Here is a 71,088-nt window from a genome sequence, read left to right on the forward strand (position 1 = left end):
TGTGCCAGATCAAAGTACGTCCATTAAAAGTTCTCTTTTTGACCTTTTTGTGAAACCGGAAACGAGCGCCAATATTGAATAATAAATCCCGAGATCGATCTTTAAAAATATGTGTAGAAACGTGTCTGATCACTCACGTTTCTGAGCGCCCCTGAACGCAGCACGACTCAGCGCATCCCCCCGAAACACAGCAGTGAGGGAGACATGCCCGGACTTGTTTGCTGCAGCTACTACGGAGGCATCAGTGATCGCAGACGGACTCTTTTCATCGTGTGTGCGTTCATGAATATGTAAGTCAGTTTTGCACTGATGTTTATGTTACTCTCTGTTCGCGTCGGCTTTGGCCGCGAGCGTATTTTCGGGCATGTTGTTGTACAGTATGCTTTCACTATAACTCTCGTGTGGCTTTGTTCTTCGTGCTGTGAGATCTCATGGCCAAATCTCGCGCAAGTTCGTTTAATCAAAACCATCAAATCAAACCAAACAAAGTAACATATCGAGGCGGCAGTAGACCAGCAGCTCCTGCGTTCTGCAAGCTAAAATGACTGTTTTTGTCGATGGAGTCTGGTGGCTTTAAAGAGAGCGATGTCACAGCTGTTTCCAGGAAAAAACAAAAAGCCTTTCACCCTGAAAAACGTTTACTCTCAGTAGTAAACCTTTCTAAAATGTTGTCAGACACACTACGAATGTGAGCGGCAAAATCGAGCAATTATGTTGCAGCCATTATAGCCTGTCTCCTGGCTGCTGGTGTCTACCTACTGGAGCAACACCTAAACTCTTTGGTCGTTTAGATCCCACATAAAAAGATAAACATCGGGATAACCCTTTAACAAGGACATGTTTCTCATCTCTAGCTCAGGCCAGGAGGACAATCCCCCTGTGCGGCGAACGTCATGGACATGATATAAAATGTTTTACAGCATGTTGGATGTGTTCGAGTATAAAACGTAATGTGCTAACATGGAAACCTCAGAGACGAGGACATGAAAAAGGACATCCCGTAAGGAAGGGTGTTTTTATTTCAAATGAAACATGCGGATGTTTCCTCGACAGACTGCATGTATGTGTGTGTCTGCTCGGTGGGGTGTCTGAATAACATGACAGGTTGATGGCTGACCGGGGCGAGGAGCAGTCCAAGTTATTACAGTATCTCAATCTCTATTAGATTTAATCTCAGTCAGGGGGCCAAACGCTGATGTCACTGTTGACTTTTATGCAGCGGAGCCGAGCCAGCGTCTCTCAGCAGAACTCTCGCAGACTCAAATGAAGAATGAAGAGTTACAACACACACATCCTGTCATCGCTCATCATTTCAACACACACACGCTCACCGCACACTCCCTCTGCTTCGTCATATCTCACCCCGATAACAGTCTCACAGCTCCAGCAGAAATCCTCCCTCTGGACTTCTCCTCTGCAATTAGCTGACTTCAGGGTCATCTGGCCGGCACGCCGCCTCTCAGCGCAGCGCGATGAACAGAGCTGTGAGGAATGCCACCTTCTCCTGCCCATAAAAACACCCCCAGCCCAACCTGCCTCTTGTGTTTTTGAGCTCCGTGGTGTTTGTCTGGCCTCGTTATTCTCGCATCAGCACTGAGTTTTAATGGAGATAAAATCTGGAGGGTTTTTGGGGTGCAGATTAACCCTGCGTTTGTTTTGACAGGCCTGTCTGAAGCAATTGTCTCCGACCACAATGGGGTTGTGCGTGTGTGGCCGTTCGCTGCCTGTTGTGCTGAACTCAAGGCTCTTTGTGGCTGAGGAATAACATGAGAAGCCTTTGGCTGCCGTACTGCGAGCTACAGTGAAGTATAAAAGGTTCAACTTAAAGCTGCAGCTACAGGTATCTCTGTATCAGAGATGATATGATGACTGGGGCTGTAACTGATGCAGAACTTTGTGAGTCGAATCCGATTTTTCTGTTCGTACAAAGATTCAAACATCGTCCCTTTTTTCCCCAAAGTCCTAAACCAGCTTACGTGAGTCTTCTTCATGTTTGTCAGAGGCCCTGAAAACATTTCAGGAACAGCTTTATTCAGTGTTTACCGGTTCTAATCACGGGTCTGTTTGTTTTGGACACGATGAGACAGCTGAGAAGAATGTGGCTGCAGGTTAAAAACTTTGTAAACGATCAACACTGAAGAAATCGAAACCTAACAACAAGCAGAGCACCTTGAATCCATAGACTGTATAAGTAATGGACGGACTGTTTCTCGACTGCGTATATGAAGCCGAAATATGGCCGCCATGTTGGTTTTCAGGAGTGACCATATTTGGATGAGAGGGTAGAGCCGAGGGCTTGACAAACTCCCAAGTCATCAAGGCCAAACAGTCTGTGTCTGCGGCTGATAGCTTCACTTCGTGTGTCCCACAGATCAGACCAAGCGACGGGTGAACGACACGTAGCGGTAGACGTAAAATAATCGATCTTCTCATCACTACAGTCCGCTGTAATCTCTACGGGGAAAAGCCAACAACTCCTGACTTCTATTAACCGGCCGACAATTAAATAAATGTTTGATAAACAGGCTAACAAGCCAGGTATATCAATATAATAATACTAGCATTTAACTCACTGAAAAGCTGGAGCTCAGACTTCTTGCACGGACAGAAAGTTCCATAAATCCCACAGAGAGACTTAAAGATCATTTGTCAGATTTTTGCATGAAAAAATCCCCAAAAGTCTCCAACAACACAAACAGGAAGTAAAGTTCAGACGTCTAGCAGACAGACAGCAGGAAAATTGACATTTTCCCATCTGCTGTAATGTTATTTCTTGTTTTCTGGAGCCTCAAGTGGACACTCGCGGAACTGCAGTTTTTTGCACTTCCACATTTGCTACATTTTTCAACACAGGAGGTTGCCCCTTGCTTGAGACAAGCTAAGCTAACGCAAGTAGCCTCCTGGCATCCTGTGTCTGCCTGTTAGCTTCTGAAAAACACAGATTTTTAACATGAAACTCCTAAAGTCAGAATGTTTAGTGGTTTTATTTGCATTGTTTGATTGTCTGCAGGAGGAGGAGACCTCTGCGGATCATTTAGCTCTGGTAAAAACCTTGTAAAAGGTGATTTTAAATTTTCTTTTTCAATGCCAAAGCAACATACCAAAGAAAATGCAAAGGTAATACATTTCAAGCTGAACAAAATGAGTCCTAAATGCAAACATTCCCTGCAGGACTGGGTCAGCTGGAGGAGCATTACGGCGATTATCCGTTAGGTAAATACTCTTTAACAACCTCCGCCTTTCTGTGGTTCTCCTTTAACTGGCGGAGCTGAAAGGTGAGCCGGGACATTATTCTCTCTCTCCGCTCTGTTCCCCTCCTTCAGTCTCACGTTCCTCTCTGAAAAAGTGGAGAAAAAATGAAAAACGCAGCACATTGGGTCGCCTCAGTCTGACTCCCCGCCCTCTTCCTTTTCTTCCTCCTCCTCCTCCTCCTCCTCTCCTGATGGCAGATGGGATATTGAACTCAGACTGGCCCCTGGGGAAAGGGGGGAATCAGCAGCTTATGGTAATGGAGTGTAATTAGGAAAGCTAGCCTCTTTTTTTGTCCTCAGTTTGTGGTAAAGAGTCACTAAAGCTGGTTAAGAGCGATCTGAAGGAGTCTCCAGGTCACAGGGTTTGAATTCATCTTGAAAGACAAAACTCTTGGGGCAGTTCAGGAGGTCGAGAGAAACAGAATCGTTTACATTTAGACGATTGTCTCCACATTACAAGCATCTTTAGTTTACAGCAGCTTAGTGCAGGTACAATACAAGTATAGAGGTCTCCTATAGCTTAAAGGCAGTGTTTAAAGGTGTCACTGTTACTGAATATAGGTGTTGATGTACTTAAAATGTCGTCTTTTCACCCTGAACTTGTGTAAAAGGTTACAGTGTGTTTCAATTCTTTATTCTGTCCAGAGTTTGTTAGTCCCATGCAGCAGATTTTGAAAGGATCTTCACGAGGAGAAAAATGCTGCTTTCAAGAACACTCAGAGATTTGTGCACTCATGTGCCTCAGCTGGAAAAAGCCTCGTGCAGTTTTGAAGTAAAGCAAACTGACCCATATCACATGTATTAGCTTTTTCCTTCGATAACTGCTATGATTATAATATTAATTCACCTAATAAAGGTTTATTTGTGTTCCCAATAGTAGTTAATAATTAATAAAACTAAATCAAGAGGGTTTACACTTTTGTTAAATATTTGTTTTGGTGGTTTAGTACTTAACTATAACACAAAATAGAAAGAAACATTAAAGCAAGTACTCCAACTGTCCAGAAACTTAAATAAAACCCTCAGAAAATGTGTATAATACACCTTATTTAAAATTTTAAATTGTATCTGAGCAGTATGAACACAATTAGGCCGGATTAATTGTTAACCTAGTTGCCTAACTCGTGGAAAAGCGATAGATCCATATTCCGGTTCCGAATTGCCTAATTTCCAATGGTGTTTGAACGCCGCATAAGTATCCATGCAGGCAGTTTGCGGGAGGGAGAGAGAGAGCGGTTAGGATAGAGAGACATTTGGAGGAGCAGAGGGGAGGAGTGGAGGAACGGGGAAAGGAAGGAGGAGGAGGAGTAAAAAGATCAGGAGAAAAAGTTTGAAAGGACACTTTTCAGTGGCCGGCTCGGTACAAAAGAAGGACTAAGAGGAGGCTGAAACTGAAGGCACAGACGGCTTTAAAGTCAGTTTGTGTGCGTGGATTTTAACTGCCACCGGGGAGCCGCTGGGCACGCGCCTGCTCCTGTGCGTCTTTGGGCGGATTAGATGAGTTTGGCTTCACGATGAGGAGCGACCCTGTTCTGTTCACTTCCAGCAGGGGTGAGTGGCTTTTTTTCCTCACTAGGAAAATCATTGCAACGTTGTTCATGCACAGGGACATACTTTCACACTCACTTTTTTTTGCACTTTCCCCCATAATAACCTTCAAACTTTAATGTGCTGCAAGCGTCTAACCAAAGAGTTCGCAGGCAGCGACCGTTTTTACTTGGTGTTCGTACCTCGTTTGCTCAGCTATTAGCCCACTTTGGTTTCATTTTGGTATTCCTGCAGCCATTTATAAAGCTTCTGTGATGTTAAATATCAAATTCTGTATTTTGAATCTTGTACTTTTACACGAAGCTATCTGTTTTTTATATTCCACATTTGGGCCACGTATTTCTCGCAAAAGATAATCAATTAAATATAAACAAGAAATCAAGAAATGCATTCGCTTTTTTCGAATTATTTGACAGTTTTATTGAATTAGCAGCCTATTGGTTTTTTTTTTACCTTTGCATCACTCAAAACACGCATGCACGTACGCAGGCGCACACGCCCCTACATAAATGTATGATCCCTGTTGGGTGCAACTTTTTTTTGGTGCAAATCCACGTCTTTCGCGCCAAAGACAATGAATTGAATTCATAACTTTATTACAGAACTGCTGCAGTTTATTGTTTATTTATTTGACAGTTTGCTTGGATAAGCAGTTTTAGCACTACACAGCGCGTGCACGTACCCGCATGCATATTTTTTAAAGAGCGGATCCATGTGACTTCCAGATGATGCTTTGTCAACACTGGGAACATGAAACACATTTTGTCAGTTTATGTTTAGAAACCTGAAGAGTTGAAAGTGCTGAATGGTTTCAAATAAGCGATGTTTATAAAAGGTTGGCTGTTGGAGGATGGGAGGGGGTCAGAGGGAGGGAGGGAGGCAGTCAGGGAGGAGACACTGTTGGCTCTTGACAGTGTCATTAGGGTTGTGGTTGGCTGTCAAGTGTCTATGCAGGATGAACTTCACGCCAAACTTTATTCAATTATCTGGCAATTTAATGTGGCTTTACTTTATGCATAAATGCATGGCTCATAAATGTGGAGCGATACATTTTCCCCAAAGAGTTAAGACCCTGTCAACTTTTTATCAACTGTATCAATTAAAGGGTAATTCTGGTGTATTTAATCCTGGAACACATTTTTACATACTTTGAGGTCTAACTGACTTAATGGTATAAAAAGTTTGCTTCAGCCAGCAGCCACAAAATGGACTGTAATGGTGGCAAAATGTGCTGGAATAAAGCAAGTCTGCAAAAAAAGTGCATTTGTTGCCACTGGCAGGCTTATGTTGGTGTTCAAGTAGTCTGGAAACATTACAGAAAGGATCCCTACAGAAATATTTGTTTGTGTTTAAAGAGTAAGATGCTTGTATTGAAACCAGAAACAGCTGTTAACATCACTTTTTTCAAAGCCACCAGACTCCACTGACAAAAACAGTCGTTTAACCTCATGGAGTTGCTCGGGTACCGCTGCCGCAATTGGTTAGTTTTTTCCACGTTATAGTGTCACACAAATATTGTGTTGCACATGAACTGCCAATTTTAAACACCAATGTCACACAACAGCACAAACAAACTAACCTAAAGAGTCGTCTCCAGACTAGACAACTCCTGCGTTCTGCAGCGTAAAATAACTGTTTCTGGCAATGTAGTCTGGTTGTTTTGAAGTAAGCGATGTAGCTAACAGCTGTGTCTGATTTAAACAAGGATTTTACCTCAACAAAAACATTGTCAGACACTTTGAATAACAATCTTAGCCTGTCAGGGACAAAATCAAGTACTTTAAGTGGACAGACTTAATTATTTAGATCATGTTTCAGCCATTACAGCCTGATTTGTGGCTGCTGACTAGAGCAATCTCCTGGAGCAATTCCAAAAGGTTTTGCACCTATTGGTCATTTAGTCCCAAACGTGGGTGAAAAAGGGAGCAACATAAACTTGCAGGCCACACTGTTGACTTGATTATTTGTAAGAAAGCTCTCAAGAAGGGTTCCAGCTTGGACTTTCCTGCAATAAAACAGCAGAATATTTTGACTGGATGGATGATTCATGCAACTGAGAAAAATTCCACTTTATCTCCACTGACTCCTATGTAAATGTTTTTCTCTCTTTCTGCCGTTCAAGTGGTCATAATGTTTTATCCTGACACAGGTTCACTCCCGTATGACTAACGGAGTAACAACTCACCTTGAAAGCATGCAGCTTGGGATAAAACAGCCTTTTTTTGGTGATGTTTTATCCTTGTCAGCTCTGAAACAGCCAACTGTTATGTAACCTGATTCATTGTTTTCTGGCAAACAAGTTTGGTGTTTATTTGCTCACCGTTGCCAGACAACAGATTCATAAACAACACATTGTCTTGCATGCTTTACTGACAAGTGATCAGAAGTGTTTTGAAAATTACTGCCAATAATGCTACAAAGCTCTGCTGCTAGCATGCGTGTTGCATAGCTTTAGCTGCCAGCGCCCAGTCAGATATTACACAGTCCAGGTCAACACTGGGGTAACTCCACACTGCAGCCAGAGGTTTCCCAACACGATCCTGGAATGACAACACAAATGCTCCATATCTCCAGTGTCTCCTTCTTGTAGCAGTGAATGGAGTCCTACAATAACAGGACCTCTGCTAGCAGCTGCAGGGTATCAGGTGGCCCGGCGGAGCTTCTCTGCCCGGCATTTGGTGAGGTTATGACAGGAGTTCATTGTGTAGAGGGGTTGTAATCACATCTCAGCGGCACACGAAAACATAGCAGATCATGTTTTGGTTTGGGATTTGGACGAGAGTTTAACCAATGTGAGTTTAAGACGACCAATATGCAGGTATGTGATGGATGGTAAACCCACCTTGTTTGCTCAGTTTCACAGTTCTTTTGGCTCAGAATTAGGAGAATACTTTCTAGAGGGAGAGCCTTGTTAATGCTTTGGTTTTTTTGTTTATATTGGTAATAGTTGGCCCTTGCATTTAGAATTTATAGTCAATTGCAACACAGACACTTCCATTCCAAAGAACAGGTTTGAATAGGCCTATATATTTGAGGGAAATCCAATACCTTGTCCTTGCACAATGAGTGATGCTTGTAGAATCTGTTGCTACCCGTGAGTCTCACATGACCAAGATGGTTTGCAGTTGGTCTAAAAGTTCTCAAACATTTATAAGTGAGGTTTGTCAAAACATAGGCTAATCCAGTCTTGTTAATGTTGGCCGTTCCATTGGAGTTAAAACCCCAAAGCTGTGCTCGGACCAAAAACAACAACAAAATAGAAACAGGAGAGCTAATTATTGAGTGGCTCATTTACTTACAAAGTGAATGCAAAGACGGGATTGGATGCAAATTTCCAATGGGCGACTTGTGCAATCCTGTGCTAGACATTTGTGTGATGTTGTGTTGCTAAGTTAATCAGAACTCCAATCAAAAAACAAGCCTTTGAAAGTCGTTTTCTTTCTTGTCTTGTCGACTTGACAAAGCAAGCATTTTGGTTTGTTACTTTTTACATAGCATCATGACGTAGTTATTTGGACGTACTTTTGACCTGTTTGTTTTGCAATTCCATCACAGCAAAATCACTATTGTGAGTTTATATTGCCAATTTCAGGCAACTGGGGATTTGCTAGAAACTGCCACTCACTTGACAGATGGAGATGTGCTCCACAGATGAAATGGTACAGCTCCAAGTCCAACGTTGGTATCCTGTAGAGAAATTCAGGTCATCAAACTGGGCACTGGTCAGCCCAGGTAGCTGAAAGCAGGAGGAAATTTAATCAAGACACAGTTCTTGTAGAAGCTGCAGAAATTAACAGAGCTGTGTGCACTTTTTTGAAGATGTTATTAACCCCAGACATGATGGGGTTTGGTTTGAATTTCAGTCAAGTCTAGAACTCAAAAATCAACGATTGAACACAATCTATAGGTCTCTTACTTGCGTTTCTTCTCCCTGTTGACTCTGGCTGGTGTTGGAATCACACCAAGCTGCTTTTGCAAGTCAAGGGTCCCTTTCAGCAGGCCCTTGTTTAAGATCTCCCCCACTTACGGGGTGCCATATTTTGGGGGCAAAATTGCACAAGTGTTTAAGTGTTTATTACCTAATATTATTGCAGCTTTCCACGCGGAAACCCTGAGTCGACGAGAAATTAATTGGGGTGTGTGATGTGGGCAGAATGGCAACATGGTGTCACCGTTCTGGCCCACTTGGCCCATTTGGTCCTGCTTTAGATTTGGGGGTCTTTTTCCCCTCCGCCTCGTTCAGAAAGCCTGTTTGCCCCAATGATGATTGAAGTTTAAAAGCTTTCATGTGTCAGACATGCGAGTCCCCCTCCCCGTGAGGTGGTGGGTTTCTGGAGGACGGATCCCAGAAGCGGAGAATGGAGATGAGGAGAAATGAGTTTGTAATCTCTCCTCCTTCCCTCCAAAGCCGGCCTGTCAGTAAGCTGGCATGCGGGAACAGAGACTTTAATTTTGGGGCCGACTAATCATAGCCCTCGCAGCCTTCTCCCTATGTCAATATCACTCTGGAAAAACACGGGGAGAAGGATGGGGAGCTCCAGCACAATACATAAGAACCTTATGTATGCCAAGTAGGACAGGTTTCATATGGCTTTCACGCGATTGGCATCCGGCCTACTGATTTAACATCATCAAGCATTTACCTTTGGACTGCTGACATAGTCCTATTAGGACTTGGCATTGATGGTTATTGTGGTAATTTGGGTCCATTAAGAGGGGATCATTTCTCATCAGCCTCAGTGGGCATCTTTAATTGGCTTCTTCTTTTAATAGGATGAACTTGTTGGCTTGTTAGGTTGTCTGTCTGTCTTGGACTGAGCTTTTGGTATTACGAGACCAAAGCTGCGGGAGGTGGGGGGCTCACACGGCAAGGGGTCTTTCAGATTAAGGGAGGTCATCCGTCAGAGATAGAAACAACAAAGGGAGGGTGGGCGAATTGTTGGGGCAAATGGACGCGCTTGTGAGCACATTATGGTGTTCTGATTTGTTATTTGATCTGTCATCTAGCCAAGCTAATGCTTACACTCACACAGCTTCTCACATGGGTGTGTCTGGTGTTGGGGGTGCACGGTGGTGTGGTACTCTTGGCGGGGTATGATGGGCGTTGACAGATGGAAAGGCTTGGAGCTGTCAGTCACAGTCAGAACTCTTTTAGCATCTAGAGATGAGATGCTACTGGCAAAGGACCAGGAGCTTTGAGCCAGATCTGCTCCGTCTGTGGAAGAATTGACTCGTCCCTGCAGATCTGAGGCTTTCCCATGGGTGTAAATGCTTGCGTAGGGTTAAATGCATTGCTTTGTAGCAGAAGTATATGTGTGAGGTTAAGACAAGGATATCCAAAAATCTATTGCTACTGTCAGCTTTTAACAGCCTGATAGCAGAAGGAATTAAATAGTTGGAATATCTGTTCCTAGGAGGGGCAAGACTTCAGGTGAATGTGGTCCGGTTGACTTCTGATGCTTTTGGCTTTCTGGACCGTTTCTTCCAGAGGGAACACAACTCACTTAGCTGGACTCCAACAACCTTTGGACCGGACTTTAATGATGTAGTTCAGACTGTTCTTGTCCTTCACAGACAACCCACTGAACCAGCAAATAAAAGAAAAGGTTAAAAGCTCCTGCACCAAATCTTTGGTGTCCACGTTCAAGTCAATTCCCCGCCTATCTGGCCCGGTTTTAACTTCCTAAGTGGATAAATGAATGATCTCATGACAGCTTAGTAGTATTGCGTCTTTCATAACCTCACTAATGAGAAAGTTCTGTACAATGTGACACCCAGGCAGCTTCCATTCCCAATCCAATGAAGGAAACCACATTCCCTCTATTCCCACCAGAAGAGCGAATCCCACAGCTGGAGCATCTTTACAGTCCGCTTCCTCCCCTTTACCCCGTCCCCTCTCCTTGGCCTGAGGTTTTATCTGAGCACTCTCTAATTATCTTTTAAAAGAGATACCAAAGGGCGCATCATCTCTCTCCACAAATACTGTCTTTAGCTTGCTGTTTGATGAGCCCTCTTTCTCCCGCTGTGCCTCATATCTTCTGTAAACCTCCGTCAGAGCTTTCCTATCCCTCCATCTCGAACCCTTTCTTCCCCCTCTTGCCGTGTCTTCAAATCAGGGTTTTGCACATGTGTATTTGCGGTGGGAGAAACATCTGCTCGTACGGTAAACCACCTGTAGTGTTCGATAGCAATCAGCCCCCGCTCTGTGATGTTCGCTTGGCATGCCCGATGGAACGAAGAAAACACACAAACCTCATAATTACAGACCTGAGACGTGGGGAGAGAGCGAGACAGCTTGTCTTTCATCATAAACTAATGCAGCATCGCCTGCTCTCTGATCTGCTCTGAACTCTCCCTCTCTCTTGGTGCTGGTCCAAGTCGAGGCTTTACAAACCCTATATGAAACGTTTATGACTGGAATTATTGCAAGACTTTCACAGCTTCATACCCGCCGTGCAGACCAAATGAACCCGTATATTAGGCTTTTCTCATTATAGGAGTACAGTATGTAGACTGTGACAGGAAAAATGCGTTTAACTCTTAAAACTCTGCAAAGAAATGGTCCACCAATGCATACATTGGTATTTTTGCTTGTTGTGATGCCATGTCGGGGAGGATTTTCAAAGAATCTGTACAACCTAGGCTAAAAGGTTATTTTAAGTTAGGTTCAATAATCCATTATAGTTGGCAAAAGTATTGAAAAAGGCATTCCAGCTGTCATTGAGAGGCGGGGTTAGATCTGGACTGATCGGCAGTCAATCGCAGGGACTTTGGACTGTGGGAGGAAGCCGGAGTACCTGGAGGGAACCCACGCATGCACGGGGAGGACATCCACACAAAAGGCCCCCTACATCCCAACCGGGATTCAAACCAGGATCCTTCTAGCTGTGAGGTGACTCTGCTAACCACTCTACCACCGTGCAGCCCCATGTAGAAACATAAACAAACTATTTTTCAACAGTCCAGATTAATTCAAACAGAGTTATACAAACATCAATTTCCCACGTCCAGATCAGGACTTCCCAATCCTTCGTTGTCACCCAGTTTTACGCGGCACTAAACGTAGTGTAAGGTCGTCATCAGGGAACAACAAATGCAGTGACGCAAAAGACTGAAGTCTTAACTTTCTGCTTCAAAAAGAATGAAGGTTCTACCTATTATAGTATTCATTTTAGATCAGTGGTGACTCTTGAAATGTTCCGCTGATTTGTTGTGACGCGCAGGCCAATTATAACTCATCTCCTGTAAGATGTGACACATTTGTCAGTGTTGGAAACTTTTCTCTGACAAACCTTGTATGTGTGTTTTGGCGCTTATGCAATCATGCGTCTGCTGTGTTTTGGTGGCGAGCGGGAAGCGGTAACCGTGACGATGCCTGACCATAAACCAACATTAATTAACACAAAACCACCGTCTTTACTGTAACACTCTACCCACAATACAATTAAGTTTCCCAGAGGCTCAGAGACTGCTCACCGTAGATGATTGGGTGGTTGGCTCGTTGAAGGGTTGGAACGTCTCATGCGTCACGCCTGGGGGAGGAGTCTATCACCTGTAACAGGGAAAAGGTATCACCTGGAGGTCCTCTTTTGGGGATCTAAGTTCTCAGGTGCTTCAGAAACAGATTTAATGTCTGTTTTAAGTTTGATTTGGCAGGGCATCTGCTGATCTGTTCTAAGATGTGGATTTGAAGACGTCCTGTAACAACTGTGACAACAGAATACAAAATCTTGTTTGTAGGCAAACACACAACTCCAGAAATAAAGATAGATATATTCATTCCCCCCCAACCAGATTGGTTTGATTGTATTTTTGGGGGTATAAGTGACTAATTGGTGTAAAAGGTTTTGGAATTGCTGAGTTCGGGAGCCACAAAACGGGCTGTTGTAGCTGCAACATAACAATGAAGGCAATGTCCAAATTGGATGATTGTGAGGCAAGTTTTCAGTATGGCTCTTTAAATATGATTTGTGAGGTTGTTTTTGGAACTTTACCCACATGGACCTCAGAGAAATTACTATGACTGGAAAGAGCAAGTTCCAGTATGATCTCTTCATGGTTCAGTGTTGTGGAGATGTGACACTGAGAGGAATTTTTGACCCAAAATGTGGCAATCCAGTTTCAGAATGACAGCCTCATAGAGTTGCCTCACAGTGTTGTGCTGAAAAGCTTTGGAAAATGGGGAAATTTTCTAACCATGCTGCCAGATTTTTTTGCATGTGGAAATTCACGGAAGTGTAATTTGGCTTCGGGAGTTTGTGGTTCCTGCCAGAGACTTTCATCATGTTTGCAAACCCTGACTTATCCAAGTAAACTGACTAAGAGCCAGTGATGTTTGAGAAGAGAGGGATGATGAGGTCATTAGAGGGACACATTAGCTGCGTCTCATTTAAGGGGCTGCATCCTTGGAAGGACGAGGTCTACGTAGGCTGCGTCATTCGTAACCCGTGTAGACCGCTAAGGCCGAACTGAAATGGCCGGTGACGGTCTGGTCTACAGAGTGCATCCTGTTTGGGTCACCACCTGATCTCGCCCTTACCGTTGTGTTAGAAACAGCCACTCCGGTCACCTACCAACAAGTAGCTAGCTATTAGCTAACATAATCACGTAACTTAACCTATTATTTTAAAGATAGTTTACTCGATTGACCAAAAACTTTCACATATAAAAGTGTATTCCTCAGCAGCTGGAGAGTCCAACGTCTCGTTTGGATTGGCGTGCAATGAATGTTGGGATACGCTGGGCTGCGAAGGATGTACCTGATGGATCCTTCATGGGCCGGTAAAGGAGGACGCATTTGTCCGCTGCATCTGAAGGAGCCTTCGATGCCAGTTGGCCTTCAGATGTGGCCTTCGAATGATGCAGCCTCTGAATTTGGAAACAGCTCAGGTGTTAAAAAACAGACGAACTGGGTTTAGTATAAAAACAAACAGGGATATCTGCCTGTCGATATCACCGGTGACACAGCTATAAAAATCAAAGAGCAGGAATACAAGTCGACTGATGATCAAAAATGAACCCTTGTGTGAGAACGCTTGTCAAATCGCCAGACTGAACCCACCCAACGTGTTAAAAACACCGTCTGTAACGAGAGACAGACACCTGAGACACACGCTTACACGCACACACAGGGTGGGACAGGGCCTGTCAGTGCGCTGTCAATCAGAACAGCTGTATTCTGGGAAGAGCACTGAAACCCCCCTCCCTCTAACCCACCTAAGCATTTTTCGCACTGACAACAACATCGCCGGAGCCTCAGGGTCTCGAGTTCTCTGCGAGACCCAAACATGACCCCGTCGCCTCCAACAAACACACCTCACCCAGGAAAAACCCTCTTTGTTCCCTGCTCCGGGAAGTGTGAATACCTCACAGTGAAAACATCCCTCTGACATGTCGAGGTGCTCTTAGTGTGTGTGTGTGTGTGTGTGTGTGTGTGTGTGTGGATTAATTGTTTTCGTTGGAAAGAGCCTCCATAATTTGTCGTGCATGCGTAGTGTTGACACAGCAAATGTGGTGAGAGGCAAATTATACTGCCCTCATGTATGTGAAAGAAAATGAACATGGTGTGTTTGCACGATAAAAAGTATGCACTTAATGCCCAAATGCATGCATAATGTTCTGTGAAAGGGAGTGAATGTGGGAGATGAATGACAGACGGAGAAAGGAAGAGAGTGAGACAGGAGTGACTTCTTGAAGGGCGTGGGTGGTTTGTTTGCACGACGAGGTACTTTTCTGCTCGCCCTCGGGCCTTGTTTGAGGGTGGTCCTTCCTCGCTCCGTGCCACTTCATTTTCCCTCGCCGTCTTTGGTGATCTGGAGAGCTGGCTTTAGGGTTTAACGACACACACAAACACACACACACACACACACACCGACACACGGGGTTAGTTCTCTGACCACCCCTGTGGAGGTAAAGTATTGCGCAGGTTGCAGAAAGCTTGATGAAACGTTAAATGGGGCAGTAAAGAGATTCTGGCTGTTCTCGCTGAAATATAAAAACAGGCACAGGGAACGTGTGTGAGTGTGTGTGTGTGTGTGTGTGTGTGAGTGGCTTTGCAGTGGGGATGTTGATGCTCCCATGCTTTGAGGAACTCTTCTCATTTGAGTAGACGCTAACAGACTGGTTGATCCCACCAGCGGGTGAACTTTAAGATGCATTTCTCCACTTCAAGGACCACCTTTCAACACCAACCAATTAAGCAACATCTCTTTGGCACGTGTTGGATCAGCTCTCTGAAGTTGCGGTCTTCACGGGTCTAAAATGACTTATGAAAATATATATGCCTGACCTGTTTTTGCCAGAGATATTACAGACCCAACCTGGTGCAGGCACAAGGGCAAAGAGTGTTAAGGATCTGTTAATGGGCCGACAATCGGGGACCTTAAATTGTTACTGTATGTCAGTTATTATTGATTTATGATGACGTTTCAGTGTCTATTTTTAAGTTCCTTTAATGTGTCTTATATGAGTTGAACTGTAACTGTATGCCACATGTAACACACTTTGTTGGCACCACAAGTTGCACGAAGGATGCGTAGACAGAAGATCTGCTGTTAGGTTTGACTTCTTTATATTCATAGCAATCTGTCTGAGGCTGCTGTTGAGTCTAATTCAGTTGCTTATATGGAGTATTTATAATCTGTGTTGGCATTTAAATTGTCAGAATAGAAGACTCCATTCAAACGTAGCTGCTGATGTTGGGCGATGAGGCCTGGCTTGGAGTCGGTGTTTCAGTGGGTCTAAATTTTGCACTGGGAATATTCAGGTGTTGGCGCAGGCTAGTCCAGGTTTTCCCGCACCGTTTCTTCCAAGTACCTCCAGATGCATTTCGTTATATTATTTCGCTGTATCGTGATATTATCGTTATCGTGGGCCACGCATCGTATTGTTTAGTTGTCCTGTGATTCCCACCCTTAGTGAGCGTTTACATCAGTAACGTGAAGCACATTCTGTAATAATGCATACATGACTGTAACTTTGGGCTACTTGTGTGACAAGAAGTGAATAAGGCTGCTTTCACACCTGACGGATTAGGTCCGGACTTTACTCGGAAAGGTTTGTTTGGACAGGTGAGAGCACGCATTTAAAAGACTCGGTTCAGGTGAGACCTTAAACAGACTTACAGTAGGACCTAATACAGGAAGCAACCCACAACAAAGTGCATTGTGGGTTGTAGACGGATGTTGACGCAGCCACGCAGCAAGGTGAGTAGAGGACAGAGAAGCCAACGTTGACTTTTGGTCTCTCGCGGGACTTGAACTTCGGCCTCCTGTGGTGAATGTCCTGTGTTTGTTTGACCCAGTCATTAACTGCCACCCCAGTACGTCTCTAGACTAAGACAAGAGGATTTTACGAAGGATCCTCATTGACCTTCCTTTGGCATTGCCCTTGTAATAACACGTTAATCTAAACCATCATGTAACTTGGTGTCAAGAAGTTGCCTTCATTTCACCTATTTCTGAGACCACACTGATTGCAACCTGTCCTAGAGAAAAAGGACATACCTGTACATATTTACTTACAGATGTTGTTACCGCGGAGCGATCTCTCCTCGCTGTAGGTCTGACTTTGTCTCTACACGTCTCACACTCCCTGCCTCTTGTTAATCTCACTTTCTACTCCGCTGAGCTCCTCGCTACCTTCTGTCTCCTGCCTGGTTTATATTTCCTCCCTCTCTCTCTCTCCTGCAGGATAATTAGATTATGTGAGGAATGTGTGAAAGTGGTTGTGTATCCAGCCTCAGCGCTGCTGTCCAGCAGGCAAACCTCTGCTGCCACGAGGAAAATGAATTATGGTTGTTTTGGAAACCGGCAGTATATAAATATATCTCAGAGAAACCCTCGTGAAAACACTGAAAGTCTCTCGTGAAAGTTTTGGGATGGGTCTCCTACATCCTGTGCCAGCGCCCACAGACTCACCTGTTGATGGTTATTGTAGATACCTGTGTGAGTTATGATCAGATGTGGTATTTAGACGTGTTCTGTTGCATCATCACAGATACCTGGATGAAAGAAGCGGGAACATCGAGTCCCTGCCACAGTATTCTCACATTCTTCTCCCCAGCATGTGGAGCGGGGGGAGGCCTGGTTAGTTTGAGACTGCTGGGATATTTAACACTCAGGTCACGTTAGTTCACCTCCTGTGCTTCTGGCCCTGATGTGGACGGAGCTGATTTGATATTATTATGTAAAGAACATGAACATCACAGCTGGCCTGGCAGGAGTGAGACCGATACAGTCCACCACCGGGGGACGACTCAGGAGAAGAGTCTAGTTAGAGACTTAGGGCCCTGTTGTGATGGGAGTACCAGGCGCCTTTCATCGTCAGAGCGTAGTGGGCAGGACGGAGTGTAGACCTGGATGAGTGCGTTCAGGTAGGCAGGAGACGTTTTTGTTGCTGTTTGTAAGCGAGCGACAGGGTTTGAATTTGATGTGAGCGGCGACTGGGAGCCAGTGGAGGGATATGAGCAGTGGAGTGCTGATTTGGGTTGGTTTGAGACCAGTCGTGCTGCTGAGTTCTGGATCATCTGCAGAGGTTTGAATGTGCATGCAGGAAGCTCACAAGAGCCTGTACCAGCAGGTGTGTTGCATGCTCTGAAAGGGGGGGCCGGTCTTCCTGATGTTGCACAGGGCAAATCGACATGGCCGAGCAATCGAGGCCACATGAACCTTAAAGGTTCGCTGGTCGTCAGTTGTGACGACTTGGACGACGTTTGGAAATACATTCTGATATACAGAATATAGTGGATGCACTTGCAAATTTGACTATTAAAGAAGTAGAGCTGCAGCGATTAGTCTTAACAAAAATCGTTGACAAATTGAACAAATTTAATTGTCGATAATTAGTCGGTTACATCATCTCCGCTTTTCATGCTGTGCGGACACGAACAGATTTCTGGAGCTGAGTTTGCTGAGGGGTGAGCCGTCTCGCATCCTCACTATCTCTGCTGAGAGTTCCTCGTGGAAAACAGCGAAGCAAAAAAGCGAGAAGTAAACAAAACATAGCAAAATGGCGGCAGCCGATGCAACACTATCGCATCCTAAAGCTTCTGGGAGCATTTCAGCCTCAACGCTGCAGAGAAGAGAATCGCCTGCAGGATCGCCTGTAAAGCGGAGCTTGTCAAGGTCAATTTTAAAAGTGTGTCACTTCATGTCTGTAGCACACACCTATAGTAATACGGACAGAAGAAATAGTCAAGGTACAGAAGCCTGGGTGGAACATTTCAGGAAGCAAGTAAGCAGCTGCTTCTTTGGGGCGTTGAAAAGCAGTGATGCCTGGAAAAGAAAAACACATTGTTATCCAGTGGCGCTGGTCTGTGAGATATCTAGTGCGTGCTGCCTTGAAGGAACCACATTTAGTGTCTTCATGCTTTTATGACAGCTTGTAATTTAGCCTACCGTTTGAAATGTTTGAGAAGTATAGCTCCTGCTTCTTACGGCCATAAAACTTCATCATGTTGCATTTTGTAGTAACTTTTCAGGTGGTGCAGCTGTGGCAACACAATTATAAGCAAATTGTTCAGAATACAGCTGGCATTTATTTCTATTCATGATTACTTTGTAAACTTTTGAATTATTTCCTTACAAAATTGAAGTGAAAAATTGGCGCCAACATTTCCCAAACTCCCGGTGATGTCTGTAAAAGTCTTGTTTAGTTTGACCAACAGTCCGGAACCCAACGGAGCAATTGAATACACCGGCAACTCTAAGAAACAAGCGTGTGACTGTTCCCAGCTGCTCCGGGTCGGGGTAATTTCAATGTGACGCATGATATATCTACAGAAAGGATGTTTTGCTCAGTCAGCTCTTTCTGACCTCAAAGCGCTCTTCATCTGCAGCTGCTCTCCTGCACGATGTCGTCACCTTCGATACGATCACATGTTGACTGTAAGCTTGAGTTGCACACAAACAAACCCGGACCCTCAGAGCGAGAGGGGGTGCTTCTTATCTGAGTGTCCGTGCAGAGCGTGCAGGCTCGATGCGATGCCATCCGTATCACAACCGGCTCTCTGATAAGAACGCGTGAAGGCGCACGCGGTTCCCTTTTGTTGTTTTGTTCTGCGAGGTGAGGCCTGGTTGTGTTTTCCACCAGCTGCTGTAGTTCTGCAGCAATGTGTGCGTCAGGTGGGTTGCCAGGTCTGTCTTGAGGTGATTGATTGACTGAGTGGAAGCTCTGTTTTCCATCTCTACCTGGCTGCACACTTGTGTGTTACATAACTGTGTTTTGCTTTTGTTCAGTGCCTCTGTAATGTTGGATCAAAGAGCATTAATGCAGACATGAAGGAGGGATTCAGAAGCTGTTCTCTACTTCTGCGTGTAGTTTGAGGTACTTAATATTGCGGTTGCTCGACCTTCAGTCACGTGAGGCAGCTTTTAAGTGAGTGTATTCCCGTTATTAGCAGCATCTCATCCTGGTAATGGTTAACTGGTTAATGCGGACCATTTGCAGAGCGGATGTGCAGTATCTGGATCTATCTGTACATCTTCCCGACATCCAGATCAGTTGCTTTAGTTTTTCCCTCCTCAGCCGCACCGGGAGGCGTGTTTACCCTGCATCAGGCAGAATAAGCAAACATTTGAGTATCTTTAGATTCAATTTAAATACCTGCAAATTGAGAGTCTGTTCGTCAACTTGAGTAAGAAATGTGTTCCCAAACATCTACGCAATCCATCCCTCCATTTGTCCGTGCCGGTGTCAGAGAGTCGCTGGTAGAGGCTGAAACAACAAAGGTTGATGTTTTAGCATCTGAAGGATGAAGCATATTTACATGCATATCACACTGCATAGATTAGGTACAACTTCCTGTGTATTTTCACATTGCAGACATATTATAATATTGTGCAGCCATACAGCAGATGTAATTAATATCTTCAGTGTGTTGAATAATATCCCTGAATAAATGTTGTGTGTGTGTGTGTTTGCTCTGCAGCGATGGAGGAGCTGGTGTGTGAGCTCCGTCTGTTCCTGGACCTGCTGGACAGAGAGTATCTGAGCGCCGGGGTCCGAGAGAGGAAGCTGCACCTCTCCAACATCCTGCACAGAGTCCTCTCTGATAAAGGTAAGACATCATGAACCACACTATCAAACTTCAGAGACACTTGTGCAATATATATATATATTATATTATATGGACAAAAATGCATTTTTTTTTTCTCCTTCTTCTCCCTCATAGAGCCTTCATTCAAGTCAGAGATCCACAGTGGTCTGCCGGCCCCGCCTCAGATGCCCCTCCCTGAGATCCCTCACCCCTGGCTGGTAAGACTTCTATCTTGATGTCATGACCTTTGACCTTACAGAGCCGCCTGTCTTTTATTCTCAGTTTCACATGTCCCCTTACATAACCTTAAAATGTCATTTAAATTCTGTTAAATTTGTGTTTAAATCCAACAAATGTCTCATAAACGAAGGCTACAAATACTGTAATAGCTTTTGCCCAGAGTACAGCAGTGTATATAAGACACCCACCTTAGCTCAACACCTCTCATTGCTTCCTCTTGCTTCCTCTTAGTCACATGAGTGTCAGCTGCAGTAATGCACCAGGACGTGGAAACCATGTGCAACGTGTTTGAGGGTATTTTTACAGACCCTTGTTAAGCAGTAGGACGGCTCGTCATGGCTTCAATGTGTTTTCCTGTCTCACACGGCGCCTTGCATCACCCTGACAGTCACTGAGGACTGCAACATCTCTGCTATGACATAATGTGTGTGTGTGTGTGTGTGACATAGCTGGATTGATATGAGGAGTGTGTAGAGAGAGCCAGCGTGAGCGTGTGTGTGTGTCGGAGCAGATGCCTCTGATTGAAAGCAGGTGGCTGTTGATGGCTCGCAAAGCCTTCTCACCATAACAATAAGCCACAACACCTTGTTCTACATCCTCTCTCTCACACACACACACATGCGCACGCACACATAAAAACACACCAAGCACAAGTCCTTACAGTGCAGTTTGTAATTAGAACCAGTCCGCAGCTCAGCCTCCTCCGGTGACCCCAGTGTGTGTCTGGAAATCGCTGCCGAGGTTTCCCGGAAAACTAGACGGGAGAGGAGGAGGAGTGATGCCTCTCTACTTTCTGTCTCTCTCTCCTCCTCTCTTTGTCTTTGCAGCAGCTTTTGAAAAACAGATTAATTAGTTAGTTGCATCAAAATACCAACAGTAATCTTAATGTGTTTTTGCCACACACAGATTGTTCATCTGAGTGTCTGACAACATTACAGAAAGGATTCCTACCGAGATAGACCTTTTTTTATCGAGCGGGATGCTGTTTTTATAACCCGAAATAGCTGCAACATCGCTCTCTTCAAAGCCACCAGACTCCATTAACAAAAACTATAATTTTAGCTCTGGGGATTACAGTAGCGGCTGGTCTACCGCTGCCTCAATCAGATAGTTTGTTTGTCTTATTGTGTGTTAAACAAATACTGTGTTGGATCCAAATCAACCGTACAAAACATCAAAGTCTCACAATAACATTAACAAACTAACCGATCAAAGCAGCGGTAGACCGGCAACTCAAGGTAAAATTAGTGTTTTTTTCCATGGAGTTTGGTGGCTTTGAAGAGAGTGATGTAACGGCTGTTTCTGGTTTGAAAAAAGCTTCTTACGGGATCTTTTCTGTAACGTTGTCAGACACTTAACACCCCTTTCCCACCAAAATTAGCGTGTTGATGCGGGTTTGTCAGGCCCGGGAAGACCCACTTATAGATTGTCTCTTTTCCCATTGCCAGTGAAGTATACCGCCTGACGTCACAAATGCGGCGGAAACAGGATTATTAAACAATGAAGATGTTACAGTGGTTAGGTCTTTATTGTATCTATCACGCATTCAGTCTGTGTATCAAACTCAGTGCAGACAAAGTTGGAACGATGTTCGAGCGCTGCTCGGACGGAGTTTGTAGCTGAGATGACGAGGAGTCGTAGAAGTTACCGCCCGAAAGGGGGCGGAGATTAGTGTGTTGACCCGGGTTTTGTGTTCCCATTAATGTCGATCGGAGCCGAGGCGATAATTACTCGGGTCCGAGTGCCGATTGTAACCTTTCCCACCATGCAAAAAAGCCGGGTGTTTTTTGACCAGTGGGAAATCGGCTTTAGAAGAACAATCTGAGCTCGTCAGTGGAAAAAACAAGCACTATTTGTAGACGTGCATTTGCTCCAAAGAATTACTTTGCAGCCATTACAATCCCTTTTCAGGACTATAAAATTCCGAAGGTGCCCTTTAAGATCCACTTGGGACATTTCTGTTAAATAACTAAAACACTCTAAGTGTAAATGAAGCCTTTATACGAATTAAACAGTAACTGGAGTTGCAGAATCAGAGCAGTAAAAGTACAATTCTCATAAATATACTTGGATGGAAACTCAGCTACTGTCTTTCATTTGCTTCCAGCTCTCTGTCTCTCTGTAGCTGTCTGTCTGCTCTGAAATTACCATTCATCACATTTCCACACTGACCTCTGGATACGCTGTCCAGGCAGGGAGAAAAAAACTCCATTCTTTTGAGCGGTATAAATTCCATCTTGCGGGAACAGACTGAAAGATAGATGGGTTTAAGGAAGAGAGAGGGGAGGAGCGCTGAAGAGGGATAGGAATAACTAGGTTAGGGAGTTAAAGAAACAAAGAAGATTTAGAGCAGAGGAAACGGGTTTTAACGCTTCGAATGCAGTTAATTTACAGAAGCGAATATTTTATACAGCACATCAGTCATGAGTTATTGTTGGTGACTGAGTGCAATAAATAGAAATGAAAGATCTGGTGAGAGAATGGACGAGCGTGGAGGAGGAAGAGACGGCCTTGGCCACGCTCTGTCTGTGACCCGTCAGGCCTCAGCGACGAGCCAAACCGACACTCTGCGAGAGCGAGAGCTGCGGCTTTAGGAGCTACATCAAGGCCCCCGTGGCAGCCATTTTGATCACTCACTGCTATATAAGGAATAATTACTTCGGAGTAGTCGTGTGGATTTACAATCCAATTTTAAATGTTGTGACAGCGTTACAGCACAGATCGTAAATTAGTCAAACAGAAAACTGTAATAGAAGACAAAGTTGTGCCTGTGTGCTGAACACAAAAGAGAAGCTAATCGAATTATACAGACCTCCATGATGTCATTATCTAATGTTTGTCACACACACCCCTTTAATTATTAACCCTGTAATAACAGACCTCCCACAGATGGCCATTCTGGTTCTCTCCTCCTTCTTGACAGGTCGCTGCGTACCAGCAGAAGGTAAACACAGCTGTGTCAGTGCGCATGTGTAGCTAGCTAACTCAGCTAGCGAGCTGTCAGAGAGGACAGCGTTTACTTTGTGGACACATTATTCTGAATGTTTGGGTGAAAGGGACAAGAACAGCATGACGGTGAAATGTAAGCTGTGTCTGGAGGATAAGTGCTCGTCAGCTGTGAAGAGCTCGACTTCAAACGTGAAGAAGCATCAGCAGCTAAACAGCTCCACAACACTGGTGGGGCTAAGAGCCTGTGTTGTATTCTTGTCATGGAAACAGCTGTGCCTAATACTGTACGCCTCTGCCCAGTTCACTCGAATTGTTAGGCGCAATATAACCTTTACAGCTCTGTATTATGCTGTCACTCCTGTTATAGGGCTGCAGAGTTACAGATTATGGGCCGTAGACGAGGCTATGCAGGGACGGTAGAGTCGATACATTCAAAGGTAGACGTACAGGCTACATGCCGTCCTGACAATATAACACATGTGGAACGAGTCACAAAGGGAGTTTAACTTATGGTAACGCAACACGTTTTAAAAGGAACATTACCCAACACTGGGAATGACATCAGAAGAAGTAAAAATACGAATGGAGGCATTGGTGGTTTCTATTGCAGAGCTTCAAGGGCTAATGAAGTTAGCAAACATATAAACTGTAATTTTATTACTTATCTAGTTATGATTGACACCATTATGAACCACTTTGCACGTGTTCATTAGCTCTTCTGAAACGTTTAAGCTAACACAGCTAGCTCTGTTGTTGGAGCATTTACATAACTGCGAAAAGTCTTTGTATTCCTGTAACTTCAGATTTGATGCTAGCATGCTAACAATGTTCTGTTAGCTGGGCACAGTCACATGTGTGGCACTCATTAGCCTCAGCTTTTACACAACAACAAAAACAGAGATGATGCGTATGAACTAGTGTAGTGTGGTTTGTGTGGTTCAGTGTGGAGTCTTGTTTCCCGGGGGCAGACTTGTTACTGACTCTCACAAACAAACACAAACACTAATGTCATTAGGGATCAGCAGACCCAGCAGGATATCCACTAATCAAATAGACAGCCATTGGGCCCTATTTTAGTTTTATCAAGCTCAAACTGGTCTGCTTTGAACCACCCAGTGGTCTTCCTCTCAGTGTGTGTGTGTGTGTGTTTGAGCAGGGTCATTAAGAAATTACTGGACAACATAACTGCAGTCCGAGGCTACGTCCACACTAATATGTTTAACCTTAGAAAAGTGCTATACAAATGGTATGAACGTTCCTTAATTGGTATTTTGGCTCATTCTGATGTCCTTTCTTAGAGTGTTTCTAAAAGCTTCATGTCATTAGAATCTGTAGATCCTCAGCCAAAAGGTTATTCAAGTCAAACAATGAACGAAAGGGCTGCACAAACATCAATACCCTTCTTTGATGTTAATAAGGAAACAATAGTGTCTTAAAACGAAACTAAAACTAATAACTCTGTCCACACTAACCTGAAATCACGTGTGATTTCATGTTTCTTCCTGCGCATGTAGGTAGAAGTAGTTGCTGTTAGTCATTAGTAAGACATATGACGTTTGTTTTATTCTGGAAAAGGTCACGTCATACGGGTGGGACGAATCGGGAAATGATGCGTTGTGACTGATAAGACCCAATCAGGAAGCAAACATTAGTGTCTCCGTCAACGTTTGCAAAAGTCTCTATTTTTAGCCATTAAACAAAATGTGCAAGTTTCAGCAGCGTTTCCAAACGTCTTAATTCCAAGGGCTCTAAAATGCCACAGTGGTGTGGACGCTAGGCGTACATGTAGCAAAAGTTATGAGTGTGGATGTAGCAGTAATACCACACACTATTCATGGGCGTAGAGCTGCGTGTGTGCAAGACTTGAAATGATGAAAAGTGGTGGCTTTGCTCAGACACACATACTGTATAAACTCAAAAAGAACCGGGATCTTTTTAAGTCGGTTTGATCCTCTCCACAACCCTCACCTCATAAATCACTCCAGGGATCTAAGGAAGAGGATCACGGCACCATTTTACAATGTGTTACATGCTACACTCCAACACATACACTCATGTATTACGGCACACAAAAACAAGGCCTGGCTCCAATTAGATTGTAATGACCACAAAGTGAGACAAGATCCCGCTGAAGTCTTGTATGACGAGGAGAATCTCTTCTTCTCTTTCTGTCTCTTTTCACACGAAGGATTTATGCTGCACTAATATTGCTCTTTTATCTTTGGCATGAAATACATTCCTGTCATCAACAAGCTCACTGCCTCAGCCACATGAATCCTTTCCATCCAGCTGTCGAGTAGTTAGAGCAAAAGTCCTGAAAGATAAAACATAAAAGACTTGTATTTGGAATTAGCTGCGCTGAAGCAAAGAAATGCACCACCAGATGCAGAATGCAGATGCGTTCCTGCTGTCGTGCATGCAGCAGCATCGGCGGTTTTTGACATTGTTTTTGTCTCTCCAGGACAAGTTCATCACAACAGATGCCTTTGAGGAGAGATAAAGTGTTTGCCGTAATGAGTCGAGTCATGTCTCTCCTTATAAAGTCGTTTTGCGCTGCCCTTGACTGTTGCCATTCGGAAGAGCTTTGCCTCATGATGTGACAAGACTACACGAGGGCTGCCCATTACATTTTTTGCTGCCTCATTGTAGAGAGCAATGCAGGAGCAACATCAATGCAGGCTGTAGACTTTACAAACCAAGACTCAAAATGACGCCTTCAGTGTTCATTGTTTAATTGCCCACCAATGCTCTTGGATGGGGCTGCCAACTGAGCTGGCACCAGCTTGTTTCTAGGTGCTCAGATTGTTTTGAGGCGAGGTTTCCATCAGCGTTCACTGATAATAAGGTTTTTACTGGGAGGGGAATCATCTGCAGAAGGCTTCTTCTCTCGGAAACAAAACCAGTCTCAAAAGCAGTTTCAAGGTCTTCTCCGGATGCATGAACGGCATGAAGGGCAACCTGACATGCAGATAGAGCACGTAAATTGCAGGGTTGCAGAACTTCTTTTTTGTCTACCATTTCGTGCTCCATTAGATGGATAGATAGATTCAATAGATTCAAAACCATCCATGTGAACGTCTGCTATCTCAAGGCTTGTCAAAATACAAACTATCTTGGTTCCAACCAATGGTTTTGGTCATAAAAATACTGACGTCTTCAAATTTCGTCAACCAACAATTCAAATAATCCCCTTATAATCACATAAACGGAGACGAGAATCAATTCCTCACATTCAGGAGGCTGCAACCAACAAATGTTTGGAATATTTTACTACATGTTTTAATGCTTCAGTCACGTGATCAGTTGCATCCTATGGGCTATGAATGGCTTCAAGACGGCCGTGCTAAAGGAGAATGTGGACCAGTCTTCTTGTTGAGACACAAATGATTTCCATCTGTGCTGATGTTGGAGAGCGGTGCCATACCCCTCCTTCCCTCCACCCCTTCCTCCTGTCCTCCCTCGGCTTCCCCCAAACAGATCCTGCGCAAGTTAACCAGCGTTCAGTGTTCATGTGATGGATATACTGTATACACACTTGCCAGATTGCTTTATACATGGCAGTCTGGGTCCCATTTGGAATTCATTTCCTCCCCCTCTCGCATTTAGAATCGGACAACCCCCTCCCCCCTGAGCTCTATCGAGGATAAATATGCGTCTCGGCCAAAGCTTCCTGTTCAAATGTAGACGACACTGCACAACCTAAATCTTCCCTTGTATGTATATATTGTTTTCTATCTCTAGAGATTTGGGGTGGCCTCTCTTCATTCACCATTTCGTACTGCCATGTTGGTGGCCTTCGACCAGCAGCTCTGTATTTGGGATATATATCAACCTGCAGTATTTTGCCAAACCAAATGTTTTCTAGCTTGAAGGGGAAACACATTGGAGCAAGGAAATGTGTCACTGTGCTTTGTCAAGCAAGAGCTGGCATCCGATCACACATCTGCAGTTAAATCAGTCCTGCTTTGGTACGTCTTTACAAATTACTGTTTTGTTTTGGTCTCCATTTGGTGCTGATGGATCCGTTTTCATATTTTACTTGATTCCTCCGTGGGGTTCCCCCGCTTTGCGGCTTGGTGAACCACAGCAAAGCCTTCAGTGACATCAGCTATTGTGTCATCGAGCCGAGACAGGAAATGAGGTTGTTTTTACGGATCGTGTTGAAAAGCGTCACATTTTGTCTCAAGGGCAACCAAACAAATGGGAAGTTGGTGATTGATTGAGTCTTAACTGCAGTGAGCAGCAGGACTTTACTAAGTGACACATGCCCACAGCGTAGCGAACTCTCACGGCCAGAACGGTTTCAGCCGACTCATAACACTCTGGAAAAAGTCCACACTGAGAAACTGGGCCACGAATGGAAAACCTATTTCACAACTTTTTTTTCCCCCACTCAAGTTCTTTTGAAGGCTCTTTACAATGCCAGCAGTTTTTTCTTTTCTTGACACATGATGTGATGGAAGTGACTTAATAAAGCACTGAGGGAAAATTGAAGCTATTTCTGCAGTCTGGTAGAGCAGTAATGCAGTTTGCGGTTCAAATGTCTAAATCTATGGATCTATGGATGACTCTCTTTTTGACCGTTAATTGGAAATGTCCCTTGCATCCAAAAGTGGGGATGTAACACTCAATGTACCAAAGAAAAGTCAATGAAACAATCACGACCTGAAGGACAGCAAAACTTTCTCTTCAAGATCATTGAGCGAGAAGTGTGTCCAAAGAAAGCTCGACGTGACAATGATGGCTAAGCCCTTCACCACTCCTTGCCAAGGGTACAGTGAGAAGAACATATCTTGCCCTGTCTTTTGTTATCACCTTCCCTATTACGATTGTCCAAGAATCGAGATTTAATGCTCGGTGCCAGAACCTGAAGCCAAAAATCTGAATACGGGAATAGGGCTAGCCTACGGTTGGAGCGGCAGAACAAGCAGTTGCCACTTAACTTGATTGTGATTGCCTAAGCAACATGTGAATTAAGCAAACACAACCACCAAAACGTAAACTTATTCAAGTTAGTCCACCCAAGGCTTTCCCAGACCAGATCAGCTATTAAATCCCTCCAGAGTGCTCTGGGTTTACCCCCAGGGTCTTAATCTGCTACTACTTGGTCCTGCCCAAAAGAACCTTGACAGAAAAACTCCCAGAAGCCATCCTAATGAGATTCCCGAGCCACCTCAGTTGGATTCTCTCAAAGCAAAGTAGGAAGGGCTTTATGCCGAGCTCAATCCAATTGTCTGGGCTTTCTATCTCTACGGCTAAGCCCAACCACTCTGCGGAGCAAACTTTGCTGCTTGTATCTGCCATTTCATTTGTTCCGCCACTACACACAGCTCATGAACATTAGTTATGGTTGGAACATGAATTACCTTATCAATCAAAAGCTTAATCTTCTGGCTCAGATCCCTCTTTACCTCACAATTCAATATAACGTATTACTGCTGTTGCTCCAATCCATCTTTTAGATAGTTGTATACTCCAGACAGTGACTGAATCCAGACACTGGACGCACTTAACTGTTTTCTATCAGAGAACCATGGCTTGAAAGTGCTGACTTGTACTTATATCTGTATTTATGTCAATGTTCCCCCATAAGTATCGAGACATTTGAGCCAAGAAATGCTAAAGACACGTGTAAAGTAAGACTTCATTCTGTAGCTTGTCTTCAGAGAGCATTTACTTGCATTGCATGAATGCCTCAATGGGACTTCTCACAAAGTTCTAGCACAATAGAAGGTTGGCATTCCAGATATGGTCCAGACAGGGCTCCATTCCTGTGAAAACAGGGTCACCCCACCCTTCCAATGCTTTTTCATAGCTAAGGACCACCAGCTCCTACCAGCTCCCACCAGCTGCTGCTGAACCACATTTACACCTCATTGTGAGGTGAGAGAAATGCAGGAAATACCCGACCCAATCTCGCTTTCCATTTGTTTTTTCAGTACAGCTGGCGAGCCGGCAAGTCCGCCAGTAACGGCACTCTTGTGGATGCACCTGCCCCGCAAAAAACACACTTAACGTGCCGGCCCGAGGCAGGAAGTAAGAAAAGTAATGGAGGGGAAGTGTAAGTTAGATTGGGGTTTAAACATTGAGAAAGGTTTTGTTTTGTCGGAGGTAACACTAGCATGGGTGGTTCATGTAAAAACAGAGAGCTGGAACACTTCGATGTGTATCGCAGAGGTTGGCAGGTCTTCAGCTTGGAGGAGGCCTTGAGTCCTGCAGAGAGGGGATTTTATCAGAGATTTAGTGTGTGTGAGAGAGAGTCTACTTTCCATTTTCTTCCCAAGCTTCTTCTTCTCGTCGTGTGTTTGAATGTTTTCGAATGTACGGGGCTCTTATGTAAAAAGTATGTGTTGTCTAATCAGCTGACATCCGGATTGAGTTTCTCTTTAACACAATGGAGCTTTCAGTGTTGCTTCTGGACAGCTGCCACTGTTGCAACCACTATAATGTATGCTATGGTTTGTTATCACAATATTCCAACGGAGTGTACTGGCATGCCTTAATGTCTGTGTGCATGAACAGACAGTATCTAGCAAACGTTGTTTCCCATTCGCTGCTTCGTCAGAGCAATTTTTACATAATAAATGACATTCCTGAGGATCTCCTCATGGTCTGCTAGCTATGTTTGTACTATGCGCTGTTTATGGTCGGCAAACACAATAGGTTTTCAGCGGAATAGCAATAAGTCGGGTTTGTGCACTCTGCAATCTACTCTCCCGCTTCCATGTGCAACCTTAAATGGACAGAGCCACACCTTGAAAACAATAACAGTTGCTTCCCCTATAGAGGCTAACGCAGAAGTCATTAGTTATTGATTAGAGTCCTTTCTCTAGCAATCTATGAATTGGAGGGACAGATGTTTTGAGAAAGCACTGGAATGAGGAATGAGTGTGTTTGATTGGCTATATACCACAAACATTTTCTACAGAATAACCTTAAATGTCCAGAATATACCAGAACAACTTGCATACCATTTAGTATAACACTAATGTTACAAATATCTCCTGTCTTAGACTCAAGTTCCAGTAAAAGTTGTAGAAAATGACCTTCGCTCCATCTTTTACAAGCTAGTTGTGTTAAGGTTATCCCAGGACAAAAGCAGGACAAACTGATGGGTAGCGAACACCATAGCCGTTTTGCTCCTTGAGCTTTCATCTTCTCTTGCTGCCTGGAATCAATTTTTAAGTCATTGCCTTGCCTTGACCTCATGCTTAAGCTTTGAAGAAGGCATGGGGGAAGGGGGAGTGTGCAGATGGCTATCGGTCCACTTATGTCCCGTCTGTCCTTCTCTGCGTGATACTGCAGGTTTCTGAAGTTTGGCAATGATCATTCTCTTGGATAATGATTCAAAGGCGACTAAGGTATCCTGATACTGCAGCTGATCTAAAAACCTTTGGTCAGTCTTTGCTTCATCTGAGCACTGACACGAAAGAAGATTAAAAACACATGTGCCTGAATAAACACGAATTGCAGCAGCTTGAAAATGAAAGGAGCGGCACGGACCAGCTGCAAAGATCTAGTCAAATAAAGTGAAGCAGTAACACCCCCTCCCCCCCAGTAACTACCGTCCAGGTGACCTCGAGCATGGCACTTAACCTCCAGTTGTACAAGTAGTGGAGGAACCAGATGCCAACAGTAGAAGACTGTGGTTGCCCTGTGCAGCTCCCAGATGTGAATGTGTATAACTGTGAGGCAGGGTGGTGCTGGAAAAGAGCGTATGCCTCAGCAAAACGATCCTCAGGATAAATAAAGCTTCAAAAGGTCATTCAGTTATTATCCTTACCTTGGGGCAACCAAAGGTCTGGACAATATTTCATGAAGCTTGCATTAAAAATCTGTTTAGTTAAAGTACCTGAAGGTCGGTTCAGATCAGAACAATCTGAACAAACCATTTTACCAGAAACAAAATGTACATTGGCTCCAAATGTCCAACAAACATTTTGGTACCAATGGAAGTACAAAAGATTAATATGTTTCCTCTAAAATCAAAGGGTATCTGAACAGCACAAAACATAACGATGAAGTTTGATGTCCCCTATAAGTCGTAGTTGACTTCTTTCCTTCGGTTGTATTTCTCAAAGGACCATATATCGAACAATTCTCGCCCTGGAGCTGCTCCAACTGCCAGCCACCCAAATTTGTCTGTGACCCATAAACGCCCAAAATAACTCCCTTAAAAGGGGACGCCTTAATGAGGTACTCAAACTCTTTTAAGGGCATTCTATTATGTTATTCGATGACCATTAATATTAAAACTAAGTCATCAGTAACAAGGGAATCTGGTTTCATTCAGCATTGTTAGCAATCAAATTAAGCCTAGAAAATCGGTTGGGTTGCCACCAGCTGGAAACATGCGTCTACACTGGGTCGTTTGCCAAGAATCATTGGAGATGCAGTTTTCCTTTTCCAAAGCCTCTCCTTAGGGAGTGGCTTTCCTGTGTCCACTCAGTTTATCCATTCCTGCGTCCCATTGGCACCATGGCAGAAACATTATTCAGGTCCAGCCCTCCTACGCAGGGCAAAAATTGATGCTTGGCATAAATGTTTGGATGTGAGTTTCAGCCAAAGGCCCGAGCAGCAGACGAACCTCCCACTCAAAGTATCCAAACCAAGGTCAGGGCTCCTTTACCACGACCTAATTACACATTATGACTGTGGAATTCTGACATTTTGATACGCATCCATGCACATGACCTGCATGTACTGCTCTTCTCATGCTTGTAGCTGTGCTTTTCTTCAGAGAGGTATTTCTGTCAGGAAAGAACGGCATTTTGACCATGACAGGACACGAAAAAGTCCTCAAAACTCTGAATATGAGTGCTTTACTTGGGCGAGGAGTTCCCTAAACTTTAGAAAATATATATGGATCCACTGCTATTTGCAAGTCTACAAGCGACAGATGCTAGTAGTACATAAACAGTTGTAATGATCGCCTTCTGTGGACTGCTTCATTAAATCATAGTTGTTTATGTTGGTAACTAGGGGTGGGAATCGGGAGTCACCTCACGATTCGATTCCTGGAGTTCCAGGGTATGCGGGACAAAACGAAAGCCTTAGTTTTCCACGACGGAGTAAGGACACATATTAAAAAAGCTGGCGGTGGTTTCATTTCTTTTCTCGCTTGCAGCTGCTCCGCCATATTCTTGCATGTCAACACGGCGCACACACTCTACGTCACAGTAACGCCAGCCTCCGGACTTGGCTGAGAATCGATTATAGACTTTCATACATTGATGCAGAATTCGTTAACAAAGCATCCCAATGCATCGTATAATCGATTATTTCCCCCACCTATATTGGTTCCCATGGTAACTTTAAGCGAACCTAACAAGATCAGGTGGTGGTCAGTCAGGAGTTACCCTTCGTGGACCACACGCTGCTTTTATATTCCTTCCTCCTCTCACCAAGCAAGTCGGCAACGACGTGAAGAATGTTTGAGCTTCTCTGCATGCAAGACTTCCGTTTATAAATTTAATAGTCGGTGGGTGTGATGCAAAATTTTGCTTCCTTCCTTCCGTCCAAATATTTTTGTTGAGCAGATTTCCAGAGTAGTTGCAATTGACTGCAGCAGCTGCTGAAACTGTGAGTAATGCACACAACTGTCTTCTTTGGAAGTAGCCTAAGTATACAAACCTCTGATTTAGAGTTTACTCGCATGTGATTTGGCATCACGGTCTGTTGACCTGAACAACAGCAGCTCATTAGGATCAGTGACCAGATAGATGTGAACCCTCTCATGAATCTGAGGAACTTCTGACAGATGGTTCTCATTCTTTACTTCCCACCACCCGCAGTTTGAGAACCAAAACTCTCCAAGTTCCAATTTCAGGAGCATTGAAAGCTTGACCCGCTTGACGTCTCAGTATTGTCGTATAATTTTGGCCTTGCTTGAGGTTTTTCCTAGAAGTTCTAGTGGGATCAGAGAGTACAATTACAAAACTGGGGGGTTTCTATTGTTCTCTATAGTAAGATTATTATCATAACTTCTGCCTGTCCACAAAGAATTTCCATTTTGTCCACTTTGAATGCCTTTGAAGGCAACTTGTAATATCTGAGATGAAAGCTTGTAAGTGGATTATAAGCTCCGATGTGTTCAGTCAGTGCGCTGTAATTACGTTATCAACAGTGTTGTCAGCGGTCCATCTGATCTGATCTCATCTGAGGTGGATCTGCGTTGTTGTCATATGATGATCGCGACCAGATGTTTGGGATATCTGTCGGGCTTTTAAAGATGATCCGATCTGGACTACAGAGGAACTTTCGTGCGTGCGTGTGTGTGTTTATCTTCAGCATTGTGACCGCAGTGAACTCCTGATCTGCAGACAGCTCGTGTGATACGACCAAGCTGTTGTTCCGGAGAACGAAAGTAAAGGAAAGTTGGATTGTGTGTTTACGTGTGTGTGTGTGTGTGTATACAAATGTGTGTGTATGCAGTGCATGCAGCGCTCTCTCCTCGCCCCGGTGCCTGTAAGATTTGAGTCACTACATAGCAGAGCAGTGGGATCACATTCTCTGTAATGTATTCTGCTGCACTCAGGGAAAAATGCTTACCCAAACAATCCTCTTCTGCATGATTATTAATGGTTTTGTTGCTTAAAATCTTGGAAAGGAAGTCATCGGGATGTGAGATATGAAGCTGTGGACCTCAAGTCAACAATTCTCCTTCTCCAACGCAAACTTTCACATCCACTTCTCAAATCTGATATTGTGGCTTATTGTTCGCAGGCTGAGTGCTTTCGTTCGCTCTCGCTTCTTTCTTTCCTCCTGTCTTCCTCTCTGGGGGATTTTATTTCTTTTTCTTGTCAGGGCCGGGATAGGGAGGAGAACTCTGGCAGAGCCGGAGTTTAGCAGGGCAGCGTATCCCTGCCAAGAAATGAGTTCACCGAACCGCTGTTTCCCCCAAAGGAGATGTGATAAGGTTTCTGCTGCAGGCCGGGCCGGGCCCAGCACTTGACTTAAAGAAAAACAGGCGAGATGAGACGAGGATTAAGAGAAGAGGGTTGGGATGTGTTGACTGAGACAAAAGAACTGAGGAGACCTTACTTTGCACTGAGCAGGGAGAACAGAGAATGCCTCACTACTATATTCCACAGGATCTGTGTCCGCCGCGACCTCTGAACTTGATCGCGCCAACTCAAGTCAAAGCTCGTGTTTGCACAGCACGCGCCACGTTCCGTTTTCGACGCGTCCCAGAAGCGTCTCTCTCGTCTATTTTTGACGGAGGCCGCTTCAAGCATGAACAGATCAGATTGTTCCGAACAGGATGCAAAGCTTAGAGCATCCAGGAGTTTCAAATTAAAACTACTTGTTCAGACTTCTGTATTTATATGCTTTATATCACCATACAAACATTACATCATAACCGGTGGCTCGAGGTCAGGAGTCAATCAATCGGTCCGAGGGTCCCAGAGATTATCATGTGATTTCGGAAGTCCCGTGCGATAATGTAGTTCGATCTTTTGATCACGTGAATCCAGCTGCTTGGGCCAGCGCTCTGCTCCGCTGCGGTCCAGAAGCGCCTCCTGTGGGGTAGGGCACGTGCCCTCTGATGGACCAGAGGGGCGACGCACACGGAGCACAGTGGACACTGCTCCGATGGGGTCAAGGTGTCGGATCTAGTGATTTAGACTCCTAAATGACTTGTAGTACTACAAGTTTTGAGCTTACTTCCATAGATTGCTTCAGACAGCAGCCATGTAACAGGTTGTGATGGCTGCAACTAAATCCCTGCTGGCGAATTTGCCCAATCAAAGACAGCCCTCACAGGCTCGGATGGTTTGTTCTCAGTGTCTGACAACATTACAGAAATGATCCCTACAGAGACATTTGTGTTCTGTTCAACCAAAAATAACGCGTCACTATTAAAAGCAAAAAACTCTTGCAGAACACGGGAGCTGCTGGTCTCCTGCTGCCTCGATCCGTGACATGTTGTTTGTTGTTACTTTGGTGTTTTAAATTCATTGAATCACCAAAGATGATCAAGTAAACCCAAGAAAAGTTCTGACTTTATAACATTCAGTGAATATTTATAGAACAAAAGGGATGGCAATTAGAAAATTACTGTTCGTCTGCGGTTGAATCGTCTCTAATAGCAGCTTTTATTGGCCTTCTTTTGATCCTGTGACTTTTCTGGCTCGAGCCAAACTCAGTCACCGTCTTTCCTGACAGCATCGCTATAATTATGAGAGGCCGACTGTTAACTCGGACCGTCCACCGTCCCTGCACTTTGAAGCAGTTAGCCGTTGAGGCTGCACATCAGCCAGACCTTTTTATGAATGTTCCACGTTGCCGCGGCAGTGGATGCTGACATCACTGCCGCGATGACGCCTGATTGGGTCAGCTGTAACCAATGGACCATAGCACATAGAGTTTCATAACAGTTGTGGAGTTTCTCCTCTTAATAACCAGCGGAAAAACGGCGCTGCCACTAATAAAGAAAGTAAAAGGGAGTCATGGGGGTTTTCCAGACAGGGAAAAAAGTGTGCAGACGTCTCAGCCCGACTGTGGTCCTTGTGAAAAAGGTTTTCAGGGAGACACTCTGAAGTTGTCCTGTACTTATCAGAATTAGGATCAAGAAGGAACTTTGCTTTTAGTCGTCCATGCACATGAATCATGCAGTGATTTTAATGGGTTGAAACATCTTAAAACGGTAATTCCTCGCTCCTAGGATATGTGGGAGTAGCAGCTCAAAGACTTAAAGCAGTAAAAGCTCAGCGATGTGCTTTGTAATTAAACTTCTCAGTGATTAATGTAAACTTGTGTTTTCTGTGCAGCCTCCAAACAGCGGCCCTCCTCCTCTGCCCAGCTCCTCTCTACCAGAAGGCTACTATGAGGAAGCGGTTCCTTTAAGTCCTGGAAAGGCTCCTGAATACATCACCTCCAGTGAGTGACAGTCCGATTAACAGTACAAACTACTGATATGATGCATGAAAAAATTCACCTACCATTCTTTCTTCACCTACCCCTCAGATTACGACTCGGACGCCATGAGCAGCTCCTATGAGTCTTACGACGAGGAAGAGGAGGACGGGAAGGGCCAGAAGATGCGTCACCAGTGGCCATCTGAAGAGGCGTCCATGGATCTGGTGAAGGACGCCCGGATCTGTGCGTTCCTGCTGCGCAAGAAGCGCTTCGGCCAGTGGACCAAACTCCTCTGCGTCATCAAAGACAACAAACTGTTGGTGAGCGAATCTTCACAAACATGTTAATACACTCATGCACGAGGTAAAGGATGCACATGTTAGATTAAAGCAGCAGCATGTTAACTTCCTCCTGTGAAAGCTTGCACCTCTTCTCACCCTCCAGTGTTACAAGTCCTCCAAAGACCACACCCCCCAGATGGAGCTGACCCTGTCGGGGTGCAGCATCACTCACATCCCCAAAGACGGCAAGAAGAAGAAGCACGAGCTGAAGATCGTCCATCAGGGGGCAGACGCTCTGGTGCTGGCTGTGCAGAGCAAAGAACAGGCTGAGGAGTGGCTCAAGGTGACACCATTCTCCACTTTTCCTTCTCTAAAGCATAAATGCAGAAAAAACGGTGTTTATTTGGGTGCATGTTTGGGGAACTAAATGAGGATTAGTAACAAAAAGTTTTGGAATTTTATCTCTTCAGCAGGCAGCTGCAAAACAGGCTGTAATGGCGGCAATGTAATCACTGCAGGCGAATGTGCCCTTTCAAAGTACGTCCACTAAAAGAGTGGTTGTCATTCTAAGTGTCTGTTAACATTACAGAAACGATCACTACAGAGATCAAACCTTTTTGTTAAAATTCTAATCTCCAAGATCTCAGTTTGGTTCTCTTTGGCGGCACCTGTGGCGATAAACGGTAATTGCAGGAGCACACTTCCCAGATATCCAGACAGTGCTGCATGTGTGACGTCCACGGTTGGCTCCGGTTGTAACTCTTGATTTTCCTGGCTGACGGTCGCTTTCCTTTTCAGACTGTTTGCTTCATCTGAGCGTCGAGTTTGTTTCTTCTTCTTTGGATTTTCACTTCTTGTTGAAGTTGTATCTGTAGTCATCCATCTTTTCTTTGTTTGTTCAGCCATAGTAGATTACTGTTTACTCGCAACACTTGCAGAGACCGTTGAGGCAGCAGCTTAGCTCCGCCTACCCTCTCTGGCAGACCAACCACTGCTGGCTGATGGAAAACACGTCACTAACTGGGCGCCGCCACAGACAGCCAGTCTTTAATACTGCAAATACAAAGGCTTTCATCAGTGGGCCATAGGCCAAATCACCATTGTGTTACCTCACTCTGTGATAGTGACTTAACAGACATTTATTTAAATGAAAATCTTAAAGGTTAATCCCTCCGACCCACCAGACTCCATCGACAAAAGCAGTAATTTTACCTCAAAGAACATGGGAGTTGGTGGTCTACCGCTGCCTCGATCGGTTAGACGGTTTATGTCATTGGTTGACTTTGGTGTCATAAATAGTAAGCTTTATCGATGAAGGCAGCGGTAGACCAGCAACTACAACTTGTTCTGCATGGTAGAATTACTCGTCTTGTCAACTGAGGTGGTGGTTTTTGAGAGCGTGACCTTACACTTACACTTAAAGGAAAAGGTCAATCTCTGGAGGGATCTGTTCCTTAGTATTATTAGACACTTAGAATAACAACCTGAGCCTGTCGGTGGCAAAAACAAGCACTTTTTCATTTACTGTAGTCTGGTCCGATGCATTTCCTTACAAGGATTACGTTGAATACATTACAGCCTGGAATTCCCCTTTAAGCAAATGCTTGTGTCAGCAACTTGGATCATTATACGAGAGTTCAGATCAGAGGAAAGGTCTTTGGATCGGTTTCGTTTCTGATGTCAGGAAGGTAGAAATGAGCTGCATTGTAATTTATATTTAGGACTAAAGAATAAAGGGCGTAGCTCTCAGTGTAAGAATAACTCGTTCTTCAGGACGGACCTTTTCCTGCTTTTGTATGGCTGTTTGTTATGAACAGGTGGTTCTGCTGGTCTCACTCTGATGTGCAGATGTTTGGTTTTTATTCCTCTGATCTCTCTCTCTGCCTCACACACATTCTTTCTGTGCCTCTCTCTGCCCCCCTCCCCGTCTTCTCTTTCACTCTCTGATCTTTCTGTCTGAAAAACAAACCCACCCCGCCGACATCAAATAGGCTCCGATACGTTCTGCTTTTTCGACCCCTGTTGTTAGTGCGCTGCCAGCACCTCTGGGCTCTTTCTGTTTCAATCACCGGAGGAAAGACGGGTCTCATCTGGTGTTCGGATTTAGAAGAAACCCCAACTGCCCCCGCTTCCTCCTCACGTCTGCTCTCCTGAGAGCTTCACGGAATTCCTTGTTTGTTGTCGACTTCATATTGTGCACTATTTTAAGATCATTGTGCCTACTTGCTTCTGCCAATACAATTCCCCTTTGCTGCTGATTCTCCGACAGGCTTTCAAACTCACGTCTGTTTCATGTTTCATGTTTGTGTCCGTCAGATCGAAACTGTTACTGCTTGTCTTCTTGATTCAATCACTTGTTTCTGCTGTTAATTAGCCGTTGTTTATCGATTGGCTGAGGCCTCTGTGGCGGTGAGTTACCTGCAGGCAGTCGCAACCAGATCTGTGAAAATACACAAACCTCTGCTGCACCCAAACTTTGGTAACGACTGCACTAATTGCTGCTCGGAGACTTCTCGGTCTGGATGTATGAAACATATTGAACTGATAACACTGCAATCAGCAGCCGTCACATGAAGTTGGCAGAAGCTCTATGCTCAGTCTGTTGCAAAACATGTCTGAATATAGACTCACTCCCCTCCCGTTGGCTCAGCCAGAGTTTTGGAGCTGCCTCAGCTGAGCTGGGTTCCTTCAGGACACAGCTTAGATTGATAGGGGTCGTACTCTACCTCTTTTATCAAGCTTTATGGATAAGATGGAAAAACTGTATGTTCATTCCATATCGTCTACATCAAAGTAAGACTTTCTAACGAGGATGAACATTTTGCATGATCATATGCAAAGATATGTGCTCCTTTCCTTGCATCAGTAGCCAGCTTCCTTGTTACACTCGTCTCCATGAGTAAATAACTACAATATGAGCACAGGTCTTTTGGGTGTTTTCAGAATCATGTTTGAGCAGGGTAGGAAACTGTCCAAACAGGTGGAACGCATAGGTCGTTTCGTTCTCTTTGGCGGCACCTGTGGCGATAAACTGTAACTGCAGGAGCACACTTCCCAGATATCCAGACAGTGCTGCATGTGTGACGTCCACGGTTGGCTCCGGTTGTAACTCTTGATTTTCCTGTTTGCCTTCATCTGAGCGTCGACTTTGTTTCTTCTTCTTTGGATTTTCACTTCTTGTTGAAGTTGTATCTGTAGTCATCCATCTTTTCTTTGTTTGTTCAGCCATAGTAGATTAATGTTTACTCGCAACACTTGCAGAGAGCGGAAAAGCAGCCGCTTAGCTCCGGATTTGGCTAACTCCATTCTCAGACTCAAGTTGTGAGCTGGGACTGCAAACAATGACTAAAAGCCGGAAGAGGAAGTCTCAGCCTGGCTATCCGATATCCGGAAGTCATCTGTCTACAGTGGAAGCCCTGAAATATTGACCGTCGCCCCCAGAGGATAAATCATCATCAGGCAACAGTCGATTGGTTCCAAGATTGATATAAAGCTGCCTCATTTTGCAAAAACATTCCGGTAATTGTTTCTACCACGTCTGAAAAAGCTCTGTCCGAAGGGGAATTTGGAGGACACCCTACCCTTTGTGCAAAACAGAGGTGCAGGGCCAAGTGGGGGCTTTGAGAATGTGCGTTAGAGCCCATGACCTGTGTTGGAGTCATTAGCAGCAGAGTGCAGGAGGGTTTGATTCTCTGGCTCGCTCTGTGTTCCCTCAGGGTGTTAAAGATCGGAGTCCAGCCACAATGATAAGCGTATCTTTGCGTCTGTGTTTGCAGAATGTGTTGCTAGGATCACCGTCATTAATTTTTCTTTCAAATCTTGACCTCTTTTTTATGTCCACTTCTCTGGAGCTCTCACAGAATGCATAAAACTTCCCTCACAGTCCCTCGTGCACGGATAATGGAAATAAAGATTTCTTGCGACATTTCCCACCCTCGCCGAATCAGCCGGGACCAACAACGTGTCCTCGTTGTGACAGAAGTGAAGTCACAGTTAGCAAAATAGATGGGAAGGAAGGAAGGGGGAGGAGGAGGAAGAGAAAAGGGAGGGAAGTGGAGGAGAGGTTCAAAAGGGAAAGAAGAGGAAAGGGAAGGGAAAGCGAGGAGAGTACCTGAGGGTTTCCAAAGCCTGCGAGTTACAGTAATGATTCTCCCAGACGTTGTCTGCTAACGACGTGTTTATGGAAAACACATGTCCATATTGTGTCCTTACTTCATTCTCCTAATCCTTTCCAGTTCTTTTATAAAGATTATATGTTTCTCTCTCTCCTCCCTCCCTTTTACGTTATGTTCCTTTTACCTCCTGCAACAATATGACCTGATTTTCTGATGAATAATATCTCCTCTCCTGACTTCTTTTTCTTGCTGTTTCTCTGCACTAAGTTTGGGGAAAGTAAGTTTCATGTGCACCGCTCGTGTGTTTATGGCTGATCAGCTTTAGTGTGCTTTTAAACACCAGCATCACAGTCCAAACAACACTGCATCATCGGCGACCACTGCAAAACGTGTGTGCATGGCTTTCATAAAACAATGTCCCATCGTGGAAGGTTTTTATTTATCATGTGCTACAAGACATATCAGGGACAACATGAGCATCGTCTCCATGGCTGGGCCTGTCTGCTTTTAAACTGCAGTGTACCAAGGACAGGCTGAACAACACCGGTTCAGATTGGCAGGTTTGAGACGTCACAAACCTAAGGAGCCAATCCCGTTCATGGACGGGGTGACGCTATGTATATCATTATGTGTAACCTATGGCAACCACTTCGGCGATGCACGAGCTGCTAATTACTACATTTCAAGCTAGCTAAGTTTCAACAAGTTGCCACTAAACGATGGCAGAGACGTGTTTTGTTTTCACGACGGAGGGGGCGGTTGGAAATTGGCCTAGTGGGCGGGGCCTATGCCGATTCAGGGATTTTTAATGAGGGAGAAGGAGGAGATCAATGGGAGGATTTTTACAAGGTAATTTAATTTGCAGAAAAACAAATCAGACACAATTTATAACTTCAAGCTGAGCATTTTATATCTCATAAAACATGGTCTTTAAAGAGTAAAAAGAGCTTTCATGGCCAGCAACATCCTTTAAATCGCTCTCTTCGAAGCCACCAGACTCCAATGACAAAACCAGTTTAAATGGTTAGTTGGATACAAGTAGATATCGGTGCAACACATAATATCCCCCAAAAAATAACCAAAAGGGGGGGCGGAAGAGCAGCAGCTGTGTTCTGTGGTCTGGTTTTGGTCTGGTGGCTTGAAGACAGCGACGTAACGGCTGTTTCAGGTTGGAAAATCAATCAAAAGGTCTACCTCTGTCGGGATCCTTTCTGTGATGTCCTGTGACCACAACTTTTAAATTTATAGGCACAAAAACGTCCAAAAACAGAAAAACTTCCACACAGTCCGACGACCTCCTCGGGTTTGCTTTGTAGTACATTATCAGACTGACGTAGCATCCCAAGTTTGGCAACGTACCTCTCCAGTGGAAGGATAGACATGATGTTTCTGTCTGTCCCGCTCTCCGGCCTCCGAGCCTCTCTCTGAGCCAAACCCGTGGAGCCACAGTCTGTCATTCCCCCAATTATGCTCCCCTTCAAGCCAAAACCAGAGAGCTGAGGAGCTCTGCGCGGTCAGAGATGGTTCAGAATGCTTGTGGAGAAGACGAGGGGTGTATGTGTGTGTGTGTGTGTGTGTGTGTGTGTGTGTGTGTGGTGTGTGTGTGTGTGTGTGTGTGTGTGTGTGTGTGTGTGTGTGTGTGTGTGTGTGTGTGTGTGTGTGTGTGTGAGAGAGCATTAGCCATCTTGCACACACAGCATTTAGACTGAAATCTCATTTCCCACTGCCCACCGCTCATCTACACACACCCTGTTACCACCACACGCCTGAGATTGCCAGATCTGACGGTGGGGTTGCCAGGTCTGAAGTCCAACGAGGTCACGGTAATGCACACTGGCGCCCCATCCAGAGCCCTGCAGATCTCATTCACCCCTACTTATTGGCCATATTGCATAAGGTTGTAGTAAAGTCTGTGGTGTCTGATGTGTGTAGCAGACACCCTCACACATGCATGCTAGCTCTGGCTCCTGTAGTTCCTCCTCTGCATGGGCTGCCTTATAATCCCCTGGCTGCCATTCAGTAGCATGATGGGATACGAGAGGAGACGGAGTTAACCATACATGTGGCGCACATTATCCCAGGCATGCCTCTAGCCTGAGGGAGTGAGCTGCTTAATTATCCACCCGTGTGTTCAGATCACGCTCACACACGGCAGCGTACAGACTGAACCCCGGGGCAGGGATCAGTTGTTCAGTCTCAGCCTCATTAGCTTACTGTTTCATTTTCCTCTGTGTTGCAGGTGATGAGAGAGGTGTGCGTTAATGGGAGCTTTGACTTGGATGGAACTGGGTCTGGATCACCAGTGCACAAACCCGAGCTGGAAAAGGTAAACACACCCATGCACTTATGACAGGGTTGGGTTCTGATAGATGCTTTCCATTGGCAAGATTCCTGGATTAAGGAAGATTGAATCCTTTTCCGTACCTGCTCTTAGTTTATCCAAAAAGCAACGAACATGAGGAGTTATTTTAGCTGACAAAACAATGGGCAACAAAACTACCGTATTGGTCCGAATATAACATGTTTTTTTTCTCTTGACATACACCTGAAAAAGTGGGATCGTCTTGTATTCGGGGTCTAGACTTTTAAATGCCAGTATACGCTGACGACAGTCGTACCTCGTGAAGCGAGTGTACCCCTCGTAACTGAGGCCAGCCGTCACTCACAGCTACGCAGCCAGGGGGATGAAAGACGGAAAGACACGGTGATCCGCTGAAACAAAGTGGCTCAAACGTCGGCCAAGTTAACCAACAACTGAGGCAGAGTAATTATGTTAATTTTAAGATGTGTAAATGTCCAGAAATCGCAAGCCCACCGGCCACCGAAGTGCCTCAGGACCGGACCTGCCCTCGCTGGCCCAGCTGTACTACAGTGTCTTAAAAATGCTAACAGTCTTAGCTAACAGATGCTAACAGAGAAAATTGTACCGTGGTCCTCAAAGCGATAGCTTTCAAGAGGGTCGTCTTCGGGGTCGTCTTATAGTCTGGGTCGTCTTATAATCAGGGTCGTCTTATAATCAGGGTCGTCTTATAGTCGGGGTCGTCTTTTAATCGGGGTCGTCTTATAATCGGGGTCGTCTTATAATCGGGGTCGTCTTATAGTCTGGGTCGTCTTATAATCGGGGTCGTCTTATAGTCGGGGTCGTCTTTTAATCGGGGTCGGGGGTCGTCTTATTGTCGGGTTCGTCTTATAGTCAGGGTCGTCTTATAGCCGGGTTCGTCTTATAGTCGAGGTCGTCTTATAGTCGGGGTCGGGTCGTCTAATAGTCGGGATCGTCTTATAACCGGGGTCGTCTTATAGTCAGGGTCGTCTTGTAGTCGTGTCGTCTTATAGTCGGGGTCATCCTATAATCTGGGTTGTTTTATAGTCGGGGTCGGGGGTCGTCTTATAGTCGGGGTCGTTATAGTCGGGGTTGTCTTATACTCAGGGTCGTCTTATAGTCGGGGTCGTCGTCGTCTTATAATCGTGTCGTCTTATAATCGTGTCGTCTTATAGTCGGGGTCGTCTTATACTCAGGGTCGTCTTATACTCAGGGTCGTCTTATAGTCGGGGTCGTCTTATAATCGGGGTCGTCTTATACTCAGGGTCGTCTTATAGTCGGGGTCGTCTTATAATCGGGGTCGTCTTATACTCAGGGTCGTCTTATAGTCGGGGTCGTCTTATAGTCGGGGTCGTCTTATAGTCGGACCGATACGGTGATATGAGATCGTGACAAGAATGTATTTGTTGCTTTCTTTTCAAAGCCACCAGACTTAATGGACAAAAACAATAATGGGAAACTTCACATTATTGGTGTTTGTTAACGCTGTAGACGCACCGCACACTGTGCATGTGTGTGTCTGTACATATGTGCTGGAAAATGAGCTCCAACAGAACCTCTTTAACCGTGCCCGACCTGGCAAAGCAAACACAAGCCCAGCCTAATGATTCATCCCTAACATGTTGCAGATGCTCTTCGGGGTTTAACAGTGTACGTTGTAATTAGACGGCTGTGCGTACTTTTTCAGGAAAGTACAGTGTTACTCACTTTGTACCTTCTCATGCTTTCATTCTCCTTCTTGTGTGCGTCTGCCAGAAGGCTTCATGTGACAGGCCGAGCTCGGACGGCGAGCTGACTCATGAGAACGGACACAGCGACTGCAAAGACCAAGGTGAGAGTCACACAACCTGAAAAGAGCCAATTTGAGGCTCTGCTGGAAGCCAAACTCTCAAACGGCCGGCACTATCCAAATCTCTTTATGGACGGTGTCGCTTCATGGAGGGTAATATCCAAACGTTTACAAGCTGAAATGTTTTAGACGATCCACCGGTATATTCTGGTCGTATTTCAGATTCTGTCCCGCTCTGAGCCGTTGCCTGCAGAGAAACGGTAGTCTTTCACTCAAGCGTCTCTCGCTGAGCCGTTCCTTTAAGAGGGAGAGGCGCAATGCATGCTGGGTGTTGTAGGAATGTAGAATGGGCGAAACTACGAGCTGTTTGTACAACTTTCTCCACAGCTATGGCACCAATTTCAAATATTATTGCTTCTATCGATTACAGAGAACACCAGCTTTGACTGACTGGCGGGCGAATTGCTCCTTTAATAAGTCCATGGTGTAACCCCGCCTCTCGCCCAATGACAGCTAGGATAGGGTCCAGCCCGCCTGCGACCTCGAGTAGTTAGGTGTGTACGTGAGAAGTGAAATCCACATCCTACAACAGAGTTGCACGGTGCTGTTTTTTTGTAATATAATTAATTGTGGCTCTCGAACAATAAAACGGTGGATAAGTTAAGTGAGGGATTACACCTTTTCAACATTATGATTAACTTAGACTCAGTTCTGAGATATACGGCTCCCCCGTTAATCCGTCTCATGATTCAGAGGGGAACATCGACAAGCTCTGAAGAGGTCAGCCTTTAATAATAACGCATGGAGCATGAAGAATGAGCACGTGGATTTATTTATCACAGAGATGCTCTTCCCCCCGATGAACTAGACGCCAAAACAAAGAGATACGGCTGAAACAGACAGTGGTTATTTACCGTTTGTTTGCTCAGCAGGCACAGTCCTCTGAGGAGAGACATTTCATTGCACTTGTCAGCGCCGTTATTTAGCTTGTCAACTCACTTTTTTCCCACTTTTAAAATTGGTTAATTTTCCCAACATTACGTCTGAAACCGATTCCCCTCCGGCAGTTAATCTAAACCTCCGATCCCGTCGTGTTTTATGGATTCAGCACGGAGCTGTGATTCACGGGCTCGGTTGTGAAAGTCATGTTTATGCGTCACCGCCGTCAAACTGTGAGGAATGTAGCAACAGGATCACACATGAGACTCACGCAGCCATATTTACGTGTCATGGGAATTGTTAAACAAGCAAATCAACTAAATATATAACGGCAGCCAATCAGCATTAAGATTCTCCCGATGTCCTGAGATTGCATCATAAATAGTAGATCAGAACTCCATTCAAAAAACAAGCATTTTAAAAGTTGTTTGCTCGTCGGCTTGTGAACAGACCAGATGAAGCATGAACTCAGACTTTTTATGAATCTGCATCAGGACATTTTTATTTCGGCATCTTTTTAACCAGTATTTTGCAAATAAATCCAGCAGGATCTGTTCAGTTTGGCTTTTACCGCTCTAGTAAACTCGATTTCAGCTGACGTAGAACTTGCTACTTACAGAGAACCTTCCACTCACCAGCAGCGCGAACAAAACGATTGAAGTTGGTGTCCATTAAATCTTGCCAAGCCTGACTTTGTAAGGCCGAAGATTTTGAACCTTGCCTTCTCGTACACATCCGTCTGCGTCATGAGCGTAACTGTTCACATACTTGTCTCTGCACTAAGCGTGTTACTGGAGGATACCTCTGGAGGGGGCACCAAAGAGTTCAGGCCGTACGCAACTACTATATGTGCGGGATGTAAACAACAGACATGGTGGATAGAACACACCGTCTGCACCATCCCCGCTCCGTCTCTCCAACATGTTCCTCCGTGCACGGACGTAACGGTCCCGGACTCTAAAACAGAACTTATCTGTCTGCAGCTGTTTGACAGGCATGTTTGTCTCTGTGCAGCGGCAGCGACACGTCGTACAGATGTTTGTGGACTTGGTCTATCAGCTCGTCTCCAGAACTTTCTGACGTTGTTGTCACTGCTGCTGTGTCGACCCTGTCACATCCGCTCTGCCTCGACGCTGCCCCTGCTGTTCATGTGCAGACTGCTTTTAAGGTTGTGCTCAGCCAACGCTCCAAACAAACGCAGGCCAGCCTCAAGTAGCAGCAGTAAAGTTAATCCAGACACAGGTTCAGCAGAAGGTAGTGGAATCAGTCGAGGTATTTGCACCTCTGGTTGGTTTCTGGAGCTCATGGCTCTGTTATTACTTTAAACTGGGAGAATTCACAAGTCACATAGGAAGCTGCAGCCACCACCTTTGTCCTCGTCTCATTCCTAAATTGAGCAAACTTTATGGCAGCAGTGGTAAACTATCCGATACAGAAACACACCTCCTGCTTCAGTCGTTCCCTCGTGTAGTCCTGAGACTATTTTCAGCTTAATCAGCCACATTCTTTCCACGGCTGGTAACAAGAAGAGCCGATTTACTGGAGTCAAATTTACCTGATCAAGAGTTTTCCTCGTCCTCGACTCCTGAGGGGAAAAATAATAAGTCCTCCTTTTTAAAAAAAAAAATCACTTCTACATGTGTGCGTCTGCTCTCCGCATCGTGTGTGACGGGTGTTTGTATACTCTTCGTATTAAGAGAAATGTGCAGACGGCTTCCTCTTTAATTGCGGCAGTCGCCGTGGTAGTTGTCACATTATATCGTGGAGGAAAACGCAAGACGGAAAAAATGCTGCAACAGAAGCCAGGAAGAATTTGATACAAAGAGTTTCTGTCGTTAGCGTATCAGTTTGGACGGTTAGCTTTCAGCAGCTCGGTGCTGATGAGTGCAGGCCAGATTATGTACAGTGTATTACTGTGCGTGTCTGCAGACGTTAGCTGTTAGCGTCTCGGCATGATGACATCAGTGGAGGGGAATTCTTTATCCCCCCCCTCCTCCAGCTCCTCTCCGCTGCCGCTTTAGTCTCAGTATCACTTCTCTCGACCAGAACTCTTCTTCTTGCTTTTATTCTCTCCCAAACACACACATTTAAACACACCGCAGACCGCAGTGTCTAAACAAGGGAGCCAAGCAGAAGCTATTTTCCTCATTTGGACAGACAGACTCAGACATAGCCTCTTAAGACCTGGCTTATTGACTCAAACCCTCCTTCCAGCAGAATGTGCAAAGTCATTCCTCTCTTTCTCTCTCTTTGCATAAAAACTAGGCCAGCTGAAATCATCCCACACGGACCAGTGGGGCATGCTGGGATTGCAAACCGACCCTAGTCCACAGTCAAAGAGTTTCTGAACCCACAAGAGTCTCATTAACCCCAATGATTCTGAACTCACGGTTGTTTATAGAAGAGTCTAAGGTTTCTCTCTTTCTTACTTTATTGCAAAAGCATCCAAACATAATTGAATCAACATAAAAGCACAGCTCGTAGTCATTTCCCGTGTTTAGGTAATGACAGCAGAGCGTGAAGTCTGCAGGAGGCCCTAATTTAAAGTCACGAATTAAATTAAAAACCTCCGTGTCTCGCTCGCTCTCTCAGGAAAAGGAAAGAAGAACTCGAAGTCGGAGCAGAAGAGCGGGACGGTGGGGAAGGGAGCGGGGAAGAAGATCACCAAGATCATCGGGCTGGGGAAGAAGAAGCCGTCCACGGATGAGCAGACCTCGTCAGCGGAGGAAGACGTTCCCACATGTGGTGAGGAAAAGATGCTTTCGGTGTGATCACTCTGGGAACAGTTGAGAAGATTCTTTTACTGACTGCATTTGCTTTGATCGACAGGCTACCTGAACGTGTTGTCCAACAACCGCTGGCGGGAGCGCTGGTGCCGCCTGAAGGACAACCAGCTGCTCCTCCACAAAGACCGGGACGACCTGAAGAGCCACATCGCCTCGCTGCCCCTGCGAGGCTGCGAGGTCAGCCCCGGCCTCGACCACAAACACCCCTTTGCCTTCCGGCTGCTTCGTAACGGCCAGGAGGTCGCCGTGCTGGAGGTGAGACGCGTGTTCATGTGTTACAGTCGACTACAAAAAAACAACTATTAAAAGCACAGTCTGCTTTTTTTAAGCCGTCCTCCTTTCCTGTCCCTCTCATGTGGTCAAACGTCCTCTCCACCCGACAGTGACTTCTGTGTCTGATGTTTCATAGTGTGTTAGTTTTGATTGTTTTCTCACATTGTGTCAAGGTTTCCTTCATTTGCAACATTTTCTTCCTTTCTTTTCCTCGCACACATTTGTTCACTTAACCGTCTTTACCTCCAGGCCTCCTCCTCTGAGATGATGGGCCGCTGGTTGGGGGTCTTACTGGCCGAGACCGGCTCCACCACCGACCCGGCCACGCTGCACTACGACTACATCGACGTCGAGACCACCGCCAACGTCATCCAGCTGGCCAAGCAGTCCTTCTGGTGAGGGACAAATGAAATGCAAACTCTAAGAAGCATTAAACCAGCAGTGACAGACCCGTGTGCAGAGTGTTTTATAGGTTTTACAGAAGTAGTGCATTAAAGAGATGTGTTTTCATTCTAATGAATCTCCATGTTTTCTCGTCACAGCTTCACCAGTAAGCGTGCCGTCTCTCCCAACCCGTACCTGGACAACCCCGTCAACGGCTACGCCTGCCCCACTGGCATGGCTCTGCACTATGATGACGTGCCCATTAATGGCATGGTAAGACACACCTGCTCATAGGTGACACACACACACACACACACATAGAAAGTGAAGCTCAACTCAACATGCTCTCTAGCTGTTGTTCAAACTCTTGGCCTCGGTGTTTGTCGCTGTCTTTGCTAACTGCTTTTCATTCTTCTGTATAGCATAAAGGTGCTACATGTAGCTGTACTTGTGAAACCCTGTCTCTACTTGTTTTGGGGTCTAATTGACTCTTAGTTATATAAAAAGTTTTGCACTTTCTGAGCTTGATCGCTCCAGCCAGCAGCTGCTTCAAAGGCTGTTCTTACTGCAGCGTGATATTTAAAATAAGTCCACTGACGGGCTGACTGTGATTTTAAATACCGTGAAATTCGGTGTATAAGACGCACTTTTAATACCTTTTTTTCATCGACCAGTTTTCGTGCGACCGATATACCAGTATAAAATGCAGACAGAGGCGATGGCGCTGTCGTCTAGCTAAAGCTTCGTCACGGACATGCGCCGTCATGATCGCCAGTGCAGCCGCCGCCACAGAGAGAAGTCAGAGAGGCATCAATGTTCTTTAAAAACGTGCGATAATTAACCACAAAAGTGAGTAACGTAACGTTGTCATACCGTCACCGCTTTGTTTGTTGAGCTTTCTGCTTTTGTTCAAACTTTATTGAACGCTACTTCAATACACGCACATTTGTTTATATTTAGTGGCGGGCTGGACTCACAGACGGCCATTTTTCGTTGAAAAGTCGCCATCAGAGCCCTCACTGACCGCCTGATTTAACAGCACTCGCACACTCACCAGGAACAAGCCTTAAAGTCGTGCGCACGTGAGCGTGGAGATTGGGATTTTAGCCAATCAGCGTTACTGCAGGCTGAGCTCACCTACGGCGCTGGCAGCTAGCAGGATTCCAGCTCAACATGCTAACTTTAAAACAGATGGTAGGCTATAATTTGTGTTTTAAAAATAAATTGAAATAGTGTTGATACACTTTTTTAGAAGTAGCTATAGAGAACCTTTCTTCCCTCGGGGATACGCTCTCGTCAAAGCCACCAGACTCCAAAGACAGATCAGTCATCTTACCTCGTAGCACGCTGGAGCTACGGATCTACCGCTACGTTGATCCGTTTGTTTGTTTGTGTGACTTTGGTGATGCCCAACACAATGTTTGTGTAAGATACAATAACACAAACACACTAACAGACGAGCAGTAACAGCATCTCCCGTGTTCACCAGGTTAAAAGCTGTTAGAAGTCACGTGTAGCACCTTTACTGAATGTGATATAATGCAATAACATTTAGTGTGACTAACTTTACACTGCTGTCATCTCCTCCTTTTATCTTTCCTCTCTCCTTATATTCTCCCTCCTCCTCGCCTCTCCTCCTCTTGCCTGCATGCTTGCTCGGTCTAACCCAAAAGGACCCAGAGGCGCAGTACTCCCATCCCAGCACAGGGGGGCGCCGGCTGAAAGAGGAGCTGCACTATGAGAACACTGACCTCTATGAGAACATGCCCTCGCCCAAGCTGGCTGCTCGTCTCCCTGCGAAGCTTTCCTCTCCTTCCTCCTCTCACTATAAAAAACCTGTGTCTAAACTCTCCTCTAAGTTCCTCACTGCTGATTCTAAAACTAAAGACACGGCTCAGGTGACTAACTCTCTGCTTTCCTTCTCCCTACACTTTCACACTGCTGTAACTTCCCAGACAATGATGAATGTGTTGTTTTTGTGAGGAATCTCAGCGAACGATCACTTCTGATTCATGCGCGCTGTGAACGTGTGAAAGTGAGAAACGCTTGGCCTGAGGACCGAGGACATTCGTATTTATTATTCCTGCAGGAGCATGCTTTCACTCACCAGATGAGGTGTGGATGTTGGCCACCCACAAGCCCACCTCTCTTTCCCATCAGCCTGTGAATCTCTCCGTTGTAGCTCTTAGTAATTCGATTATCACCATGACTGGGCCTGAAAGCAGTCCTGTGTCCGGCCTTTGGAAATACTCGGCATGTGTTTCACCTCCAACCAGACATGCAGGATAATTTAAGGAGACACTGATCACTGATTTCACATCAATAATATCTGAAGTGCATCATGAAATTCTTATATATTTTTAGGTCAAATGATTAACAGGTAAAACGATAACACAGGGCCGCACAAATAATTGAAATTAATCGCGATTACGATTTTGGCTGCTCGAGATAAAATATTTGATTGATGCTGAAAATGCTCCGCCCGTCAAAAACTCTGCTGCACATCAAATCAAGTGCTCCCTAAACTAACAGCCGCGCCCCCCCAGGAGGTGTTACGGTTCAACGAGCGATCATTTTAACTGCCGAATGCGTCTGTGGTTGTCATAGTTACAGCAGCTGTTGGAAACAGGAAGCGAACACGTAGCTGTTCTTGTGTATGCCTCTTTGAGCTCGTAATTAGAAACAACAATTCTCTGTTACGTCTTTGAAGTGTCGTTTGTGCGAACGTGTCATGAAGGCTAAGGAGGAACGCTAAAACAGGAAGAGCGCGAGTCACTCGGTAAACCGAAACAAAAAGATCCAACAGATCGAGGCAGGCGAGACCAGAAACTCTAAAGTTCTGCAAAATAAATTAATCAAAGGAGGCTGGTGGCTTTGAAGAGAAGTAACAGCTGTTTCTGGTTTTTAAATGATGATCTTATCTTGACAGAAGAAGCTTTTCTCTGTACGGATCCTTTCTGTGATGTTGCAGGACACTTCCAGCGTCAACCTGCCTGAGCTATTCCAAAACCTTTTGGGCCTTTTAGTCATGAAAACCTACAAGATGTAAAAGGTTAATCAAAACAGAACTCCCCTTTAAGCTCTCCTACAGAAGCCTTTGTGTCTCAGCTTGGTGTGTGTGCTACACATTATGTAAGGCCTGCGTGTGGTTGTCCCACATCATGTATTTCCTTCCTCTCCTTTACAGTGAGCTGTGTGTGATTTATATTTTTACTACCCCGCTCTAAATGCCACCCTGCCTCCATGGCCACATAAGCCACCACATGGTGTTGTACGGAGCTCCGCCTCCTTTGATGTGTGTGCTGTGTGTGGCGGGGCCGAGGGGTGTTAACATCGCCTGCAAGACCACAAAGTAGCGCTCCTCTATAAGTTGAACCGAGGAGGTGTACAGGAGACTGCAGGCTGCACTGCCAGCATGAAAATACAACGTCCAGCTGGATGCTTCATATCAGAGGGTTTTTAACTCACTCAGATGAGTTGGTTTACAGTGTAGTTATATGATGGGGAAAAATAAGGTCATTGTTTGCTAATCCCTCTAGGATTTGTGGCTTCTCCTGTGATTGTTGCTACATCGCCTGATTTCTGGGCAGATTTTTGTTGCATTGCCAGTTGTGATGTTTTATCAGGCTTCTTTTTGTGTGCAACACACGGCACATCCTCTGTGGGCTACTGACGCCATGATAAAGACTTCCAGTCAAGTTACGTGTCAAGATGTCAAAAATGTAACGACACTAAAGTAAATTCCCATCGAATAGTAATTTCCCACTTGTATAAAGCCACTGATGAGAGACGGTGGAGAGGAAACAAACACTCTTACTTCTTTCTCGTCTAAATTTATTTCATTCAGTCTGTTTATCTAACTCGGCGGCAGCAAATGTTTGAGCGCATAGCATAGCATCGCGACGGAAAGGGGGCGGAGATTAGAGTGTCGACACGGGTACAGTGTTCCCATCAATGCCGAGGTGATAATTACTCTACTGCAGAGTCATTTGACCCGGGTCTGAATGCCGAGTGTAGCCTTTCCCACTAAAAAAGCCGGGCGTTAGCGGCTTTTTGACCAGTGGGAAAGCAGCTTTAGAGATCACTGACTCACATTGGTAACGGAGCCTCTGATTGGTGGAAAGTTAAAGGAGGTGGCTAACTGAACGGCTAACGGTGGACATGGAGTCACTGTTTAGAGTCTCATTAAAGTCTCTGTAGTTTGAGGATCAGGAAGCTCATGAAAGAGAGACGATCACAGCGGAGCCTCGTTTAGACGGATCAGCTGTCGGTCAGTAATCAATACTCTCTGATGTTTAAACAACATTGCAGACCTATGAAGATCAATATTTAGTGATGTACATGTCGACAGTGATGCACCGCTGCTTCCTGGAGAGACTGGCTAACACATTAGCTTTAACACGGCGTTATTTAACTCGTGTAGGAGGTTTGTTTTGGTTTGCATATGTAGCTCATGTACAGTGTTCAAGTTTGAGTTATTTTAAAAGGTCTCTTTCCTCCTTCTTCTTAAATCAGCTGAAGGGAAAGAAGGGAACAGCGACCAATGGGATGACGTCGAAACAGAAAGGAGAGCCAAAGAACCAGCCCAAAAAGAACGGAGTCAACGGGACGAACGGGACGGCTTCGCTTAAACGCAACAACTCCAGTAAGTAGCAACCAAAAAAAGTGTTTGAAATATGATTTCAATAGTTGCTTCTGGGAGTAATCCACCTTCTCCCCGAGCGTCAGACAGTGTCTGACTCCACGGTCACAGCCTCACCACCGCTCAGTGCTTTCTAGCAAAACTCAAAATGCAGCACGTCAGAGTTACAGCTCACGGTTTAAGAGGAGGGTAAATAACTTTAAAAACCTACCCCACCCTCGAGACGATCCATGTGACGCAAGTGGGTCAGACTCGAACCTCCTGCCAACGTTGGGGTTACGCTCGCGCAGACGCGGCCGCTCGCAGGAGCGGAGCCCAGATTTTTGGGCGAGGGTGGAATGCAGTCGAGCTAATCCTCGCGGTGCAGAACAGTATTTTTGTGCTTAATGTGTGAACGAGGAGGGTTGTCGCTCTTCCAAATGTCAGAATGGAAATAAGTGTCATGTTGGATCCAGAGTATGTGACACAATTCTCATATTTCCAGTGAAAAATAAGTGGATTGAATTTGAAAATGTCAGCAGCGGTTTCATGAGTGATTCCTCATAAGCAAAGTTCGAACGCGCACACACACACACAGATGTTTGAGGGTTGCCCTCAGTGTATTTTCCAGTAAGGGAAAGGCATGGTGTAATTAATAACTGCTGAAGGCTGTGAGTTCAGTGGGTTTCTGGGTAGTTCACGTCTTGCCCGTGCCCCGATAATGACGGCTGTGCTCTCATTCCTCCAACAGTCGGTTTTGGTCTCGTTGTCCTGGAAAAGTAAAGATTTAAAAGGCGATGCCCCGTCACGTAGGAAGTGTCGGGGCTGATTCTCTTTAGTTGATGGTTTGATGGCGTTGTATTCCACAGTGGAGTATGAGGGCCACGTTAAAGAAAATACAATCTAAGACGCTGAGAATAAGGTCGTAATTTAAGGCTATATATGAAAACACACTGCGGTATAAGTATAAGTCATGCAATATAAGTATGTGTAATGTACTTGTGCATCACTACGTGTTATACGGTAACGCAGTCTGCAGCCAGACCTAGGAGACGAGGAGATCTTGCATGTGCAACAGTGTTAATAATTTCGTTAATGAAAATAATGCAGAAAAATGTTCGTCAATGATCCGTCTTCCATGACGAAGACGAGTTCAAAATAGATCGTTGATAATAAAAACTCGGACGACACGTATGTTATGTTTTCGTTGACGAGACGGTCGGCTGTCGGACATTCAAAATGCATATTTCCCCCCGCTGTGCGTCTCATCTGGTAACAGGTATCACAAAGGTGGTTCTGATCTTCCTCTGTGTCACACTCTGAGCACGCTCGTAGAAAAAGGGGCGTTTTATGTGCACAAGAAGGAGCGACCATCAGCTTCAGTCAGACTGTTTGAGAAGCGATGTAAAAAGTAATCTTTAGATGATGTGTCTACATCGTTCCGTTGCTGTGTGGATGATCTGCTGAAATTCAAAGTGTTAACTTTACCTGAAGCTAACGTGAAGAGGGAGACTAGAGGAGGGGGGTCATATTTTCACAAGATGACTCTTTATTGACTCAAACTAAAAAGCATTTTCGTCTTAAGACTAAATCTAAAATAGCCGCCAAAACTAACGATCATCTACAAGCAGAACCTCACAAGATGCTCAGTGTGAACTTAAACACGTTCCTCATTTTAGCGCAGGCGGCTGGCTGCTCTTCTGAGAAGATAAGATGATCGTTTATCGATCCCCAGGGGGGTTACAGCAGTACCAAGACAAAATAGCAAGTCACTGAATACAGTTTAAATAAATAAATAAATACGAAGAATAGATAGATAAATAAAAAAATACGAGGGATAGAAATAAAAATACAAGGTAGAAAAAATCTTAGTATATAATCCAGAGTGAGTGGTCCTCCTCTGATTTCAGATGAGGATAACTGAGCTGTTTTTTCATACCAACACTTCTTGTTTCCAGCTCCTTTACACCCAGTCTTTGTCGTGCAGATGCAGAGCAGTGCAAGTACGGGAAGAACCGCGTGGAGGCCGACGCCAAGCGGCTGCAGTCCAAGGAGGAAGAGCTGATGAAGAAGAAGCAGGACATCAGGAACGTTCTGACCCAGCTGAAGAAGGAGAGGAGAGACCTGCGCACCGCCGTGGAAGCAGCTGCTGGTGAGAGTCCTTCTGAGGAATAACAGATTACTTAAAAGAGTTATGAGACTATTAGAACAGCAGGAGAGTATTTTGGAAAAGGTCTCTGGTTTTGAGGAGGCTCTGCTCAACGTTTTGCCAGTACAAGTTTATTAAAGTGATAAACATTCACAGAGAAATCCCCCTCTCTTCCTCCTCCAGGCAAACGTTCCCACGCCTCGCTGTCAGAGCGACTGAAGAAGGTGGAGGAGGACTGCAGGCTGAGGGAGGAGGAGCGGGTGAACCTGGAACTGGAGCTGACGGAGGTGAAGGAGAGCCTGAAGAAAGCCCTGAACGGCGGCGTCACCCTGGGACTCACCATCGAACCAAAAGCTGGCTCCTCTGGACCCCAGGTGAGAACATCTCGAGACCCGTGGATCATTTATGGTGCCTTAAAGGGGAATTCGACTTTACAACTTTACAACAACCATCAACTACCTGCATGCTATCACAAGCCCTATAAATCTTCCCTGTCTTTGTGTGTGTAGTCACCAGCCATGCTGCGACGGACACAGGGGTCCTCTCCTTTCTCCAGCTGCGACACCAGCGACACAGAGTCCTGCTCCCTGCCCGTCAACAGCGCCTCGCTGCTGCGCCGGCAGGGCGGTCAGAAGCCCTCGACGGTCAGGGGACACGTCCTGAGGAAGGCCAAGGTAAAAGATCACTGTTTAATCATACCGTTCACAATGTAAGTGTCTGCAGGAGGGCTGCACCATATTGGAAGAAACGAACATTGCAATATTGTTTTGTTCTTTAAGTCTATTTTCTTCTAACAAAGACAAAACCGCTCTCCTACTTTTACCAAACGCGACTGACACCTGCATGAAAACGTAGAGCGAGTTCAGGTGTAGCAACAAGTTGCTTAATTAAATAAATACAAACAGACCCTGGGCTGCAGTTCATCAGACCATGTCATATAATTTGTAACGGTGTTTAAATGTATGTTTTATTAGAGCGATCAGCTCGGCTCGACTTTTTGAAACGAAAGCTCACATGTCCTACCTCCTGTCGCCTCACACAACCTCAACCTCATGTTTTAAGACATAAAATGCTCTGCTTAAAATAATAATAAAAATAATTTTCTAGTAAAAATTCTCCCAAGGCATCTCCTCCCTCATTAAAAATTCCTGAATCTGCACAGTCCCCGCCCACTTCGTACTACGTTTCTTCTTTAGCAAAATAACAGCCAAAAACAAAACACGTCTCTGCCATCGTTTAGTGGCAACTTCTTGAAACTACAGCAGTAGTAACGTTAACGTAATAATCTTAAGTCTCTATCGCCAAATAGGAAACACATTGGTGACTGAGCCTACGGCCCACTGATGAAAGCCTTTGCATTTGCAGTGTCACAGACTGGGTGTCCCAAGCAGCGCCCAGTTAGTGACGCGTTTCCCATCAGCCAGCAGTGGTTGGTCTGCCAGAGAGGGTAGGCGGAGTTAAGCGGCTGCTTTTCCGCTCTCTGCAAGTGTTGCGAGTAAACAGTAATCTACTATGGCTGAACAAACAAAGAAAAGATGGATGACTACAGATACAACTTCAACAAGAAGCGAAAATCCAAAGAAGAAGAAACAAACTCGACGCTCAGATGAAGCAAACAGTCTGAAAAGGAGAGCGACCGTCAGCCAGGAAAGAGCCGACCGTGGACGTCACACATGCAAAAGTGTGCTCCGGCAATTACCGTTTATCGCCACAGGTGGCGCCAAAGAGAACGAAACTGAGATCTTTGAGATTACAACTTTAATTTGCTTCACTATCGTACTTCCTGTGATGTGACTATTGCACATGCGAACATCACAATTGTCAAACGATATATCGTGCAGCCCTCGTCTGTAGCAGAGGTCAATGTCAATGTAGGCACTGCGTATGCATTCAGCTGCATGCTAACCCCGTGTCTCTCTGTTTGTTTGCAGGAGTGGGAGCAGAAGAGCGGCACATAAACGGTCCACCCCCTCACATCATCCGACTTTGATTTCTTTGTTTCTTTTGAAGAGATTGTGTATATATTTATTTAAAACTGTTCATACAGTGTGAGAGTGTGTTGAGAGGGGAGGACACAAGCATAGCATCCACGTGAACCAAAACAAGTAGCTGGTTTTAGCATCCTGTCACTACCACAACATACAGACACCTTTTTAGACTTTTTTACTATTGAGCATGCTCAGTGTACTAAGTTGTGCAACTTGTGTCGTCTGCCGTGCTCGTTTCAAGCAACCACCGTCTTTTTCTTACAAATCTGTTCGAGCAGGTTGACAAAAAGGTCAAAACAAGTATTTATTTGTAAATGTTTAAAGGAAATACTGGCTTCCCTTTGTTTATTTATGTTGATATATTTAAAGTTTTTTTATCGAACTTGTGGCGCTCCACAGAATCCCGTTCCCCACACCGTTAACAATCCGGCTCTGCTTAAAGGGACGTTTGCAGAAATTAATAGGAGGTTGATTTGTTCGGCTTGTCGACCTGTTAGAAGGATTCAAAGCACAAAGCTGCAGAAAATCATGAATTGAAAGTGTTTTTTCAGGTCACCCATTGTAACCAGGCTGTTTCAGAGGGACGATACGCTAACAGAGTAATAACTTTAATAACTTTACCTGGGATTAGACTCTGCTGTGTGTGAGCAGGTCAGGCTGAAACATGGCCGCCCGCAGATCTAGAGCTCGTCATTGGAAAACTCCAAAACCTCAACCGACATCCAAGAGCCTCAGTCCAACTCCTCCAATCACGCCACTGGTTTACTGTAGCCCTGTGATCTGACTCCTGAGTGTGTGTGTGTGTTGTCTGTGTGTGTGTGTGTGTGTGTGTTCAAATGTATCCGAGGCACATTCCAAACCATCTATACACTGACTGAAATAGAAGCACTTGCTGTAAGCTCACATTGCTGTGTGTTCTGCTGAATCAAAGACTGTGACTTTGATTTTTCAGACTTCTTCACAAACACACACACACACACACACACACACACACACACACACACACACACACTCATCTATGTCACATTTTTATGGTGCTTTTTTGTGGCTTTATGGCTTCACTGCTTTGCTCACATGTCTACACTGCTAAGTATTCAGGCACAGACTGTATACAGGAAGTGGACGTAGCCACCGATTGGTTTTCGAACCAACCAATTGAAACCTGAGCTGTGTCCCAATTCAGGGGCTGCATCCATTGACGGACGTAGGATGGCGGTGCGTCGAAGGCTCCTTTAGATGCAGCCGCAGATTCTTCCTGGGCCACGAAGGATCCATCAGGTGCATCCTTCGCAGCCCAACGTATCCCGAGGTTCATTGTGCACCAATGGCGGACTCTCAAGCGGGCGAGGACTACACTTTAAATGTGAAAGTTTTTGGTTTCAACTCAGTCGTATAGCTCGCGATACAAATGTTAAAATAAGAGGTTAAGTTACGCAACGGTAGTTGTGCTAGCTAGTTAGCCTGCTAGCTACCTGCGGCTAAGCTGGTGATGCAAACGTAGAACCAGATGGTCTCATTTCAGTTCGTCTTTAACGCCTCCATAGACCACCTCCTTCGAAGGACATACTGTAGCACCTGGATTGGGACACAGCTCCGGAATCTGGCATTTAGGCCGTCGCCATCTTGGTTTTTTGAAACGCCTGTGGAGTCGCCCCCTGCTGGCTATTGGAAAGAACGCATGATTAAGTCACTAACGCACAGGCTTTTCTTTTGAAACCAGAGGCTACTTCCAATTCTTAAATACGGTCTGTGTACTCGAGGTGCTTTTTGGGGGTGTTGACAGAAGTAGGAGTCGAGAACTCAACGCTCCAAACTGCTCCTCTATCTTGTAAATATTTTCTGCTCTTTTCCTGCTTTCAAACTGATAACCCACAAGTCTGCAAGCTAGAGCGTAGCCAGCATGTTAGCGTGAAGACAGGGACACATGGGGAGTTATATCTACAAGTATGAAGTTCACATTGATTCCCTGTCGGCTCAGCGCGGCGTATACCTGAGAGAGACGTCAGTAAATGTGAACCTGCTGTTCATAGCTTGGCTTTGGGAGAGGGGCGGGGGGCTTCGTGGGGGGGTACAGACTCGTACATCAGTGTTTGTTTTTGCACCTTATACATTTTCTACTCTGTTATATTCTCAGACAGTCGCCGCCTTGGTGACAGACGTGCTTGTAAATAACATTAATAAACCTCCTGACAAAACATCTCAGAGACTTTGTGCTTTATTGGTGGGAACTATCGTCAGTGGAGCTGAATAAAGAAAGAAACAAGGTATTTTTACGAATTACATCGGAAAGCAGCGCTTAAAGGAACAGCTGAAGTTCAGGCTTTCATTGACGAGCACAGAAAATGGAAATATAAAGGTGTCAGTTCAAGAGAAGTCGGCTCAATTCTCTAGAGTCGTTTTAAGTCGGCTGAACATCGGCAGCCTTTTCCTGCAGTCAGTTATAACCATCACACGACCAGTAACACCGCACTATCTTCACTTACAGTATCATTTAAGCTCCATCTTCAAGACACAAAAAGGTCAACGTTCATTTGTGTGATGGAAGGGGCTCCTCATTCAGTTACTGAGGCAGCCGTTCAACCCAATTAGGCTCAGAGAGTCACCCAGCCCTTCCTGTTATTCCCACCAGACGTCACCACAGCCTCGGCTCGGATCCCCAAGGATGAAAGAACGCCACCTTCAGCTCAACCTATCCAACACTGAGCTCCTCGTCATCCCAGCCATTCCCTCTATGCAACCACAGATCAATATCCAGCTCGGACCAACTGAACTCATGCCCACAAAGTCTGCCCGGAAACCTGGGCGTCATGATCGACAACCAGCTAACCTTTAAGGTTCACGTGGCCTTGATTTGTGCAGATTTGCCCTGTTCAACATAATAAAACTGTAGCGCGTATTTGCATAGGTAGAGTGTTCCGAAGTGTTGGAGCTACAACTTCAAAGGCACCTTTAGATTTCAGTCAGACACGAGGGACGACAAGTAGACCCTGGTCCAAAGACCTGAGGGATCTGCAGGGGACGTAGGCATGGAGCAGGTCTGAGATGTACACAGTATCATGCAGGGGGCTTTATAAATGAAAACAAGGACCTTCTGAATTTAGCTAATTGGTGCAATGTGACTTGACCTGCTGGATCTCGTCAGCAGCCTTGCAGCAGCGTTCTGGACCATTTGTAGACGGTCGATGGAGGACTTACTGAGGCAGGTGAGAAGGGCGTTCCAACAGTCGAGCCGGGAAGAAACAAAAGCAAGGATAAGCATCTCTAACTCGGCTTGTGAGACAACAGATTTTAGCTCGGCAATGTTTCTTAAATGAAAGACACATGAGCGAGTTAATGACTTAACGTGTTGTTCAAAGAGCGTCGCCTGATCAAAGATGACGAAGCAGAAGAAATGATTAGGCCCTCTGTCTTATTATTTATTTAAAGGCAGTTGTCGTTCATGCATTCCTTCGGAGGACAACAGAACTCCCCCGCTGCTGAAACACATTCTGTATCTTCAGCTGCAGGTTAACTGAACTCTTCAAATAGCTGAAAGGAGACTTAAGTGCAACACTGCCCTCTTGTGCCTGTATGAGCATACTGCCTTTAAAAACTGCGTCTAGAAATAAGGAAACGGAGGCAGACGATGCTTTTCATGCAGCAGATTTGGGCCTTTTAGTTCTACAAAGGAACACACACAGGTTGGACTCATTCTTCCACTGTGTCCCCGTGAACGCAGAACTCACAGGCCAGAAATTAAATGTTGTGACGTGCAGGATGAAGTCAGTCAGATCTAGATATTTAAGTGAGCAGAACAGGAGGTGCCTGTAAGTGTAACACTCAGAGAGGAAGTGCGTCGTGGACTCGTCTAATAATCACCATCCAAACAGCAGGAAAACACCAGACCATTCATTTAGACCTGGTTTTTGTTGGTCAGTTAAGCAAACGCTTTCTGCAACCTCAAGATAGCGATGCACCAACAAATGCGCCTGACCACAGCTCATTGTGAGACGATAACATCTGTTTGGTATCAACTGAACGAGTCCAGCAATAACTGGACTAAATACAATCAATCAAGGACACCAGAAATGTCCAGGGACAACATGAATAAACCCTGCATGGCAACCAATCACCAGCTACATGATGTGTCAACCTGATCAGCAGCTGTGTCCAGAATACAAAAATATGGCAGCGACGGTCTGAATTAGCCAACGCTGCTGTCAGTCAGAGCTGGTGTTCTCTGTAATCGCTAGAAGCAATAATATTTGAATTTGGCGCCACAGCTGTGGAGAAAGTTGGACAAACAGCTCATGGTTTCGCCCATTCTACCTTCCTACAACACCCATGGTGCATTGCGCCCCTGCCTCTGAAAGGCCCAGCGAGAGACGCTGGAGTGAAATACGACCGTTTCTCTGCAGGCAACGGCTCAGAGCTGGACAGAATCTGAAATGGGACGAGAATATACCGGTGGATTGTCTAAAAAATCTTCCGGTCTGCAGTCTACATTTCAAACCTGACGATTCTGAATGAGGAGCACCACGTATTTGAGCCACTTAAAAGAGTCTCACATAAAAAAGCATGTCAAGAAGAGACTCGGAACTTCAAAGACATTCTCTTTAGTGAAATAAAAAGTTGGCATACATGTTAGCTTGTGTTAGCGAAGAGTACAGCTAGCGGCTAACAACAAAGTTTTTCCTAACTTCTCAACACTGCCCTTCCGTTTCCACCATGGCATTATGGGTAATGAAGTCCTTGAAACATAACTTAAGGCATCTAAATTATCTCCCGTACTTATCGCCTCACCAAATCCAATTTATAAATTAAATGTACAGTCTTACTTTAAGTCAATCCTTCCTAAATTTACTGTTTTACATGAATCATTAACTTATTAACCCTTGTTTTGCATAAGTGACAAAGGACAGTGGACTTTGTCACAGAGACGAGGAGCTGCTGTTGAATTTCCCTACATTTGCCTGATGATGTCAGAACTGTCGTCGGCCCCACAGAGCGGAGCTTCATCGACACATGCAGCCCACAGAGCAGCACCATGACGGAGAGGGTCTTACTGGGTCTCTTGTGTCTCTCAGGTCAGTGAGTGCTTTATTGTTGATTTATTAATATATAGCCGATACTTTATGTGTTCAGTCAAAGCAATGCAGAAATAGTCTTTGTCTAATAGGCAGCATGTAGAAAAGGTACTAAAAGTGCTTCCCTGTGTCTCATGTAGCTTTCAATGCTGTGGCTAAATTATCTAATTTATATACAATTAAAACATTCAGTCTAAAGGTCCCCAACCTCGGGGTCAGGGCCCCCCAGTGGGCGTCCACTAATGGCTTGTTTAGCGCCAGTGCAGTTGAGTGTTTTCAATGCTCAGCGTCCTCCTAAACCAAATGTGATTAAAAGTGATCAGAAAATGAACCGAGTCAATCGCTGTGACACTTTGATCACAAAAATGAGACTTAACTAACACAGTGGAAAGCCTGGTGATTAAAATGATGCAGATATGTTTGTGTTGCACTGTGAGCTGCCTTAATGTAAATCAAGTCTATATATTTGTCAACGATTACTTGTACTTAGGGATGTAACGATACACTCATCTCACGATTCGATACAAATCCTGATTCTGGGTTCACGATACGATTTACTCATATTTATAAAGAAATATAAATTCTGTCTGTTATCTTCAAACAAAATAAATTCCTACTTTTACCACTCTTGCTCCACCAACTCAGACACCCGGATAAAAGTAGAGAGAGTTCAGGTGGAGCGACACGTTTCTTTATAAATACAAACACACCTGTGGGCTGCAGTCGTGTCATTTATACGGCGTTTCATCTGCTGTTTCTAACGGCGTTCCAATGTGTGTTTAACCAGCGCGAGGAGCCTGGTGACGGTAACTTTTGGAAACAAGTCTCCTACTTCCTGTCGACACACACCGCCTCACGGCGTGTGTGCTCGCGGGCACGTCCGCTCCGTGGACGGTCCATTTATGTGACCACAGCGTTGACCGACACCAGGGCGAGGTGTCGCTGATAACGGGAGTACATTCACTGAAAAGCTGCCTCGCGTAACCGAAAAGCCCTGTAAGCGTAACCTAGCCGACACTGCGCGTGACAGCAGCAGCAGACAAAACAGGATGCAGCGTCTGGATTGGGACACAGCTACAGACTCTGCTGCACTGATGAAGGGCTGCACATTATTATATCATAGGGCTGCATTATTTACTCCTCTATTCAGCTACAGACGCAGAAGACGTGATGACGTCGAACAAGAGAAGCCAAATGCAGATAGCGCCCTCTGCTGTTTAAAAAATAGACTGTGACTTACTGTGATTTTAACACGAGTTTGACTCCAAATCTAGTTTATAATCTATCGTTCTGTAAGGGAAAGATGATTATACTGACTTTACTGCGTCTAAATTGTAATGTGTAGTACTCGAGTACAGTACAAATACCTTAAAATGGTACTTGGTACACGACCTGAATAACCCCGGAGCTTCGGTGGAGTCACAGAAGGGTTACTCCTGACACTAGGCCTGGCTCTAAAATCTGTTGGAGCCTCTTACAGGTCAAAAGGCGCCGACAGATTCCAGCTGCGAATCTCAATTTAACAACGTTTGTTCACCTCACAGGCTGGAGCGTCTCCTCAGGCCTTCCCCGTCAGTACCACTACGTTGCAGATCGTAGGACTTGGACAGAAGCTCAGGCATACTGCAGAGAGACATACACAGACATGGTCTCCGTTGACAGCCCTGAAGAAATGAACCAACTTCACAAGACAGTTTTATCTTCCGGCTTTAACACGGAGGTCTGGATCGGCCTGTACGGTGAAAACGACTGGAGGTGGTCAGACGGCTACACGGGGAGTGAGGCTGATTATAGGCAGTGGGGCGCTAATGAACCAACATTATGGTCAGCTCATCAGTTCTGTGTCATGTCTTACACGACATGGACAAAAATAGACTGTTTGAAAAATTCTACATTCTTCTGTTACAGAGGTAAGGATCGTTTGAGGAGGAATGTTACGTTCTTTAAAGGTTTATTAAGAAGTTCAGTGTGAAAACTCAAATATACATTTTTTTCAAACTGCAGGAACACAAGAGGATCCTGAATTTGTTTTTGTCCCTGTAAAGAGGACTTGGTCAGGCGCTCAAAGGTACTGCAGGGAGAACTTCAAAGACCTGGCCACTGTGAGGAACGACGCCGAGCACCTGGAGATCTACAACTTGCCAGCAACTCAAGGCTGGTCACGAGGCTGGGCGTGGATTGGTTTGCAGGGAAATTCTCACTTTTACTGGTCTGACGGGAGCCGCGTCTCATTTACATACTGGGGTAGCCGTTTAAACACACTGGGCTCTGTGAGTGGGCGATGTGGTGCCGCGGATTTACAGAGATCAGGAACATGGACGTTACTGCACTGCAAGACTAGATTCCCATTTGTGTGCTACAGCCTCCCTGCACCTGGTGAGTGAGATTACAGCAGCATTGATGTCATACTGCACACATGCAGCCGGTGCTCATTTCCATTTTTCAGTTCCATATCACAAAAGTTATTCCAGAACATGTTTTCCCTCTCTGTGTCGATGTAGCAGTAAAGAGGCAAGTAGTAAAGCTGAGGATGAAGCCAGAGGAGTCCTCTGTGGATCTGAATGACCCCGCTGTGAAAGCAGACATCCTGAAAAAGGTGAGTCTCCAAAACACACCCGCTAAAAATAATGTTAACGGTTCTGTTTGCCTGTGTTCTTTGTTGCTTCCCTGGAGATAGCAGGCCAAGCAAAACCTAGCTTCCAACAAATAATGCAGATTTGGGCATTCGTTCCTAAATTGTTCTATTTCTGTTTCCCAGCTTCAGGACAGGCTGAAGGAGAGCGGGTGGAGTGGAGCCACTCTGAAGTGGAGAGAGCAGCCTGATGGGAAAGTCTTCCACAAGGAGGGAAAAAGTTCTCAGTCCAAAGACTGAACTCTGAGCTCCAACCGTACGCCTGCTTGTCAGTGATCCATGGTCAATGTCGATTCTGCTTTTAATAACACTCAGAGACGGACTGGAAGGTTAAAAAGCGGCCGGGCATTCGCAAAATACCAGCCCGATGTTTTAACGAAACAGACTGTTTGCTTCATCTGAGCGTCGACTTTGTTTCTTTCTCTTTGGATTTTCACTTCTTGTTGAAGTTGTATCTGTAGTCATCCATCTTTTCTTTGTTTGTTCAGCCATAGTAGATTAATGTTTACTCGCAACACTCGCAGAGAACGGAAAAAGCAGCCGCTTAGCTCCGCCTACCCTCTCTGGCAGACCAACCACTGCTGGCTGATGGAGAACGGGTCACTAACTGGGCGCCGCTTGGGATTTTTTCTGCTAAAGTCACCACAGACAGTCTGTAATACTGCCAATGCAAAGGCTTTCATCAGTGGGCCATAGGCTCAGTCACCATTGTGTTACCTCATTCGGCAATAGATGACTTAACAGACATTTATTTACATGAAAATCTTCAAGATTATTACTTTAAAGCATAACTACAAAATAGAATGTACAAATTCACAATGCAAAACAAACACTGAAACAATAGACAGGAGCCCTTTAAGGTTGCAGTTCCCCCACAGCGCCGTAACGCCGGCGTTAAGCCGTCCAATCGTTTCTTTACATAGTATTCTGGCGTTGTGGAAGGAAAAGGCTTGCACTATGTAGCCTAACAAAAAGCATGAACTTCACACACACACACAAAATTGTTCTCGCCTGTCTGTTACCTATGATGCCCGCTCAGAGGCGTAACAGTCCCGCCTTTAACCGGCAGTGTAAAAGGGGCTTGTGTTTACGCTAGAGTCAAACGACCCAATCTGAAAGCGGCACAGCGGTAGGTGCTACAAATTATAGTAATGCACTTGGGTACAGTATACTATACACAGCTTTAGTGCATATTCCAATGACTTCACCAAACTAATAAGAGCACAGTGCATACTACAAAACTTCACCAGAATATTAAGCGAAAACTGCACACTCACAGTGTATTACAATAACTTTGCCAGAGTATGAAAGAAGCACTTAACATAAATCAACCAGAATATGAAAAGAGAACTGCAACACTACAGTGCGTTTCACGATAACTCGAAAATTAAAGAGGCACTGCACACAGCCACAGAGCAGATACTTCCTCCACAATATGAATGGAGAACTGTACAGTGCCACAGTGCATACTACAATAACTTGACGAGCATATGAAGCTTTTAACAGCAACTTCAGAATATGAAAAAGGCAGCGCTGCAAACAGCAACAGTAATTATGAAAAATAAATGTCTTACCTTAATGTAGCTGCTTTCTTATTAGCTTTCCTCCAACCTGTCAATCAAACTGTCAGAGTTCATCAGGCTCTCTTTCGCCATCATTATCTGCACGAGGGCCTCCGACTTGTCCTGTGCCATTCTGCACCTGTGGGCGATGCAGAAACGTCTTTCACGTGCAAGAGTATAGAAGCGTGCACAAAAACGTAAAGCCAAGCTTAATGTTAATGGCATCCATGTCCCCTGTTGTAATCCACTTTAGTAACACCTGTTCCTGCAGCTCAGCAGCCACATGTTTTACATATAATCCACTCTCCGAGGCTTTTTTTGTTGTTTACTCCACAAGTCCGCTGTCCCTTGGATCTTCCCCACGGTCTTGTTCCTCTCTGTCGCCATGGCTAATGTTAGCCCTGCTGGCCGCCGAATTTCCGGTTTCCGCCATTACTCGACATGCATTTACTTCGAGGGCAATCTCGGATCCCATCGGCTGTAGTCTGACGAGATGTAGCCTCTGGGGACACCTGTGGGCATGCCGGGACATGTAGCCGGCGGTTAGCGAAAAAACGACTTCCTTCTCCGCTTGCTGCATCGTTTCAAGTAAAATACCCCGTTTTTTTCTGGGATGTACTTGTAATTAACGGGTCTTGCTATTGCCGAATTTTCAACATAATGAGGCAGATTAGTGAAAAGTAAAAATGAAGCTTTGTCAGGTCTGTCCTCTAGAGGACAAGTAAAATACTTTTAAAATGCTCGTTTGTTGAACGGAGGTCGGATCGATCATTTCTGATGCATTCGAGGAAGTCGGGAAATCTAAATGCTGAACGGCTTTCGTGACACAGCATCAGGGAATTTGTCTCAAGTTAATTTTACAGTTTAGAGTTAGAACGGATTGTTTCCTGTTAGCATGCAGATGTCTGTTAATAGAGATTCATAAGAAGCTGTCATCGTCAGACAGCCGCTGATGGGAGCCGGGGTGGCATTACGTTCCACCTGCTTTTGCTTTCCACTGTTTTAACTGCATACGCCGCAGCCTGCTGATACATGATTGCAGTGGTGTATTATATAGAGAGACTGATTCACCATGAACCGCACTTAGCCACATTTGGCACAGTGGCAAGGAAAAACGTCCTTTAACAGACAGAACCAGACTCATGCTGAACAGCCGTCTGCCTCGACTGGATGGGCCGAAACGTGGGATAGAGGGAGATGCAGGATAGAGACGGACAAAGAGGAAGCAAGCAATGACATATGTTCTTGTTACATCAACATCAACAGATAATACTTATGGCAACATAGCCAATAATAATGGTACAAATGTGTGTGAAATTAACAAGAACAGCAGTCATGATGAAAGGCAGTTTGAAGTCAACAGGTATACTATTAGCATCAGCAGCTATAATAAAGATACTATGGGGGAGACTGATATCAACAGTTGTTGCAGTCTGAGTCAAGCAGGGCCCTTGGTGCCTCCATGTTTGAAAAAATGTGCCACAAAAGTGCCCTCATGGATGCCCCTGTTGTAAATAAAGAATGAATACTTGAACTCTGGGCGCCCGTCCAGTGGATGATTTATAGACTGTATGTTGCAAAATTAGTTAGCCTCTGCACCTTCTACGTGTGAGGCAATGTGCCCTCATGGGATGCCTGTAGTTGACCCTATTGCCCCTGTTGTTTTACATCACAACTTTCTGCGCACTAGTGCTCCATGACATATAGCTGGTGCTCTTTTTATTTATGTATTTATTTATTTATTTACCCCTGCCCCTCAGCCCGAGTACGCCACTGCGCTGAGGGATTAAAAACTGGAAGTTTTCAGTTCTCCAGATGAAACGGAGCCAAAGAAGATGCCGCTCTCTGAGTCCCCTCTCTGTCACCTCGTCTTTCTCTTACCATCTGGAATGTCAAAACAGCTCCACGGTGGTTGAGGCTGCAGCTCTCTTTTCAGAAGAGACTCCAAACACTGCAAAGATCTTTATTTAAAAAATAAGATATACAAGCTTTCAAACTGCAGCAACGTACACAAACTCTGCTGAGGTCTAAAGGGTAAAACCTTGTGGAATTGTTTTAATCATAAACGGTGTACAGTCATGTTGACATAATTGATAACTGCCGCCTCTGAAGAGAAGACTCACAGCATCAAGGACAGCTTCCAGTCAATGAAGATAAGAAATACTTCAATCCCGTTTTATTATTCATGATAACAAACTTCCGTTTGTTCAAAGCCTGGTCAATGATTTCATGAACAGATTCACTTCAGCACACGATCAGTTTGTATGACCACAATCTAAACTAAAAATCTCCTTATTGGTTTAATCATGATAAGTGAAGGTTTAAAATACCTCATCGTACATTTTAATCAGTTTAAATAACAACAGTATTCAGTCTGCAAAACATTTTCATATTAATGTGATTCGATTTTCTACAAATATAAGTGGAGCAAACAAAACATTACATTAAAGAAAGTTCTGATGCTTTCTCTCTTAAGATCCAGCATATGAACGCATCCATACAAACAATCAACAAACATTTAGCAGAGAGAGTTTTATAATTTCAAGCAGAGAAATGTGAGTTCAGGTGAACATCAGTCATCATGAGCAGTTGAAAGGTTAAACCGACAAAGGAAGGAGTGTCACTTCAAGAGACTCGGGCATTTACCGGACACAAGAGAAGATGTCAAACATTTACAGAAGACATAAGATGTTTAAGTACCGCCATTAAAGTTTGATTGACAGGCGACAACGATCAGCTCTCAGCAACAAACATGAATAAAAATCAAGTTAACCTGCCGCCCCTTACATGCCCTCTATCTCTTTTCACTTCGCACAACTCGGCAGTGTTTCCAGAATAGTACAACTGCAGTCCAGCATAGAGCGGCTGAGTGAAGGTGGTCTGGACTCTGTGGAGGAGAGTCATGGTTTTAGAGACGCTGTAGAAGGACAGAATACCTGCTCTGTGATCCAGGTACACTCCGACTCTGGAGGACTGAGGACCTGAGACAGGAGAGGGAACACGGATGTACCAAAAGTTATATCTGTTGCTGATACAACACAACGCCCAAGATTTGTCATTGAATCCAAAGACACATTCATCCCCGCTCCCTGCTCTGCTGATATTCTTGTATGTGACTGCTACACAAACTCCCTCTCCTCCCCACTCCACCTCCCAGTAACAACGTCCAGTCAGACTCTCTCTACTCAGGACCTGATAATATCCAGTGAATCTGTCTGGGTGACTAGAATAAGACTGACGTTCACTCATTGCTGTTGCTTTTCTGTTCCCATAAGATAATAACAGCCGTGTGTGTGCTGTGTTTGGATCCAGTGTGATGTCACATGAGTACTGTAAGAACTCAGCTCTGGTCTTGGGCTCTGGTTGTGACAGTAAAACATCTTCAGTCACTGTCTGCGAGACGTTTGTCCATGTCTCCCTCAGAACATCCTGTAGTTTACCTCTGACCTCTGACACAGCCGCTGTCACAGCCTCAAAGTCCCTCAGAGGACGGATCTTGATGCTGGATGAGTCTGTAGATTCACTGAGTGGTGACAGTGAGGGGTAGTCATGTAGAAACTGGTTGTGATCCTCTGCGAGTGACAGCTCCTCCAGGTCAGCGTCTCTCCTCTTCAGCTCAGTGATCTCCTGCTCCAGCTTCTCCTGGAGCTTCTTGCAGGGCTCCACCAGCTTGTGTTTCTTTAACGGAGCTTTAAAATGAGGCTGCACGTGTTTCTCACAGTAAGAAGCCAGACACTGCAGACAGAACTTGCAGGCTTTCATTTTTCTCCCAGTGCAGACATCACAGGTCACAGGAGCAGCTGGGAGTCCAGTCTTCTTCAGCTCCTCCACTAAATCTGCTAACATGTTGCTCTTCAACAGGACAGGTCTCGGTGTGTAGGTCTGCCTACACTGAGGGCAGCTGTAGACTCTCTTCTCATCCTCTGTATCCCTGTGGCCTTTAATACAGTTCATGCAGTAGCTGTGTCCACAGGGAATAGTAACCGGATCCTTCAGTGGAACCAGACAGATCGAACAAGAGGAGCTTTCCGGGTCCAGCTGAACTCCTTTCTGCGCCATTTCACCTCTTAGTGACAAAGACCGTCTGAGTTTCACTTCCTCAGAACTACAACTAGTTCAAACCCTCACTACACAACATGTGTTTGAAGAGGGGGTGTCACCTCTTGTTGGTCACACTCATCTTCAAACTACTGATCTGAAGGGGAGGGAACAAGTCTGAGTCACGGTGGAGCTGACTGTGTTTGAGAGCAGGAAGAAGAGGGAGGGGTTACCAAGCTGGGATTCATTCCAGGAAGAG

General features: G+C 45.1%; 2 protein-coding genes across 3 annotated transcripts; one reads left to right on the forward strand and one right to left on the reverse strand.

The window, feature by feature from the left end:
- Positions 1-4,612: 4,612 nt before the first annotated feature.
- Positions 4,613-58,008, forward strand: afap1 (actin filament associated protein 1). Of its 2 annotated transcripts, XM_069672440.1 has the most exons (18): positions 4,613-4,802; positions 19,729-19,857; positions 19,972-20,054; positions 35,799-35,907; positions 35,995-36,206; positions 36,331-36,510; positions 42,522-42,608; positions 44,358-44,433; positions 47,923-48,075; positions 48,160-48,371; positions 48,639-48,784; positions 48,932-49,046; positions 50,447-50,671; positions 53,289-53,418; positions 55,382-55,546; positions 55,727-55,917; positions 56,053-56,217; positions 57,475-58,008. In XM_069672440.1, exons 1-18 carry the CDS (start codon positions 4,766-4,768, stop codon positions 57,499-57,501), a joined length of 2,442 nt encoding a protein of 813 aa, XP_069528541.1. In that variant the 5' UTR covers positions 4,613-4,765; the 3' UTR covers positions 57,502-58,008. The 2 variants fall into 2 exon arrangements, with proteins under 2 accessions (XP_069528541.1, XP_069528540.1); XM_069672439.1 differs by lacking the exon at positions 50,447-50,671.
- An 11,546-nt stretch (positions 58,009-69,554) lies between these two features.
- Positions 69,555-70,850, reverse strand: LOC138601123 (tripartite motif-containing protein 16-like protein). The gene has a single exon (XM_069672705.1). It carries the CDS (start codon positions 70,848-70,850, stop codon positions 69,555-69,557), a length of 1,296 nt encoding a protein of 431 aa, XP_069528806.1.
- Positions 70,851-71,088: the final 238 nt, after the last annotated feature.

The sequence above is a fragment of the Semicossyphus pulcher genome, unplaced genomic scaffold, assembly GCF_022749685.1.
Source record: "Semicossyphus pulcher isolate SPU_LCO1_2020_fin unplaced genomic scaffold, fSemPul1.0.p SCAF_21, whole genome shotgun sequence".
NCBI classification, from domain to species: domain Eukaryota; kingdom Metazoa; phylum Chordata; class Actinopteri; order Labriformes; family Labridae; genus Semicossyphus; species Semicossyphus pulcher.

Bases quoted from the DNA above. Each gene is read 5' to 3' on its own strand.
- afap1 (XM_069672440.1), top strand. From the start codon at position 4,766: ATGAGGAGCGACCCTGTTCTGTTCACTTCCAGCAGGG. The intron at 55,918-56,052 runs GTGAGAACATCT...TTGTGTGTGTAG, and splicing joins CTGGCTCCTCTGGACCCCAG to TCACCAGCCATGCTGCGACG. The intron at 56,218-57,474 runs GTAAAAGATCAC...GTTTGTTTGCAG, and splicing joins ACGTCCTGAGGAAGGCCAAG to GAGTGGGAGCAGAAGAGCGG.
- LOC138601123 (XM_069672705.1), bottom strand. From the start codon at position 70,850: ATGGCGCAGAAAGGAGTTCAGCTGGACCCGGAAAGCTCCTCTTGTTCG.